At 37.6% G+C, this 60,036-nt stretch overlaps 2 protein-coding genes across 3 annotated transcripts; both read right to left on the bottom strand.

The window, feature by feature from the left end:
• Positions 1-22,929: 22,929 nt before the first annotated feature.
• LOC121385181 (protein HEXIM1-like) lies at positions 22,930-26,316 on the bottom strand. Its single transcript, XM_041515743.1, has one exon. It carries the CDS (start codon positions 26,181-26,183, stop codon positions 25,332-25,334), a length of 852 nt encoding a protein of 283 aa, XP_041371677.1. The 5' UTR covers positions 26,184-26,316; the 3' UTR covers positions 22,930-25,331.
• A 14,691-nt stretch (positions 26,317-41,007) lies between these two features.
• Positions 41,008-59,141, bottom strand: LOC121385594 (leucine zipper transcription factor-like protein 1). Of its 2 annotated transcripts, none has more exons than XM_041516334.1 (10): positions 58,877-59,141; positions 56,142-56,269; positions 54,142-54,336; positions 53,528-53,654; positions 51,703-51,768; positions 50,244-50,321; positions 48,401-48,472; positions 47,083-47,187; positions 45,589-45,692; positions 41,008-43,955 (listed from the first exon to the last, which is right to left on the bottom strand). In XM_041516334.1, the coding sequence occupies exons 1-10, from the start codon at positions 59,000-59,002 to the stop codon at positions 43,934-43,936; spliced, it is 1,023 nt and encodes a 340-aa protein (XP_041372268.1). In that variant the 5' UTR covers positions 59,003-59,141; the 3' UTR covers positions 41,008-43,933. The 2 variants fall into 2 exon arrangements, with proteins under 2 accessions (XP_041372268.1, XP_041372269.1); XM_041516335.1 differs by lacking the exon at positions 58,877-59,141 and adding an exon at positions 58,362-58,477.
• Between the last annotated feature and the right edge of the window lie 895 nt (positions 59,142-60,036).

Genomic DNA, 60,036 nt, shown 5'->3' with positions numbered 1-60,036 from the left:
AATGTTGGTGAACATCTTATTGAGCGTTACTGTTGTTGTTCTTTTCGTTCGCTTGTTGACAACACGTCGAGGCCAGCAGTGACTATGAACGATACTGTTCTCTGTAGATCACTTCTTGTGCCGTACAGCTTCTTCTGGAGAGTTGTTGTAGTTGTTCAGGTAGTCTCCCTCAGCTGCTGTAGGTTTATGCAATCTTGGATGACATGTTCGGTCCTCTGTTCTGCTTCTCCACAGGAGCACATGGAAGAAGGTGCCAGCCGGAACCTCTTATGCATATGCTGGTTCAGCGTGTTGTGTCTAGTCCTTAGTCAGAAAATGATGACCTTTTCCTGACGGGACAGCAGGTTAAAATCATTGGTTTGTTTGGGAGGTCTACAGAGAGATTTAATATTGGATTTCATCTCTTTAGTATTGTTTAAGACCCTAAAATATAATTAAAAATAAAATATGAATTTTAGTGTTATTATTAGTAAGTATGCTTCAGATTTAATTAGAAGGATTGTCTGTTATTTCTTTTACATTCATCTGGGTGTGAACCCCCCCCCCACCAAAAAAAATCATCTGCAAACTTATGTAAGAACAGCTTCGCCAGTTCACAGAATTTGCAGATGATTTTGTTTTTCATACCCAGAGGAATGTAAAAGAAATAACAAACATTTATTGTTTGTCAGCGTCTTACATTTTACTGCCAAAATAGTAATTTAATGACATTTTGAGAAACTAAACAAAAATAAAACATTGTGCAAAATTCATGCTAAATTAACATTTAACAGCTAAAAGCATAACCATCACAGCAGAATCCGTTTAATTTACAAATAAATTACCACCCTAAATAAAACAAAAATTAACATCTTTAAAAACAAATGTGTGATATAATTTTTTCTAAACCTATAACTTTGGGTTTGGCTGTAAATTATGTTTCATTTATGTCTAATAGGTTTTAGAATAATTTACCTAACCACCTACCATGTATTCTATAGTGGGGGGGGGGGGGGGGGGGGTTGCAACAATCTTAATACATGTTAAATAAAATACATGCAATAAATATTTAATATGTAATATAATATATTAATTATTATGTTTTAATATACAGTCGGACCTCGTTACAAACAACCATAATTATGACATTTACACCAGCTGACCACAAATTGTCGGAAACGAACGTACACCAATGATTAGTAAATCAATGTGCTTTATTGATGTTGTTAACCAGAACATATATCACTATAACGACAAAGCGACCTGGGGACGAACGTGGTCATTGTAACGAGGTCTGACTGTACATGTATATTACATTGTATTGCCAGTGGATGATGCACTCTGTATAATAATTTTTTATATTTTTTGTTCATACTTGTATTCATGGTTTATGCCGTTTCATCTTACGCCAACTTAACCACAGCTATTGTAACACAACTGGTGTCACTGTTGAAATATTTTTCAAGATAATTTTCCCGTCATGTTATCACTTTGTGCATAAACACAGTGAAACCCCTCTATATCTCAGACACTCAACAGACCAAGTAAAATGTCTGGTGTTAAAGGGACAGACCCTAGTTTCAACCCATGAAAATTAACATTAAGTTTAGTTAATCTACAAACCTGTAACACATTTGGATAAAGTTGGAATTGAGTGAAACATGAGTCGTGATTTTGAAATGGTGAAATACCCTCTAAAAAGAGACTAGAATAACTCCATAACTATTACTTCTCAGACGTACGTGCATTTTTAAAAATATGAGAAATGCATTTTGTGATATTAAAAACACCAGGATGACCCAAAACACTTTGAATGTACGGAAATTGATAATGTAAACCATAAAATCTAAGTAAAGTATGATTTCAGTTGTCAAAAACAGCTATAATAGTAAAACATATTCCTTAGTGTTTAAAAACTAGGTATGTCCCTTTAAGGGGTGTCCAGTTCTAAACTGATATTTACAGGGTTCGTACGCGCCTGGAAAACCCTTGAAAACCCTTAAAAATAAACTAATGTATTCCAGTGCTTGAATACCCTTGAAAATCATCTTGCGGTCTGGAAAACCCTTGAAAATTATAATTTGATGTCAAATAAAATATAAACGCCTAAAACGGAGGCTTTATTTACTTTATTTACCATAAATGTATACCGGGTCCTTTAATAATGTGTTTGCTTATATTATCACATTTGGCAAACCCAATTTGTTTCTGGTTGTCCTTAAAAATTAAATTTGTGCAAAACAAAAAGTGCGCTTCCCTCCGAAACTCTGGTCAGTGGCTTTAACAATATCTGTGTTTCCTCATGTTGTACCAATATTTCCTTGTTTATGACAATATCTGTCTTTCTTCAAAATTGGCAGACAAATCGGTAATTCTACAAATTAAAGATGTAAGTAGGCCTATACATTCATGTACAGTAGTAGAAATAATGACCTGTCACTTTAAGTTTAAAATAAATCTTCACATAGTGATTAATTAATTAAAGATGAAGTTTGTTTTGTTTAACGACACCACTAGAGCTCATTGATTTATTAATCATCGGCTATTTCATGTCAGTTATATGGTAATTTTGACATAGTCTTAGAGGAAACCAGCTACATTTTTCCATTAGCAGCAAGGTATCTTTTATATGCACCATCCCATAAACAGGACAGCACATTCCACAGCCTTTGATATACAAGTTTTGGTGCATTAGCTGGTATGAGAATAGCCTAATGAGCCCACCGATGGGGATTGATCCTAGAATGACTGTGCATCAGGTGGGCATTTTACCACTAGGCTAGGTACTACACCGTATTATGTTATGAAGCCTATAGTTTATAATGTGCTACGGTGGGTCGTGGTTAAGCCATCGGACATAAGGCTGCTAGGTACTGCGTTTGCAGCCCGGTACCGGCTCCCACCCAGAGTGAGTTTTAACAACTCAATGGGTAGGTGTAAGACCACTACACCCTCTTTTCTTCTCACTAACCACTAACAACTAACACCTAACCACTGTCCTGAACAGACAGCACAGATAGCTGAGGTGTGTGTGCCCAGGACAGTGTGTTTGAACCTTAATTGGCTATAACCACGAAAATAAGTTGAAATGAAAATGAATTTAAAAACTAACCCACTGTCCTGGACAGACCGAGCCCATATAGCTGAGGTGTGTGTGCCAATGACAGCGTGTTTGAACCTTAATTGAATGTAAGCATGAAAATCAGTTGGAATGAATGCTAAGGTGTAGTCTAAAATATTCCTTTCTTTTCTGGTTACTGTTATAACTTGTGATAAGATTTCTGTTTTCTTTATTCATGTTTTGTAATATAGACCAAAATAATTAAACCATCATTACTAATCTGTTGAATGTTATTATAGATATTTATAACTAACTATTAATATTTCACTGCAGTCATCTCCACTTATTTGTATATCGGCTGTTAAAAAGTGAGTCTGTAATATCGGTTAACAGAATAACCCGGTTCATTGCATATGATCGAGCAGCACCGTGGGTATACAAATAAGCGGGTTTGACAATTTGTACACAGTGTATCCTTGTTATCAATGATTGTCATTCGGTATTAGCAAGTTTTCCTAGAGTGAAAGGAGCTAATGTTATGTTGCTGAAAATTATAATCAAACATTTAGTTTTTAGGTGTAAGATGTTTTTGTTTATTTTATAATTATTCTGGATGTACTGTGGTGTTGTGTTTCAGCTATTATAAGTCATTTAATTATTATATATGCTAATTTCATGCAGGTTCTGATATGTACATGATAAAAAAACAACCCACTTTGAATAAATGACATTTCACTTTCATAGTAATTGTTTTCTATGACATATCCCAGCGGTAAAATGTTTAGTTTGACATTCAATCCTTATTTGGCTATTTCTTGTTCTAGCCAGTACGCCAGGACTGGTATATCAAAGGCCGTGGTATGTGCTATCCTGTCTGTGGGATGGTGCATATAAAAGATCCCTTGCTACTATTGGAAAAATGTAGGTTTCCTCTCAGAATATATGTCAGTTACAATTACTAAGTGTTTGATATCCAGTAGCCGACGATTAATAAATCAATGTGCTCTAGTGGTGTTGTTAAACAAAACAAACTTTATCTTTTAACTTGTTCTTCCATGAATTGAGAGTCACCTCATTTGATGTCAGTTCCAATTATTCCTCCAAGATTAATATAACAAAGTCCCACTCGAGGACGAAAATGTAAGTTTTTCTTTTGTCCTACTGTATATTAATAAAGATAAAAATATGGAATGTGCCCCCCACTCCCACCCACTAGAGACTGCCCACTCCGTGCCCCCCCCCCCCCTGGTTTTTTGGTCCTACTGTATATTAATAAAGATAAAAATATGGATTGTGCCCCCCACTCCCACCCACTAGAGACTGCCCACTCCCTGCCCCCCCCCCTGGTTTTTTGGTCCTACTGTATATTAATAAAGATAAAAATATGGATTGTGCCCCTAGCCACTACAGACTGCCCTCCCTCCCTCTCTCCCCCCTCTATTCGAGATGTCACTCCTGCTACCGATTAAGCAATGTGCTAAGTGTATTTCTTTTCTATGAACTGTAAAGCCATTGTTACTGACAAGTCGCTAACCAGCTTGGTTGCATTGTGCCAAATTGGAGGCTTCCTTGTCAAAGTTCAAGATATAGCCTATGATGTGTGGCGTGAACCACCTCGGGGGGGGGGGGGGGGGGGGGGGGGTGGTTACATAACCCAGTGGTTAAATGCTTACTTGGTGCACAGTTGATCTGTGAATGATCCCTGTTGGTGGGCCCATTGGGTTATTTCTTATCCTAGCCAGTGCATCATGACAGGTACATGTGTATATCAAAGGCTGTGGTATGTATTAACCTGTTTGTGGGATGGTGCATATAAAAGATTCATGCTGCTAATGGGGAAAATGTAGCGGGTTTCCTCTCCAAGACTAAATGTCAGAATTACCAAATGTTTGACATCAATAGCCGATGATTAATAAATGAATGTGCTCTAGTGGTGTCGTTAAACAAGAAACAAAACAAAATTAACCACTTCGATGGATCCATTCAACCGATTGGGTTTTTCTCATTCCAACCAGTACACCACTACTGGTCAAAGACCGTGGTATGTGCTTTCTTGTCTGTGGGAAAGTGAATATAAAAGATCCTTTCCTGTATTAGGAAAAATGTAGCGGGTTTCCTCTGATGACTGTCAGAATTACAAAATGTTTGACATCCAATAGCCGATGATTAATTAATCAATGTGCTCTAATGGTGTCGTTAAGTAAAACAAACTTCTTTTTTTATGTGTTGTTAAACATGAATTCATTCTTGACTGATTATTATACCAATACTATTTATTCCCAGTGAATTAATTTATCTTTATTTAGTATAGTTGTGAAGTATACAAGTTGAGACTGTGTGTTTGTGTGTGTTAGGCTCCAGCCAGTGCACCACGACTGGTATATCAAAGGCTGCGGTATGTGTTATCCTGTCTGTGAGATGGTGCATATAAAAGATCCCTTGCTGCTAATTGAAAAGAGTAGCCCATGAACTGATGACAGCAGGTTTCCTCTCTCAATATCTGTGTGGTTCTTAACCATATGTCCAATGCCATATAACCGTAAATAAAATGTGTAGTTAAATAAAACATTAACATAAAACATTAAAATAAGTGTGTGTTACGCTCGCCCCAAAAGTAGCCTGGTCTGAACAAAATTGTCAGTGATGCAGCTTTTTATTTTTTGGTGGTGGGTGGGTTGTTTGGTGGTTGGGTTTTTTTGTTGGGGGCGGGGGTTTGGTGGTTTGTTGTTTTTTGTATGTGTGTTGGTGTTGGGTTTTGGTGTGTGTGTGTGTGTGTGTGTATATATATATATATATATATATATATATATATACATATATATATACATACATACATTCCATAGCTTTATTATATAATGTTAACATTAACGCCAATGGGAAATGATTTGGTCCAACAGAACCTCTAACAGAGTTCAAGGGTTACAGCGACTCCGCTTCTGTTTGCTGGGTGTTTGTTGCCAACAAGGAGGTGATGTCAACCACCAAGTTGTTTACATCACTCATGCCCTTCTCTCTGTTTGTTTTCATCACTGAACCGTGACCAGGCAGATGTGTGGTCAGTAGTAAGGAGGTAACCCTGCACCCCTGCAGAACATTGTGGACTAATCCAGATGAATGCGCCATGCAGTTCATTTAAAAAAAGACATAAAAAGGTGTACAGTTAAATGAGGTTCTCTATGTATCTCCCTACTTAGGTCTTTCCGTTCTCTCGCCTATTCTTTCTACTCCCTTCCTTCCCTCCACCCTCTCTATCACACATACACAAACACACTCCTCTCCTACTCTCTCTCTCTCTCTCTCTCTCTCTCTCTCTCTCTCTCTCTCTCTCTCTCTCTCTCTCTCTCTCTCTCTCTCTCTCTCTCTCTCTCTCTCTCTCTCTCTCTCTCTCTCTGCTGATCGTTTTGTCATGCACATGACTGAACAGCTGTCACATTCAACACATTTTAACAAAGTAGGGGCGGTACGTAGCCCAGTAGCAAAACGTCCGCCTGATGCACTGTCGGTCTAGGATCAATCTCCTTCGGTGGGCCCATTGGGCTATTTTTTGTTCCAGTTTGTGCTCTACAACTGGTATATCAAAGGCCGTGGTATGTATCCTGTTTGTGGGATAGTCCATATAAAAGATCCCTTGCTGCAGTAGCGCATAAGAGTATGGGCAGGTTTTCTAATTATTGTTGTGGTCCTTAACCATATGGCAGACGTTATTAAGTGTTGAGTTTTTTTTGTTTAACGACACCACTGGAGCACGTCGATTAATTAATCATCGGCTATTGGGTGTCAAACATTCAGTCTCTTAATCATCAGAGGAAACCCGCTACAGTTTTTCTAATGCAGCAAGGGATCTTTTATATATGCACTTTCCCACAGGCAGGAAAAAATTAAGTGTTGAGTGCGTCAGTAACTAAAACATGTTTCCTTCCTTCCTTCCTTCCTTCCTTCTTTCTTTTTTTTAACTAATTACGTTTTCAACAAATGATTATTTTTTCAAGTTTTGTATACAAATTAGTGATTATTATTAATTTATTATTCAACTTATGTTGTACGTTTTGGCATGGGTACGTTTTCACCAAAGTTAGACCTACAGGTACTATTTAGTTTAGGTACGTTTCGGTTTTCAGGGCCGTAGCTAGGATTTTTTTATTTTGGGGGGGGGGGGGGGGCAGGTGAATTCTTGGACTGAGGAGCATGGAAGATGCAAGACAATAGGCGGTCCGGTGGCATTCCTGTAGGAAAATTTGAAATCTAGAGGCTCTGAAATACCATTTTGCAGACATTTCAGGGAGGTTACATACATAAAACTGCCCCCCACCATACCCCCAGCTACGGCCTGGTTTGGGTATGTTTTAACCAGAGTTCAGTCAGAAAAATCAGAAAAGCATTCGCTAGATTGGCTTATGGGCTTCAGATTAAATCAAATGACCACATCGGGGGCCAGCGAAATAGTTCATGAACGTTAGCTTCGCTGGCTGTCACGGAACAGGGTACAGTTCTCATTGTGGCTCAAAGATTGCCGTTTGGTGACGCGGCAAAGCACACGCACACTTTCAAGCCGGAAAGATAAAAAGAAAGAAAAAAAGCATAACTCTACAGCTGCCGAGTCTCCGTTACAATAATGACATGAGGTGCGTATTCGTGTGTCAAAGGTCAAGGGTACGACCCCTCTTTGTTGTTGCCTCATTAAAGACATGGTAAGGAATGGTTGTACATCAACAACTTGGACAATGTTTAATCAACAGCTATTTATAAGCATCAGACGTAATTATTAATGCCTCGCTCCAGCCAGTGCACCACGACTGGTATATCAAAGGCCGTGGTAAGTGCTATCCTGTCTATGGGATGGTGTATATAAAAGATCCCTTGCTACTAATGGAAAAATGTAGCGGGTTTCCTTTCTTAGACTGTCAAAATTACCAAATGTTTGACAACCAACATCTGATGATTAATAAATCAGTGTGCTTTAGTGGTGTCGTTAAACAAAACAAACTTCTTCTTTTTTCAATGTGCTCTAGTGGTGTCGTTAAACAAAACAAACAAACTTTTAATTATTAATGCCACCGTATTCATTAATGTAATATTTTACTGTTATATTTTATATACCATAGGTAAAGTTTGTTTCGTTTAAAGGCATATTGTCACAAACCACTGACCTATTTAATGGTTTAACAAAGTATTACCTGAACAAAAATAATTTGATTTGTCCCTAAATGTACTTTATTCAACCATCTTCATAACCACCATACTCCGTTTATTAATGACAATTTGTAAAAATAATTGAATTATGGCAATGGTCCATAATTCAAAAACTAAAATTGCCGAGAGGGATGACATGGATTTCACTCCATCATGGTTTCCAACCATTAATGTCATTTTTATTTATTATCCATTTTTAGAGAAATAAGGTCGTTAAATCCGTGACAGTATGCCTTTAACGACATTGGATATTGGTAATTCTGACACGTAGTCATCGGAGGAAACCTGCAACATTTTTCCATTAGCAGCAAGGGATCTTTTATATATGTACTTACCCACAGACAGAGAAACACATACCACGGCCTTTGACCAGTTTTAGTGCACTGGTTGGAATGAGAGAAAAAACCACTCGGCTGAACTGGATCCACCGACGCAAGCACCTCAGGCGAGCACTCAACCGACTGAGCTAAATCCCACCGACGACTAATTGACCGATGTGCACTAGGTGGTGTCGTGAAAAAAAGAGAAAAAAACCTGTCCTGGGCACATACCTCAGTTATCTGGGCTGTCTATTCAGGGCAGTTGGTGGTTAGTGAGAGAGATTTCCATGTTGTGGTATTACACCTATAACGTGCTCTGGGTGGGGAACCGGTGCCGGGTTGCGAACTCAGTACCCATGCAGTAGCTTTATGTCCGATGGCTTCACAACGACATCAACGAGGTAGAAATGGGTATTTTATATGCGTCTCTTCCAGTGTCAGAGCAGTTCACATCACGGATTTTGATACACCATTTATGAGACACGGATTGGACGGGATAACCCCCCCCCGTAGCCGCCCCCCCCCCCCCCCCCCCCCAAGTCCATCGAGAGCGATTGATCCTGCGACGCATTGTATCTGAGGCGAGCGATTCACCAGTTAGCTACTTCCCACCTCAATGAGCGCGCGCGCGTGTGTGTAGAGAGAGAGAGAGAGAGAGAGAGAGAGAGAGAGAGAGAGAGAGAGAGAGAGAGAGAGAGAGAGAGAGAGAGAGAGAGAGAGAGAGAGAGAGAGAGAGAGAGAGAAAGACAGACAGACAGACAGACAGAAAGAGCGTGCTTGAAACCTAACTGGATATACAACAAGACCCACACACCCTACTCCCACCCCTGCCCCACCCTCCAAATATATATTTTTTTAAATCAACCTTTGAAGCAGACTATAGTACGAGTATATGTCACACGTGTGGTAACAACGGACAGGTGTAACAATACATTCATATAGTCTGTTTCAAATGTTCTGTGTTTCTAACACAGTATCATACACACACACAAAGAGAACATGTTACATGTATAGAAAGCAATGTTTGTATGCGTTTTTTGTTTATTTACCATAAGCGTACGAAGTTAAATAAACTTCTCACTCAATAACCACTAACCATCAACCTCTTGCACAAACAGCCTAGAAATGTGAGGTGTTTTTGTGTTCTAGTATATGCCCTAACTAAGCATGATTATACATGGAAAATAAAGTATATTGTTTAGCGAAATCGGACGCTAAAGATCGTAATTAAAAATTACACCATAAGAACTAGTATTATTAGGACTAGTATTCTTTAAAAAAAAATATAAAAAAAATTCACGAACAGTCGTTAGAGGCTTCTCAAATGTTAACAACACTTTTTCAAACCTGTTCATTTGTGGTCTAAACCAGGCCACCCAATTCCCCCGCCCGTCAATCAAACAATGATATTATGTTTATCTTCCATCACTATTTCTCATTTGTGCACTCATAATATTATTTCCAGTGACCTGACAATGATTCGTTAAACTGGATGTTGCCCTAGGGAGGTAATAATAGCCAACTAGATCAATGTTCGTTAGTCTGTAGTACACTATACTATCAACTAAACAGCAGGTATTTGGCTTCCATAAACTTTGTAACACGTCGCAGACGGTCCACTTCGGATCGGCGACAGATCGGGGGAATTGAAACATGTTTTCTTTACAGGGGACAGATCGGGGGAATTGAAACCTGTTTACTTAACAGGGAACAGATCGGGGGAATTAAAACATGTTTTTACTTAATAAGGGACAGATCGGGGGGAAATTGAAACATGCTTTACTTAACAGGGGACAGATCGGGGGAATTGAAACATGTTTAACTTAACAGGGGACAGATCGGGGCAATTGAAACATGCTTTACTTAACAGGGGACAGATCGAGGGAACTGAAACATTTTTTTCTTAACAGGGCACAGATCGTCTGTTTTTATATGCGTCTGTTACATATTTTATGGAAACCAGAGAGAGAGAGAGAGAATAGGAGAGACAGAGGAGTGTGTGTGTGTGTGAGAGAGAAAGAGAGAGACAGAGACAGAGACAGAGAGAGACAGAGAGAGACAGACAGACAGACAGACACAGAGAGACAGAGAGACAAAGACAGAGAAACGGAGAAGGTATTAACACGTATACGCCCCTGCCCTGCCCCATTTCGACCCGCCGCTGTAAATAAGCCATGAGAGAAAAGAAAAGAGAAAAGATACTAGTACATATGTGTCAATATGCACAAAGTCGATATTGATCAAATAAAAGTACCAAGAGCCTCCCACGCGCAGTAATATCGGTGATTTGGCGAGCTGTCCAGATGGTACTACTGCAAATAAACTACCACAATATCGTTACAGCTGTTGGATCCTGCCCAGTGTCCCGTTCCACGAAGCTATCTTAGCCCTAAGATTACCTTAAGCGCATAGCTACCCTATGCACTTAAGCTGATCTTAGGGCTAAGATCGATTCGTGGAACGGGATCCTGGACGGAGGGGCCGCTTCCAACACCTGCGACCATGACAAGCGTGCGCTACAACAGCTTGTTCTGAATGTGCCCGTTAAACCCAATGACCTGACCTGACCTGACCTGACCTGCTGTTAGCTTTAGTTTGTATTGCACTTTTTTGTTTTACATCTTAAATAAACAGCTAGTTGTGTTGGCGGTTGGAAAAAGAGAGGACTAGTTTGCTTTAATAAAGATATTTAATATACTCAACAAAATTCATTAAGAGCCAGTAGACTTTTTGTTATTATTGGCTAAGTGTCAAATTATTACAGTAAATTGTTTATCACAGTTGACTTCTAAACACTGTTATACTTTTGCACAAACTCACCTGTGTTACTTATATTTCAATCTAATTAAAATTAGCTCCACTATTACATGTGGATCTAACAGCAGCCCGTTGGAGCTCATGTCCAGTTGACCTTTCATTCGACCAATCAAAACCTTACATGCAAAATCATGCCAGTGATTTGAAAAGAATTTGAAAACATTCGGGATTATGCCGAGGGTATACGAAATGATTCGGGTGAATTACGAAGTATGCCGAAAACTAATTTGAGTATAAATTTTTACATAAAATTCGTTTCAAGACGAAAAAATAAAACCGTGATTGTATAGCCATAAAATCTGTTTATACTAGTATACAATCTAGAGTTTTATTACTGCACTTTTTCCCGTTTTTTCAATGTTGATATAGACCAACAAGTTCGCCCGATATTTTTAGAATTTGTATGCTCCCGAATAACGTAATAAAGGGCGAAATGTAATTGGTTGATATTTAAATTGTTATTTATAGATGAAATGTCACCTGGACATAGGAGTCCACACAATGCTGTTAGATCTACTGGTAGACCAGTAGAACTAATTTTAATCAGCTCTTTACACTGTTTTTAACTTGATTTTAGAAATGTTTTTGTATTGATGTTGATCATCAATTAATTTATATATTTACCATTGTGTGACACCCAACAGCCGATATAATTTTGTGCTGGGGTGTCGTTAAATATTCATTCGTTCATTGATTCTAAACACTGTTTCAGTAAAAATTATGTGATCCGTGATATACGTACAAATCCTGCACACGTTGTTTTGTTTTGTTTTTTGTTTTTGTTTTTTGTTTGTTTCTTTGGGTTTTTTGCTGTTGTTTCTTGTTTCTTTTAACGTTTTTTTGTTTTGTTTTGTTTGTTTGTGGGAGGGGGTGGTGGTTTCTTTTGTGTTTTTTGTTTTTGTTGTTGTTGTTGTTGTTTTTTATTTGTTTAGTTTGTTTTTGTTTGTTTTTTGTTTGGGTTGTTTTGTTGTTGTTTGTTTGTTTTGTGTGGGGTTTTTTTTTTTTTTTTTTTTTTTTTTGGGGGGGGGGTTCTTGCGGTTTTTTGTTGTTTGTTTGTTGTTATTGTTTCAAATCGCACAAATCCACTGCGGAGAATGGATCCTACGACGTATGACACTTCAGGCGATATCTGTATCACCGAACTGTTTTGCTCTCGGCTATTTGCTGTCAGACATATGGTAATGGAGACACCTGGAGGATTGGAATGCATATATCTGCATGATTACCACACCAAGGGTTTAATAAAATTATAATAAAGGTCACTTAAGTGTCGCATTGGGGAATATGCCCGTGTACTTGTAATGGAGCTATGTAAATAGCTAAATATAGGAACGGCGAACCGGGGGTGGGAGCTCCCTCAGTAATTCTGAATCAAAAATATTTATTGGTAGTAAATCTTCAGGCAGAGATGAATTTTACTTGTAGAATGCAGGAAATTGCATTTCAGGATATCTAGTTCTCAAAATTTTACGGGGTGGTGGAAATACACCGATTCCTCCGAGAAACTTTGCTTCGCTTTACACACACACACACACGCACGCACGCACGCACGCACGCACACACACACACACACACACACACGTACGTTTACTTGCTTCCGCCGTGCCTGTTACATTATACATTAGGAAATGTACGGTTAAGGAAGGGAAATACATGTTTGCTTAGCGACAGCTCGAGCGGCACATTTTGAACCACGCTGTTTGGTGTCTGGCGTGGTTATTTCGACATTTGATCGATAGAAGAAGGAAGGAGGAAATGTTTTATTTATCGAAGCACTCAACAGATTTTTATTTACGATTATATGGCGTGGGGCACATGATTAATGACCACACAGATAATCAGAGAGGAAACCCGCTGTCGCCACTCCATGCGCTACTCTTTTCGGTTACCAGCAAGGTATCTTTTATATGCACCATCGCACAGACAGCATAGTGCATACCACGGCCTTTATGATTATGACACCAATTGTGATGTACTGGCTGGAACGGGAAATAGCTAGCCCAATGGACCCACTGACGGGGATTATTTTACCATTTGCTACGTCCCGTTCCTTTGTTCGGCAATTAAAGATTGTTTTGTTTAACAACAATACAAAAGCACATTGATTTATTAATCATTGGCTATAGGATGTCAAACATTTGGTAATTTGACATATAGTCTTAGAGAGGAAACCCGCAACATTTTGCCATTAGTAGCAAGGGATCTTTTATAAGCACCATCCCACAGACAGGATAGCACATACCATGGCCTTTGATATACCAGTCGGTTTAGGCTGGATCGTATCTGCAGACACAAGTGACCTTCTTGCAGCAAACACCTCCCTAGTTATTTGACGCCAGGGCCCGCCGACAGATTATTTTATTATCTGCTGGAGGCAGTCGGTGGAAAAATTCCCTGACCTAGAATGGTTGCGCATGTTAACAGTTCCCCGCTGTAAACATCGGGCACAGCGGTGTTGGTTTATGAATTAAAGATACTCCGTTTGGTAAATAGCATTTAGGATGTGATCGAATCCAAGAGAATTGCAGTTTCCCCGAGAGCCCACGCTCCATCCTTGACACCTAATACCAAATGGGCTATTCCACGGTGACTGGGGCTGATTGGGGATTTTCATTTTTCTAGGATGGGATGGAAAGTTTAAAAAGGACAGTTACATTATTCAGAGAGGTGTAACGTTAATAAAGAGCACCTACAATTATATTGCAAAAATGCTTTATCAATACTTATGTCAGTCTACCCCAAGAAAAAGCCGATGGAGATATTTTATAACCACCCCCACCACCACCACCCCAGCAACCTCCCCCTAAACAGTTAAAGTGGCCCCTTTTTAATTTATTATTATTATTATTGAAGTGCCCTTTTCAGGCATTTGGTCTATGTGTCTTTTTGCCCTTGGTCCCCTCACTAAAACATTCCCTGGGTCCGTCCTTGTATCCAAACACTACTTGGTGTTAGTTTCATGTCAGATTTAGTGTCATAAACTACTTAGGTCATAAAATCCATACACTTGCACAATAATAAGTGGTAGTTGTTTGTTAATTGTTAATTTTTGTCAACTTTGTTATGTGTAACGACACCTCTAGAACACATCGCCTGCCCCCCTCCCCCCCCCCCCCCCCTCTCTCTCTCTCTCTCTCTCTCTCTCTCTCTCTCTCTCTCTCTCTCTCTCTCTCTCTCTCTCTCTCTCTCTCTCTCCATTTTTCCATTAGCTGCCAGGGATCTTTTATACACACTTTCCCACAGAACGGACAACACATACCACGACCTTTGACGTACAAATGTGCGTTCTTCTCTACTCGGTACAGAGCTCGCCTGACGTGGGATCGAATCACCTCGGTGGACCCATTCTCTGACTGCCCCCCCCCCCCCCCTAACCAGTACATCACGACTGGGTTATCAAAGACCGTGGTATTTGCTGTCCTACTTCTGAAAAAGTGAATACGATCCCTTGCTGCTAATGGAAAACTGTAGCGGGTTTCCTCTCTAAGACTATATGTCGAAATTACCTAATGTTTGACATCCACTAGCCAATCATTAATAACTCAATGTGCTCTAGTGGTGTCGTTAAACAAAGCTAACTTCAACATTCTTCAGCACGCTACTTCTATCCCTCCGTCGGTGGGCCCATTGAGCTATTTCTCGTTCCAACCAGTTACACGACTGGTATATCAAAGGCTGTGGTATGTACTATTCTGTCTATGGGGTGGTGCAAACTATTAATTATCATTAATATATCAAACTATCATAAATAACTCAATGTGCTCTGGTGGTGTCTGGTTCATCTGTACTGCCATGATCGGTCTAGGATCGATCCCCGTCAGTGTGCTCATTGAGCTTTTGCTCCATGACTGGTATAACAAACGCCATTGTATGTCCTGTTCTGTCTGTGGAATGCAGCATATAAAAGATTCCTTGCTACTAATGAGAAAGAGGAGCCCATTGCATAACAGCAGCGGGTTTCCTCTCTCATTATTTGTGTGGTCATTAACAATATGTCCAATGTCATATAATCATTATTTCTCGTTCCACAACTGGTTAAAGGCCGTGGTATGTGCTGTCCTGTCTGTGGGAAAATGCATATAAAAGATTCCTTGCTGCTAATGAACAAAATTAGCGAGTTCCTCTTTTGACTACGTGTTAGAACTACCAAATGTTTGACATCCAATAGCCGATGATTAATTAATCAAGTTGCTCTAGTGGGGTCGTTAAACAAACAAAACTTCTTTATAACCATAATTAAAATGTGTTGTGCATCGTTAATTAAAACATTTCGTCCATCCTTCAACTGGTGGATATAAATTATCACCACGTGACATTCTAGCTGTACTAGTAAACTGGTGACGTCATGACTGATATATTGCCTATAGAGTGTATTCCACCAAATCATATCACATAGACGATACCAATAATAGAATATATGACTAAAACTGCAAAACACAGCGTTTCATTCAACATAGGCCTAATGGATATAAATACTACTATACCACCCCTCACCCTTAAAGGGACATTCCTGAGTTTGCTGCATTGTAAGATGTTTCCGAAAAATAAAATATTTCTATGATTAAACTTACATATTAAATATATTTTCTTTAGAATATCAGTGTCTGTATATTCAATGTGTTTCTGGTCGTCTTAATATTTGTAAGAAGCCCAAACTGGATTTTGTCTTCAAATAATTTCGTACGTACGAAAAAAACATAATTAGGAAATAAAATGAAATTTAACCTAGTACAAATAGTAGAACAATCAGAAACACGTTTAATATACAGCCACTAATATTTTATGCAGAAAAATATATTTGATATGTAATTACAATCGTTAAAAAGTCTCTGTTAGTCGATAACATCTTTAAAATTGCAGCAAACTCAGGAATGTCCCTTTAAGAAAATTAGAAAAAAAGGGGAGCGTCTTTGACTTTCTCAGTTTTGCGGGGCGGAACGTAGCTCAGTGGTACAGTGCTGGTATGATGCGTGATCGATCTAGGATCGATTCCCGTCGGTGGGCCCACTGGGATATTTCTCGTTCTAGCCAGTGCTCCACAACTGGTGTTACACAGGCCGTGGTATGTACTATCCTGTCTGAGGGATGGTGCATATAAAAGATCCCTTGCTGCTAATCGGAAAGAGTAGCCCATGAAGTGGCGACAGCGGGTTTCCTCTCTCAATAGTTGTGTGTGGTCCTTAACTATATGTCCGACGCCATATAACCGTAAATAAAATGTGTTAAGTGCGTCGTTAAATAAAACATTTCCTTCCTTCATAAATATTGTCCTCTTATTTTTAGTAGGATCCCGCACATGTTTCAAGAACAATTAACGGTTTTTAACGATTCTCATTATGTGATTTAAAATCACACCGAATCGTATTGTGAGGACACCTAAGTTATAGGGCCGTTAAATCGCATAATCAGAACGTCACTTTAGATACTATTTGTACTGTTACCTATAATTAATGTCTTTTTGTGTGTGTGTGTGTGTGTGTGTGTGTGTGTGTGCGCGTGTGTGTGTCTCTCTCTCTCTCTCTCTCTCTCTCTCTCTCTCTCTCTCTCTCTCTCTCTCTCTCTCTCTCTCTCTCTCTCTCTCTCTCTCAATGTAAATAACGCTCGCATATTTATGTGCGTTTTGTTGAACTTTGCAGTTTAAGCATACGAATTTGATTTGAAAATAAAGAGCGGGGATTTTAGGAAATATTTTGTGGGGTGTTTTTTTTTTTCTCTCTCTCTCTTTTTTCTGTAAAGAGAAATACAAAGTAGGCTTTGCAGCCGGAATTTTAAAACATTTTAGAAACTTTTAGTTGACAAAAAAAAAAAGCGCAGTTTTTCAATCGTGTGTGCAGATCGCTCTGTTGGCCCAGGGTTTAGTGATATTTAAACAGCAACTTTGGATATGTCGTTGTCATTGCGCAAGCTCGGCGAATACCTCGCACGACGCTCGCACTGACCGCGAGAACACGCCCAGAATTAAGCGGAGCCACGAGTAACGAGGTGGAATTTGAAGAAGAAAAGAAAAGGATAAAAAAAAAAAAAAAAAAAAAAAAAAAACAACATTACAAAGTACATGAATACTTTAAAGTTTAAGGTTACACTTAGCCATTTAAGTTCACATACATACACACACACACACACACTCACACATGCCATTCAAATATTACGTAACGCTTAGGGGGTGGGGGGGGTGTATGTTCAAGCGTTATTGTTACTTAGGTATATTATTTACTGCCTCTGGTAATTTTAAGAGCGCATGTGACAGACTGTGATCAGGCTACCAAAGCCATCTTTAAACTCAAAGAAATTGATGTTAGAAACAATATATCGACATAGTGCTCACTTTGTCCCATTTTCATGTATTGCTGTGAGGTTTGGAGCCCCTATTATCTCAAAGGAGTAGACCGTTGGGGTTTCAAAAATATATGTAACAATACTCTATTCGAAAGTGTTCAAATAAAATTCTATAAATACCTACTTGGTGTTAACAAAAGAAGCGCCAATGATGCTATACGCGGTGAACTTGGCCAGCACCCACTTCTTATTACATGCTTTACCCCTTGCAGCAACATACTGGTTTAGATTAGGAACACACGATTGTTCGTCAATAGTGCACAAGGCGTACTTTGAATCAGGGTTAATTCTCAAGCTGTGGAAGATGAAAAACATTTCATTTTAGACTGCCCTATTTATTATGTTGAAAGGCAACAACTATTTGATAAGTTAATCTCCTTTTCCGACTTCTCTACTCTAAACAGCAATTTACAATTTATATTTATCATGTCATACAATAATGGTGACATTGAAATTCTTAACCATGTATTACCATTTACTGACGGCTGTATTTCTAAACGTAAAGTTCTTGTTCCAGCTATCAGTGGGCAGTAATTTAATTTAATTATTTCCAAGTACTTTAACCATTTATTTTTATAATATACTTTATTCCTACAAATATAATACAAACTTTGTTTCTCCGTCTGGCATGTACATTAATATTGTTATTATTATTAATTGTTGTTGTTGTTATAGATGTTGTATGTTTTGGGGTTTTTTTATGTTTGCTGACACCAGCTTGTTTGGTAATATGCAATAAATTTAATTGAATTGTGGGGTGGGGGTGTATTGAACAGCGTTACGTAACACAATTTTGTTTTGTCTTAAACGTGCCATGCCATGACAACAATATATAATGTAGGTTTTTAGAGGTAAATGTAAACCCAAATTTTTTCTTTGTCAACCATGATGGTGATCAATTAAAATGGCGCAAGTGAAAACCCGCGGGTTTTTTCCCATCGTACAGCAATACGTCACTTTAATGACGTCATCGTAGTACACATTGGTATAAATAAACATTGCCACGTTGCTTTGTGTGTTGGGGGTGGGTGGGTAGGCTATCTCCGAGCGTTACGTAATAATAAAAAAAAATTGGGGGGGGTGTATGGTCTAGCGTTACGGGGCGTTACAAGAGGGTGGGTGGGTGTCTAATTTTGACAAAAATAGCGTTACGTAATATTTGAAGGGCCCCACACACGTGACACACACACACACACCAAACGGTGATTAGAATGAAAGTACACGCGAATTTGTTTGCTTGTTTTGTTTAACGACACCACTAAAGCACAATGATTGAATAATTAATCACCGGCTACTGGATGTCAAACATATAATTTTGACACGTAGTCATCAGAGGAAACCCGCTACATTTTCCCTAATGTATCAAGTGATATTTTATATCGCACGCGAATTTAGTCACAACTGTACGCTTTTGATATATGCTAATCACATATAGTACTGCCGTGTCAACAGAGGGGATTCGATCCCATGACCCAAAATTACGAACTGAGCTAGATCCCCTGCTATGGCTGGACCATTGAGATACACTTATAAGCTATAGTCCGTTCCATTATATATATATATATATATATATATATATATATATATATAATATAAATATAATAAAAATATATATATATGTGCGGGTTGTGGGTTGACGTAAGGAAAAAAAGTAAAAGTGTTTTGGAAATAACAACGACAAAAATCCTCATCTATATATGTGTGCAATTTACAAAAGATTCGGCTCAGAAATAAATAGCATACAGTAGTAAATTCCATAGTATGAAAAGGTGTTCCCTGTGGCAAGGACTATAGACACACACACACACACCCTACCACGGACATGGTGACATTATCATGCCATCGCCCCCATCAGTCAACAGTTCGGTTTAAAACGCTTCCAGTAACTAGCGGTGTACGTATCGCACTTATTCTGTTCCAATATGGAATGTGTATATGTAACAAATTTATCTTATCTTTCACCACAAAAATCTACAATGGATGCATGTTCCGAATGCCATTGGGGCTCGTTGGAAGAGTTCATTGTGGGAGGGTTGACAGGTTTGTGCAAAATAGACGGTGTGCCAAATCGGTAGCCTTTTTATTCTTTCCTGCGTAGAACATAGCTGTCAATGGAGCTAGGAATAAATCAAGGCAGTTGCAGATGGCTACAGACAACAATTACTTACGCTATATATTTGTATATAGCATTAATGGCTGTCGCACTTTTGTTAATAGTATGCCAGTAGATTTTATTAGTAGTAGTATTATATGCTAGGGTCGTAGCTAGCGGGAGGCAAGGGGGGAAGGGGGAGAAAGAAAGCGATGTTTTATTTAACGACGCACTCAACACATTTTATGTACGGTTATATGGCGTCAGACATATAGTTAAGGACCACACAAATTTTGAGAGGAAACCCGCTGTCGCCACTACATGGGCTACTCTTTCTGATTAGCAGCAAGGGAACTTTTATTTGCGCTTCCCACAGGCAGGATAGCACAAACCATGGCCTTTGTTGAACCAGTTATGGATCACTGGTCGGTGCAAGTGGTTTACACCTACCCACTGAGCCTTGCGGAACACACACTCAGGGTTTGGAGTCTGTATCTGGATTAAAAATCCCATGCCTCGACTGGGATCCGAACCCAGTACTTGCCAGCCTGTAGACCGATGGCCTAACCACTACGTCACCGAGGCCGGTGGCAAGGGGGAAGTTGGCCTCTTCCACGCACACCTCTTTTTTTTTTTTTTTTTACTGGATATTGATATTGTAATCTCCCTGAAATGACTGCAAAATGGTATTTCAGAGCTTCTAAATTTCAAAATGTCCTAGGAGGGGCATTCCCTCTGATGCCCTAGTGTCTTGCGCCCTCCATGCTAGTTTGTTCCAAGAATCCACCCCCGCGCACCCCAAACAATAAAAAAAACTTTTTTAAAAACCCTAGCTACGGCCTTGTATGCAGCTTTGCTGTCTGGGGACAAACATATTCACAAAGGACAACTTTTGTCCAGCTCGGTCTCCCAGGATATCAGTTTAAACAAACACTAAACCTGGCCGGAGCGCAGCCATTTTACACTAAAAGTACTACATTTTCATCCATTGCACACACACACACACACACACAGTTTTCAGTGTTGGAAAACTACATACTTTTCACTATCGACTTCAATTTAATATTTGACACTACAAAGCTGTCTGCCATAAAATAATCAGTCAAACAGATATATTTCCAGTCAGCTAACGTTCGCGAACTATTTAAAGGGACATTCCCGAGTTTGCTACAATTTTTAAAGATGTTACCGACTAACAGATACTTTTTAACAATTGTAATTGCATGAGGGTTTTTTTCGTACGTATGAAATTATTTGAAGACAAAATCCAGTTTGGGCTTCTTAGAAATATTAAGACCACCAGAAACACATTGGATATACAGACACTGATATTCTAAAGAAGAAAATATATTTAATATGCAAGTTTAATCGCAAAAATATTTTTTATTAGTCGGAAACATCTTACAATGGAGCAAACTCAGGAATGTCCCTTTAATTTGTTCCCGACGTGGCCATTTGATTTACCGTGAAGCGCATAAACCATTCTAGCGGTCGTTTTTCAACTCGGTCTGGCTGAACTCAACCCAGATTTAGACTAACCAAATAGGATCTGTGGCCATATTCAATCTGGTCAATACTGTGCCACAAAAATTAAAGTGTGTGTTGTTTAACACCACCACTAGAGCACACTGATTTATTAATCATCGGCTACTGGATGTCAAACATTTGGTAATTCTGAGTCATCAGAGGAAATCCGCTAGTCCAAATCTAAGAAGTTAATGTTTGTTTTGTTTAGAGAGCACATTGATTCATTAATAACTGGGTATTGAATGTCAAACATTTGGTAATCGTTAGTCTTAAGAGGAATATAGGCGTACGGGCTCTCATTTTTGCAATTGCCTCCCCCCCCCCCCCCCCCCCACCCTTATGGAGAAGAAACCAGCTACACCCCCTCCCCACCAGTAGCATGGGATAGTTTACATGTACCAACACACAAACTGACAGCAGATTTCACCAATCTAATTAAAATTAGCTCCACTATGTAATAGTGGAGCTAATTTTAATTAGATTGCAGATTTCACAAACTTTGATATATCAGTCATGGCCAGGGGCGTAGGCTGGGTGGGTCAGATAAATTTGGAGTTTCTAGTGGTGCAAAAACAAAATAGAAAAGGGCCCACTTGGTTCATATTCGACCCCCTCCCCTCCCCCCCCCCCAATCAAGCTACGCCCCTGATGGTGCACCGGCTTGAACGAGATATAGCCCAAACAGACTGTGCTATGTTCCGCCATTACAAAAAAAAAAAAAAAAATCCAAAATCAAGATGGTGAAATCCAGCTTTTCATTTGTTTTGGTGGTGGTGGTGTGGAGGGGAGAGGGAGCAACGAGATGCAATCAAGGCATATAATAGTCAACAAGATCCCCCAACTTCAAGTTCGTGCTCTGAAATACTGCAAGTGCTTTTTACAACATAGCACTCCCCACCACAGAAAAATCCTGTAGGCGACATTAGACATTAGCACTTGCACTGTTCGGCATAACGGAGAAATCGCGTCAAAGACTGAATACACCACCATGCTAGACCAGGGCCCGTGCTTATAAAACTTAGTCTAGACTTTAATAAAGTCCAGACTTTAACGTAATGCTATTTGAGTGGCGTTGCCATGACGTTAAAGTGTGGACTTTATTAAAGTCTAGACTAAGGTTTATAAGCACGGGGCCATAATATAAAAACATTTTAAATTATTTTAAAAATCATTGGTAGGAGCAGAAGTGCTTGTAGTAATGTTAGCAGGGGGGGGGGGGGGGGGGGGTCTAGACTGTCAAGTGTGAAGTTCATTGGGGGTCGAATTATACTACCTCGGAAAATATATAGATTAAAATAATAAAATAAAAAAATGCCAGAGCAGGGTTGAATTTCGACCTCAACACGCCCTGCGCACGTGTCTGATGAGGTGGGGGAACACGAAGGGAAGGAAAAAAAACAAAAAAACAAGTCTAGCGACTGTCAGAATCCTGCAATGATGGAAAACGCAAGATTGATTATCAGAACGTTTTTAAACCCATCATAAACAGCTCAAGGAGTAAAGCTTGCAAACATTTACAACAGAGGGTTAAGAGTTACTCCCCCTTAATAGCGATTCCGTCTACTTCCAACTTGTAAATTTATAAGAAAAAGCACACAACAGCAGTAGATGTTTTAAATTTATTTTTTTATTTTTTTCCTCACCAAGAGCACTCATTCACAGTATGCTTAGTTTGTATAGAACACTTTTGGATACCGCTATACAATTTTAAACACATTTTGCTGGAAAAAGCAAGACAATTAGATCTTGGCAAATAGATTAAAAATTATTTTAAAACATACAAATTATAATTTAATTCTGTAAACAACACTTGCATTAACTTGATATAAAAGTCCTCGACTAATTTATTTTCAAGCATTTTTACAACTTATTTTTAATAATAACTGGCATATTTAATACAATATTTAATGACCATTGCTGATATTTACCAATGGTGTTACATGTATTACCAATTATGAAGAAAGAACGGTTAAAAATCTTGCTTTAAAAACTTCAGACCTCATGGCAGGGAAAAAAAACCCACCTGTTGGAAGCATTTAATTGTTCCTCTTACAGCCAGCTACGATAACTTTTCCATCTAGGAGCCAAATGGCGCCTACTTCTATTTTTATATATAGTATGAAATGTTTTAGTCGCCAAATGGGAAAAAATTGTCACGTATGCGACCAAATCATTCGCAATGTTCTTATATTATGGGGAGTCACTTAAGATATTACCATGCATACACAGGGCTCGAAAAGGCCTGCGACTTGGTTGCTAAATGCTATCAATGTCCTGTTTGGGCGACTATATATATATATATATATATATATAGTGAGCATGGATATTCAATTCTTTAATCATATTATAAGCAAATAAAATTCACTTGCTAAGAGGAACTATACTCTCCTTGAACACGTCTCAGGCGCGTAGAGGAGCCCGATAACTCCCATTACAGGGTGTGCAAACCACTTCGCCAAATTATCTTAACAACTGCAAAACTCAGTTATTTTCCAACAAAACACCAATTATTACTTGAATTTTTTTTTGCCAAATTAAAATAAAATTCGCTATTTGTTCCTAAAATTCACAACTGGCGAATTTGGCGAGTAGTAGAACTATCCCTGCATTAAACCAGGAGGTATGTAACAGTAAATATAAATTTTAAGTAAATCACTGCAAAGATGTATTTTATAACTACTTACCATCCATTTTCAAAACCTAAATTGTTGTACTTTTAAATTGTAACAGTTTTAGGTAAATGTCAAAGATATTTTAAAGACGCAAATATATCACAAGAAAAGTTCTCACTTTAAATGGCAAAATCATTTAAATGCATAGATTTTGTTAACACGAACATATTCACAAATGTTTGCAACACAAGTTCATTTTGCACAAATATTCTGACCAGACTAAATGGAAATATCCAGTTTTATGGATACTAATCCAGCAACATTATTGACAACATATTTCCAAACAGTTCTTCAAATTGCCAACACTATTCTTAATTTTTGCCTAGCTCAAGCTTATAGCACAAGTATGCAAATTAATGGCGGCCATATTTGTTTTTAATATGGCAGTGAATTGATGCAGATACCAGCACACAAACAAAAAATCACTGGTACTTGTACAAACTTCCTGAGTGCAACTTGGTAAGTTTACTGTAAATTTTGGTGTTGCACTTTTTGGTTGCTTTTTTTCTTACTTTTTTTTGGCAACTGTAAATGGTTGCATTTTTCACATTAAAACAAACATTTCTCGGAACAATACCAAGTAACAAGGATAAAAATAATCGCTAGAACTTTTGTGTCACTTCAGTTGAAAAAGGAAAGACTGTGGCAAAAAAAGTCCACAAATATGTGCATATAAATTCATAGAAAAATAATTTCAATTTGCTATAAATGCAAAAAATGACTTACATTAGACATTTAATAAACGAGACCAGATTCAAAATCTCACAAATGAACATGATAAAATTGCAACGTCTTGGAATGATACATATTAAACATTTTATGCACATAATTTGCTTTTCAGTCTTGACATCAAATTCTTTCCCTTTTCAAATATTCATAAATCGCAACACATTAAAAATGCCCTTTAGTAATACCATAACAGTAACAAATGTATCTGTATTATGACCAACAGCAATAGGCTAGCATATAACCCAACATGAACTGTAGGTGGTCACACAACCTTGCCAAATTTGGAAGACATGACCCACAGGGTAACCAGGTGATCAAGTTTACACAATCATGAAATATACTATCAAGTTTTGGTTAACTGGTTATTATTTTTTAAAACTACTAAGTGTATATTGTTACCATGGAAATGTCCATAATATTGTCAAACTGTAGAATATGAGCACTCAGCAAAGCTGTCCAAATATAGATCTCAGAACACCTGTTAACCCCTATTGTAGTAATGGGCCAGACTGCCACGCCAAAGGTCGGTCAACTCCATAGAGGCTGGTCTTTACAGTTTCGGATGTCAACAAACGAAGCTCACAAAAGTGTTGACGTCGAGACCGCGTTTACTTCCTCGCTTGCAGACAATTCATCTGCTGTTTTAGTTCGTTATTTTCGTCCCTTAGTTGTTTGATTTCCTCAGAAATTCGCTCTACTCCTCGTATATCATTCAGCCCGTCGTCCCCACTGGCACTACTGCTGCAAGAGCTGTCACTGTGTGTCTTCGACGCATTGTTTTCGGCGATCTTGCGTTCCAAACTTTCCACTTTTCTCTCCATCGTCAAATACTCGACTATCAATTGTTCTTTTGTCATAGTCTGCAGTCGCTCCGCGTTTATGTTGTCGTACGTTTCGGAAAACTCTTTCGCTAAAAACATGTCTGCATCGTCATCGTGAGGAGATTCGTACGAACGTTCGTCGGAACTGTCGGCGCCCACACTACCGAAAAAACCATCCTTACCCCCGGGTCGCTTGACGTTAGAAGCATCCTCGACATGGGTATTCAAGTCCGGTGAAGCCTCGCAGTTTATATGATCATCAATCAAAAACTGGGTTGTGTTGTAGGGCGCCACAGGGTGACCCGACGCAAAAGCCTTTTGTCGTTTTATGTTGGCCTGTTCGGTTTCCCGGTCCTCCAACTCTTTTCTTTCCGGCCATGTCAACTTGTTGTAAGGTTTCCACTTGCGGTGGTTCAGCCCTCCCTTGTGTTTTCCTCTACGTCGTTTTTTCTTCTTCCCTGCTGTATAGTTGGTACCATCCGAGTCACTCCCGTCTTGAGCCTCGCAGTCGATCCCGGTTTGTTTAGATTCGAGATCTGCCTCCGTAGATTCGTTAAACTGGTAGTTGTTGCGTTGATAACAAAAATTATTTTTCACACTTTTATCATCGATGTCAACCGTTGAAAATTCCACTTCCATCGTCACTTGGATTCCAGTAAAAATCTATTTTGCCGGTTACAGTATAATGATAATGCTTGAATGACAGACTTCTCATTATAAATAAAACTACTCTCTTGCCAGCTTATTCGGCTGACTGACGACCCGGACTTGTTGGGTTGTTATTTATAGTGCGCCATTTAGTATCCTTTCGCGATACGAAGTAAACACTACCAATCATAAACCGGAGCCGTTTATAGATTATTAAGCATTTGCAATTCTTAAATATGTTGACATCACAATTTATAACATAATGTCTATCTTTCCATTGATCACATCATTAAAAATAACCTTTTCATTTTCAATAATAGCAAAAATTATGTCTGAATGAAATGTATTATGGTATTCTTGCGCGATGAAAATAGATTGCAAGAGGGTTAACTCTAACAGCAAATTCAGTTTCAGTAGTGAATGTTTTTAATTTGATCTTAGTGCATCCATTAAACTTACAAGCGTATATAGTTATTTTATTTTTATTTATTCACTTTTATTTTATTTTAGAAAATAGTTTTGTGAAGGAGACATTAGTTGATAAAAATTGTTTACTTCATTTTCAATAAATCTGTCATATTTCTATAGCATAAAAAATAAATAATCATTTTTAAAAAAAAGATAAAAAATAATAATAAAATAAAATAATAATTAAAAAAATAAAAATAAATAAATAAATGTATTTAATAATAATAATAATAATAACTAAAATAACTAAAAATAATAATACCACGATAATAATAATAATAAATATAAATAAGTAAATAAATAGATATAATCAAATAAATTTAAATAAAACGATAGATAACTAGGCCTATAGCCTAAATATTTTTTAACACGCCAGTGTGAATGATTTCCTTATAATAAAAATATAACATAATCAAGAATATACAAATAAGTAACTTTCGACATATAAATGTTTTTGAACACATAATTAATCAACATGATAAATATACGGTACATAATTTCTTTTCATTCGTTTGCAACCCTATATAGCTGTTTGGCGGTAATGCTAAAATGACTAAATGTTGAAATCCAGATTCGGGCGTTTTCGTTTTAATTCGGAGGAAATCTGCTTGCCCCTACTCCCTACAAAAATGAAAGCCCGTAAGCCTATGGTTCTAGTGTTCCTTTCCTCGGATTTTTCATTTTATGTGAATGAATGAATGTTTAACGACACCCCAGCACCAAAAATACATCGGCTATTGGGTGTCAAATTATGGTAATGCAAACAAATAAAGTGATGATCAGCATCAATACAAAAATTCTAAATTCAAACAAAAACAGTGTAAAGAACTGTGCAAAAATACAAATATCACAGATAGATAGTGACTTTTACTCAAAATTTCAAGTATATCTCGAAAAAACCCCAAGGGAATTTGTGCTGTATTGGCCATTATCAAAGAGAATGTTACACCCATGCACCACGGTGAGGTTACACCACGTATCCGTGATGTTCAATGCGACAAAGCGTCCCATTGTAAGACGTTTTTAAATGTATTTAATATGTAATTTTAGTCGCTTTGTCACAAAAATATTACAATGGCTACAAACGTGGACAATCCCTTTAATCGTGTTTCAGAACTGTGACATGTGTAAAAGTATACCACTATTGTGAATTTCGGCGCTTGCGCAACTCGGCAAACATGAACTTGCTTTGGTGTCCCTCTTCTGTCTGAAATATCAGTGGTGGGTTCCAGGGGTTGGGTGGCATAGGGTGGGGATAGTAGGCTACTCGCGAATAGTTTGACTTGTTTTCATGTTGTGATAGTATCATACTCCATAAGTGCAATCTCTGGTTACCATAGTATAACATCTTCCAGCGGCGGATCTAAGAGCTCACTAAATTTTGCAACAGTTTCATTGTTTACGTTGAAGAATTCGAAGAATCCCTTCGGGAACATTTGTGGCCTTCCGGAAACATGTTATTGCCCCCTCCCCCCCCCCCCCCCTCCTAAATAGATTTTTGGATCCGCCACTGTCGTCTGTATCAACTGAAACTATACTAAGTTGAATGAAGGGTTATACTGATGTCCGTTGCCAAATTAGCCAATTGCTTTTTTTTTAAATATACAAAATACATGTAGCTACAGTATTTAGTTTTTGGCTAATATAATTCTCCTTGAAATAACCACATTTCATCAGGGTGGGGGGGGGGGGGGTGGGGGTCCAGGGGATTCCCCCCCTTTTGAAAACCGACCATAACCTTTAAGGGGAAACGTGATTATATTAACTGTTCTGTGTAAAAGGAGAGATCAGTCATCACATTTGGACCCCCCCCCCCCCCCCCCCCCCCCCTTTCAGAAATCCTGCATCCGCGCCTGTCATTTTAATATGTTTTTAAACAAAATAGGCTACTCTACATATCTGAAAACTGACTAAACCAAAACTCGTTCCAGTGTGAGCCGCGGAATCCTTAATTGCACTGAAATTGTAGAACAAGTATATATTTCCCCCAATCAGTTGATGAAAAATAAAACTTGATTCGTATGATTCTGATATACCAGTCGTAGGGCATGTGTTGGGGCGGGAATCAGCCCAAATGGTTCCACTGTGGTGGTTCGATCCAACGACAAAAGTATTTCATGCGAACGCTCTAGATTAAGGAAAAAAACCTAAAAGTTTGTTTTATTTAACGACGCCCTAGATTAAGGAAGAATTTTTTTTATTATTTAATGACGCACTCAAAACATTTTATTTACGGTTATATGGCGTCGGACATATGGTTAAGGACCACACAGATATTGATGAAGGAAACCCGCTGTCGCCACTTCCTGGGCTACTCTTTGTCAATTAGTAGCAAGGGATCTTTTATATGCACCATCCCACAGACAGGATAGAACATACCACGGCCGTTGATGTACCACTCGTTGTACACTGGCTGGAACAAAAAAATGGCCCACTGGGCCCACCGACGGGGATCGATCCCAGACAGACCGCGCATCGAGCGAACGCTTTAGCACTGGGTTTCGTGCCGCCCTCTAGATACAGATTGAGTATCCGTACCGGTACGAAGCTTGCTTGATTAAAAGCTGGATATACCGGCCTCGGTGGCGTCGTGGTTAAGCCATTGGACATAAAGCTGGTAGGTACAGGGTTCGCATCCGATACCGGTTCCTACCCAGAGCGAGTTTTAACAACTCATCGGGTAGGTGTAAGGCCACCCTCTTTTTCTCTCTCACTAGCAGTTAACAACTAACCCACTGGACAGATAGCCAAGGTGTGTGCCCGGGACAGCGTGCTTGAACCCTAATTGGATATAAGCACGAAAATAAGTTGAAATTAATAAACTTTAACTTTTATATTAATTACAGGAACATGGTATCCTGACGCAATTCTACCTACTTTGGATTTTTGAATTCTCACTAAAATTCATTTCATGCATAAAATCATAATCATGGGAGTAGGAAGGTGTCAAGGGGGAAGGGGGCACACACACACACACACCAGTGATAAAGTTTGTTTTGTTTAACGACACCACTGGAGCACATTGATTAATTAATCATCGGCTATTGGATGTCAAACATTTGGTAATTTTGACACGTAGTCATTAGAGGAAACCCGTTACATTTTTTCTAATGCAGCAAGGGATCTTTTATTTTCGCTATCCCACATACAGGGTATCACATACCACGGCCTTTGATATACTGGCTGGAACCAGTGATAATTTCAACAGATCTGGTCATGCGACAGTTATTTTTGAGTGCTAGTATATCGATAAACAAACACCTATACCTAACGAGTATCTGGCCCCATGCTTATAAACCGTAAAGTCTAGACTTTATTAAAGACTTTAACGTCATGGCAACGCCATTCAAATAGCATTACGTTAAAGTCAGAGCCCATATTTTCGAAGCTATCTTAGCCTACGAAATCGTGAAATCATCGTAAGCTATGACGTCACTATGGCGTGCGCTGTAGTGACGTCACAACCTACGACGGTTTTACGATTTCGTAGCGCTAAGATGGCTTCGAAAATAGGGCCCCTGGACTTTAAGTTTTATAAGCACGGGCCCTGGTCACTCGATGATAATAGATTTCAACCTAAATATTTTAAAATGTTAAATTTTTAAATTTTAATAAGTTTCCGACGCTACCTTAGAAAAACAACACCGACACTTTTTTTTTTCGTTGTATTTGTTTACCTTTCTCTTTTTAAAAAAACAAAAGAAAACAAAAACTTATTAACATGTATGTGAAAAGAATATACAGCTAACATTTTATTTGGACTCGTAGGAAAAAAAACAACAACCCAAAAACCACACAAACAAAACAACAAAACAAAACAAAAAAAAAAAAAAAAAAAAAAACCCAAACAAAACAACAACAAACAAAACAAAAACAAAAAAAACACACACACAAAAAAAACCCAAAAAAACCAAAAAAAAACCAACAACCTACGCCTACCCATGTTTTTTTGCCCGTTCCAGTAAACACGTTTTTTCTTTTGGGGGGCACAAGTATACGAGTGCTATGAGACGGAAGGGAGGGTGGATAACTGGGCTAGAGCAAATCATCAAATTCGGGCAACAAATATAGAGATATTCGGGCAAAATGAGCTTGTCTGAAACCTTTTCACCATGTATTTTCATCATTATTAGATACCGGCCTCGGTGGCGTCGTGGCAGGCCATCGGTCTACAGGCTGGCAAATACTGGGTTCGGATCCCAGTCGAGGCATGGGATTTTTAATCCAGATACCGACTCCAAACCGTGAGTGAGTGTTCCGCAAGGCTCAATAGGTAGGTGTAAACCACATAACTGGTTCAACAAAGGCCATGGTTTGTGCTATCCTGCCTGTGGGAAGCGCAAATAAAAGATCCCTTGCTGCTAATCGGAAGAGTAGCCGATATAGTGGCGACAGCGGGTTTCCTGCCAAAATCTGTGTGGTCCTTAACCATATGTCTGACGCCATATAACCGTAAATAAAATGTGTTGAGTGCGTCGTTAAATAAAACATTTCTTTCTTTCTTTCTTTCTTTCATTATTAGATGTAATCCATGTAAAAGGAAGGAAATGTTTTATTTAACGACGCACCCATTTTATTTACGGTTATATGGCGTCAGACATATGGTTAAGGACCACACAGATATTGAGAGAGGAAACCCGCTGTCGCCGCTTCATGGGCTACTCTTTTCGATTAGCAGGAAGGGATCTTTTATATGCACCATCCCAAAGACAGGGTAGTACATACCACATCCTTTGATATACCAGTCGTGGTGCACAGGCTGGAACGAGAAATAGCCCAATGGGCCCAACGACGGGGATCGATCCTAGACCGACCGCGCATCGAGCGAGCGCTTTAGCACTGGGCTACGTCCCGCCGCCCCCATGTAAAAATGCATAGTGATTCGTTTGCAACCCGATGCAGCTGTTTGGCAGTGGTGATATAATAGGAATAAATGTTGCTCAGGCACGTTGGAAGCAAGCAGACATGAGGGGGGCTGACCGAGATTGGAGGGACTGATCGAGATCGAGGGCGTAAAGCAAAGTTTCTAGGGGAGTTCGAGGGTATGCTCCCACGTAAAATTTTGAAAACCAGATGTCGTGAAATGCTATTTCTTGCATTCTACAAATAAAATTCATCTCAGCCTTAAGATTTGTTTGATTTTTGTTTATTGAACATGCCGAATATATATTTAATTATTAATTTGTAAAAGAAAAAAATTGATATATACTACTAGAATTATACACATTTGTAGAACCACCTGCCAATTTCTGTGTGTTTAACTACTCGAAACTTGAATTTGGCTACAGATATCCTGACCAAATTTACAAGATTTCTATAATCATTTACATCCCACAATGTACAATTTTATACGAGGATTGTGTACCTTTAAAGGGACAGATCCTAGTTTTTAAACACTAAGACATATTTTTTCCACAATTAGAGCCGTTTATGATCACTGAAATTAAACATTACTTATATTGTATTGTTTAGATTATTAATTTCTGTACAACCGAAGTGTTTCTGGTCATCCTGGTGTTTCTAATACCACAAAATGCATTTCTCGTATTTTAAAAAACGCACGTGCGTCTGAGAAGTAAAGATTATGGAGTCGCGTTTTAGTCTATTTTAAAGGATATTTCAACGTCACAGACTATTGTTTCACTCTGTTCTATCCAAATGTGTTACATCTTTGTAAATTAATAGGTTGAAATTAGTCTAGGTGAAAAATATGCCTTAGTGTTTAAAAACCCAGCTCTGTCCCTTTAATATCATTATTAACATACAATGAGAACAAGCGGCGTAACCCAAGGGATGGGGTTCACCTGGCATGGAAACTACATGAACCATCGCCGTCATTATTTCTAGACGGTGTCTTTCAATTACTAAAGCTGATATCCTTGTATATTCTGGGTGTATTTTTTTTTAGGGTGAGATGCTGACGTGATGTGTTCTGTGAATGAGGACTGAAACCTTCACGTCCCCGCGGTAACTTGGACTAGTCCGAAAATGGCAATTCTGCTCCTTGCACAAGCGAAGAAAATAGTACTGAAACGAGGAGGCTCCACAGGGTGAAGACGTTTAGCCTTCGTAACCTTAGGCTTAGGATCAGGGACAACTGTGAATTTAGGGGTGGGGGCACTTTGTAGTTTGGGGAAAGGCCCGCACACTCCAGTATCCTCCCCTGTATCTGAGCCTGAGTTTATTTTACTAAAAGAGAGAAAACGCTTTTAGCATTTAACAAAGGCTATTTCAGAATTTTAGGCACCTCGGAACCCTCTTTCTGGATTTAGCTTCGCCACTAACCTTACCATAAATCATTAGCGGCCTGTATTCGTTTGTTTGTTTTTCTTTAACGACACCACTAGAGCACATTGATTTATTAATCATCGGCTACTGGATGTCGAACATATGGTCATTTTGACAGTCATAGAGAGGAAACCCACTACCGGTACATTGTTTCATTAGCAGCAAGGGATCTTTTATATGCACCATCCCACAGACATGCTAGAACATACCGCGGCCTTTGATATACCAGTCATGGTGCAATGGCTGGAATAAGAAATAACCGACTGGGCCCACCGACAGGGATCGATCCTAGACCGACCGCGCATCAAGCGAGCACTTTACCATTGGGCTACGTCCCGCCCCACCTCTATTCAACACAAGCTTCTATTTAAATTTTTTCTTTCATGAACATTTCCTAATGTAGCCTTGTTGTGAGATCTTCTAATGTAGGCTTACAAACATAGCATCTCCTTTCCTGTTATTTTGTCATGTTGTTACAAGCTTTTGACATGCAGTGGAAGTGAAGAGTATAATGTGGCCATTAACCTGACAAAGAAACAGGGCCCTTATTTTCGAAGCAATGGCCTCAGACCACAATTAATTTCGCTATATGTTTCTATATAGCCTTAGTGGCTATAACATTTTTATTAATATCAGCAGGCCCGTGAAGTTTTGTATGTACCTTTGCCTGCATGGGGGACACATACCCTGAAAAGGACAACCCCTGTTGTCCAGCTCTTTCTCCCAGCATATTGGTTTAAACAGACACACCCTCTAAACCAGGCCGGAGTACACCCATTTTACACAAAAAGCACTACTTTTGCATGGGCCGGAATTACCACAAACAAGTCTTCAATGTCAACAAGTTACACATGTTTACAAACTACATGCTATCCCCTGTCACTTCAGTCAAACAGTTGCCACTTCATAGCTGTCTGCCATGAAATAATCACAGTCAAACAGCAGACTACTTGCGCGGTGAAACTTCCGGATTTTCGACAACCAAATGGGAAGATAACTGTAATCTGAGGCCCAATCTTAGTCTACGGAATCGTAAAATTATCGCAAGCTATGACGTCACTATGGCGTGTGCTGTAGTGACGTCACACCCTACGATGGTTTCACGATTTCGTAGCGCTAAGATAGCTTCGAAAATATGGTCCCAGGTCCTTACGTAAGGCAGACTTCTATTCACGGCAGGCCTTGTTTTCCCCATGATGTTTCGAGACCCAGCCTCTAATCGAGGCAGGCTTCTATTCACGACATGCCTTTTTTTTTCTCCAAAGATGCTCAGAGACTAGGCCTCTATTCAAGACAGGTCTCTATTGAAGGCAGGTCTCTATTTCTGTAGAGACACTTTGAGAGGGTTGGGTGGGCCGTAGCCTACTGCTAAAGAGCTCATTTGATGCAGGGTCGGTTTAGGATCAATCCCTTTTGGGAGAGTCCATTGGGCTATTTATTTTTCCAGATAGTGCACCATGACAGGTATATCAAAAACCGTGGTATGTGCTATCCCAACTGGGAATGGTGCATATAAAAGATCCTTTGCTACTAATGGAGAAATGTAGCAGGTTTCTTCTCTAAAACTATGTCAAAATTGCTTTTTACATCCAATAGCTGATGATTAATAAATCAATGTGCTCTAGTGATGTCATTAAACAAAACAAACTTTAACTATAACTCTTGAGACACGGCCTCTAATTGACGTAGGCTTGTATTCCTACATGTTTTTGTTTTTTTCACAACCAAAAGATGACATAAAATCTAATTTTTAAATATGTTTAACACGTGATATGAAATATTTTATTTTTATTCAAGTGCAGTAAACAACCATTTACATATCACAGCCTTTGGTGTGATGTTGTCTTTTGAATTATTTTAAAACAGACAATAAAATGACATACATGAAAGCATCAAATAAGTCAACAATATTTGAACCGTACAAAGATAACACTAGAAAGTAGTTTGCACAAAGAAAGAAATACATTCCCAGGAATAATTTCAATATGTAAACATTTAATATATATATCCTTCGGTTTAACTTTCTACCACTAATAGATTCCTGTGAGTTACGTAATCGTAATCTAGGAAATGTAAAAATACAAGGCAGAATTAATGAAGCCTTTGTATTTCTAGCTTAGATTGGGTTTTTTTACCTATAATTACTTTTATTTTTAGCCATCTTGTAAAATGTTTTTCAATTCCAAATGCTGAAAAGATGATAATTGTTTTATATATTGTTGTTAAAAACTTGAAAAACATATTTTTGTTAAAAATAACTTAGATAAATCCAACATTATGAACAAATAACAACCATCTCAGTCCACAAAAAAAAAAAAAATGTTTTGTACGTTTTATATTTTAGAGAATGAGAGAGAGAGAGAGAGAGAGAGAGAGAGAGAGAGAGAGAGAGAGAGAGAGAGAGAGAGAGAGAGAGAGAGAGAGAGAGAAAAAAATAGTAATAAAGAAAATATTAATACAAATACAGCATGTTGGATATTGAAATGTTCTTCAGCATATTAAATTTGTCTTAAACCGTCCTACAAATACTTGAAAACAAATGAAACATTAAAAAAATACAGCAAGAAAGACCACCGATATCGAATGATAAAGGGAAGTTGAACACAGACTTTCGATTTGAGGGAGGCGAACACCCCTGTTTACTTCACCCGGAGGGTGTGAAACACTGTACCCTAGTTTAAAGAAACCACACTTCTAAATCGGTTTGTGAATTATGCCGTTTTAGTGACTTACTGAATTCTAAATCAACTTCCTCTTTGCATTCTTTTAAGAAACTTAATATTGTACTTTTAAACTTGGCCAGTATATTATAACTATAAAACATTTACAACTGATTTATTTCTGGAATCTGTACACATGTAACATTAATGTGGCCATTTCTAATAGTTAGTTTCAGTGGAACCCTGACGTGATATTTTCAAGAAAGCAATTCCACCCCTCCCAATCATCTGGAAAAGACTGCTGGTTTAAAAAAAAAAAAAAAAATTTAATCTGTATAAACAAAACTTACGAGAAATAATTATACCACAGATAATTAAAGGCACTGAAACTTAAAGCTTAACATACAAATTAATATAACATTTTTAACATAAATCCAAAAGAAGGATTTTATCAAGAAAGAAAGAAAGAAACGACACACTCAACACATTTTTTTTACGGTTATATGGCATCAGACATATGGTTAAGGACCACACAGATATTGAGAGAGGAAACTCGCTGTCGCCACTACATGGGCTACTCTTTTCGATTAGCAGCAAGGGATCTTTTATATGCCCCACTGGTATATCAAAGGCCATCATATGGATCGTGTATATAAAGGATCCCTTGTTACTAATTGAAAAATGTAGCAGGTTTCCTTTCAACGACTATATCTCAAAATGACAAAATGCTTGACATCCAATAGCTGATGATTAATAAATCAATGTGCTTTAGTGGTGTCATTAAAACATAATAAACTTTACACTTTTAATTTCTGGGCCGTGCATATAAAACTAGAGAGACTACAGACAAATCTATAATTATGTCACATGTATGCAATTTGTATGTTGTTGCCATGACATTAAACTTTCAAGACCTTATAATTAAATTGCCATTACAATATGACGTTATCCCATTTGTTTAGCAGTAACAACAGGATTTTGTTAATTTATTGAAGAATGTAAAAATTTCGTTGTCATGAAATGTCTTATCTGATGACGTTATTTATTGGATACTTTGTTTTACTGAGCGTTATTGTTTAGAACCAAGAAAATGATTCAAAATAAAATATGAACTTTTAACATTATTATTAAGTATATTTTAATATAAGGATTGTCTGTTATTTCTTTTACGTTCATCTTGGTATGAAAACAAAAAAATCTTCCGCAAACTTATGTGAGAACGGCTTTGCTGATACACACAGTTTGCAGATGATTTTTTTGTTTGTTTATACCCTGCAAGGCATACACTGGAACAAATTTTGGTTTAGCCAATTTTCAGAAACACAGCATTTCCTTGAAAATTATTAAAATGTGATTGATTTTGAGGTATATTTTATTAGCCAAAGTCAAACTTTTGTAGCCACTATGTATAAAAATTATCAGTTGGCTAATTTGGCAATATACAGGGCGAGTCCTGCCCTGATGAACAGTCCTTAAATAAACGGGCTTGAATCTAGATGTTAAAACTTTTTGTAAGCAATGGGCTTGATTCCAGTCAAATCAGGAATAAATAAAACTTTTTTTTTTCTATAGGAAACATGAGATTACTTGTCAAAGTGAAGACATGAAAAAACCCTGCAAAATTACGCATCAAAAAATAAATAAAATAATAATAATAATTTCTGTACAGATTTACTATAAGAATACACATAATGCGACTTGACAAGCGTAACTCTTTAAGCACAAAATATGTTTATTAACAAACAGGAATGGTTAAAATGTTTACACAACAAATAGTTACTGACCAGTTTATATGATGTGACAAATAAGACAAAACCCCCCAGCAAAACCTATTTATTATTATATTTAAAGAGAATTTCAATGGACGGAATCGTACAGAAAAATACATAAAGACATTGAAGGCACTGTAGAGCCCCTGATGAATCAAGACATGGAAGGCACAGTAGAGCCCCTGATGAATCAAGACATCGAAGGCACAGTAGAGCCCCTGATGAATCAAGTACTGAGAAAAGGAAGGGAATGTTCACCAACACCCCAGCACATGGAATCAGTGATTTACAAAATGTACTAGCCCAGATTAAAAATTAACTAGCCCTATTTTAATTTTAAGTTAATACAATTTTACTAATAGTAATACGGTAACTGGATATGTCATCTAAAGAGGGATATAATGCTTAAATACATTAACACTGGGGGGTGGGGACAGGATATTCATATTTACTAAATAGATTTAAATGTAGCATTTGACAGCTTGGTTTTCACTTGCCATCTGGCATGGCAATAGTAGTTATTTACTAGCCCAACATTGAATATCACTAGCCACGGGAGTGGGGCTACCATAATCTAGAAACCCTGTCTGGCATGGCAATAATAGGTATTTACTAGCCCAACACTGAATATCACTAGCCATGAAAGTGGGGCTACCATAATCTAGAAGCCCGGTTGGGCATGGCAATAGTAGCTCAACACTGAATATCACTAGCCATGGGAGTGGGGCTACCATAATCTAGAAGCCCTGCCAACACCCCAGGACATTTCTAACTATGGCTATTTTGTGTCGAATACAGGGGTGCAGAAAGTACTCAGCCACTCATTAAATGCGAGTAAATATTTTGATAGACTAGTTAAAACATGGAACTACCAGTCCAACAGGCAATTTCTCTTTTTTTTGGGACTAATTAACAGACGACAGAGACAGAGTCGGTAAAAGGTCAAAACATCCTAAAAATAGCTTGTTTATGTTGAAAGTATGTTGCTGGTGTGTTTTGAATCGATTGTTCTGTTAAATATTTTAATTTTATAAATCCATATGAAAGAAATCTCAAAACATTTATATCGGAATATTAATTATTTTTATCGATTTTTCAATCAAGGTATGGGGCTTGATTTTGTCTGCCATGTGATGCTGGTCACTTACCAAGCATACTTACTATATCATCTGAAGTGGAGACAGTGTATATTATATCATTGTTAAACAGTAATATTGTTCTGTAGGCTGGTGAACTAGTAGAAATTCTGGTGGGCTAGTAAATTTTTGTTGGTTCTGGTCCAGCAGGCTAGTGAAATTTTTTCTATTTCTGGACCCCTGCGAATATATGGTTAACTCGTCACTTGGTCAAGTGAGACCGCCTAAGAATCGGAATAAGCATGCTACTGCCACACATGTTACTCCCACCGAAAAACAGTAAGGGATCTTTTATACACACTTTCTAAAAAAAAAATTGATTTATTAATCATCGGCTATTGGATGTCAAACACATGGTAATTTTGACATATAGTCTTAAAGAGGAAACCCGCTACATTTTTCAATTAGTAACAAGGGATCTTTTATATGCACCATCCCAGATAGGATAGCACATACTACAGTCTTTGATATACCAGTCGTGGTGCACTGGTTGGAATGAAAAAAACAACAACTTATGATTAATAAATCAATGTGCTCTAGTGGTGTTGTTAAACAAAACAAATAAACTTTACCACCGAGGTACTTTCCGTCAGTTATATTTGAAAATGCACTGATGATACTGTACCTAGCTTACTGCAATAACAATTATAAAGATTTTTTTTAAAATAATCTAACCAGGATCTAGAGAGATTTTCAAAGCTATCTTAGTGTGGCGATATCGCAAAACTGTCCTAACATATGACGTTACAACACATGCCATATCCTACGACAAGTTTTATGATATTGTAGAGCGAAGAGAGTTTCGAAAAGCTGGGTTCGAGCTCTCGCCACTTTGGGCACAACAGAGTTTGTTTGGTTCTGTTCAAAGCACAACTAGGTCTTTTTAGTGCAATAATATTATCAATAGCTGCTAAAGATAAGTGGATGTTAACAAGTGCATTTCAAGTTATTCTAATAAAATTAAAGCTCAGTATTTCAGTGGTTACGAAGTGGAATGTTTTGAGGTCAGCATGTTTATACTTAACCAAGACTCAATTGTTTCGGGGCATATGTATACACGGCTTCTAGAATATTTTTTAAAATCCGCTAGCCATGGGATCAGTAATTAAAAAAAATTACTAGCCAAGATTACAAATTCACTAGCCCTACTTTACTTTAAGTTAATACAATTTTACTAAATAATAGTAATAATAGTCATCTAAAGGGGGAGATCGATAGAGCTTAAAAACACTAACACTGGGGGTTGGAGTGGGGTCAGTATATTCATATTTACAAAATAAAGTTACTGCAACATTTTACAAAACAAAAAAATGCACCAGCCGTCGGGCATGGCAGTTGTAGTTATTTACTAGCCCAACATTGAATATCACTAGCCATGGGAGTGGGGCTACCATAATCTAGAAGCCCTGGTGTATTTGGCACACCATTTATCGCCTCAACTTGGGTGCCACCTAAAGCCATGATAACCATTTTGTTTAATTTTGAAAATATGAATTCCACCCCTTTATTACGTTCAACTTTGCCATACTAGTGACGGGTTGTAGAATCGAATACCCATAATGGATCTCATCCAAGCTAGTACCTCACGACTGGTACACCAAAAGCTGCAGTATATGCTGTCCTGTCTATGGGAGACGAAAATGGTTTTTGTTTCGACACACTCAACACATTTTATTTATGATTATATGGCGTCGGACATATGGTTAAGGACCACACAAGATATAGAGACAGGAAACCGGCTGTCGCCACTTCAAGGCTACTCTTTTTGATTAGCAGCAAGGGATTTTTTATATGCACCATCCCCAGACAGGATTGTCTATGGCATGTAAAAATATCCCTTGCTGTTGTACAGTAGGAACAGCCCATGTTTAGACAGGTTTCTTCTCTCATTACTAAGACCATGTGTCAAAATAAACAGGTTAGACACTAAAGAGAAGGAAAGAGACAGGTTGTACACCAATGGTAAATCGTTCACTTGATGTGCGGTTGGTCCAGTGCACCACAAAGGACGTGGTATGTGTTATCCCGTCTGTGGGATGGTGCATATAAAAGATCCCTTGCTACTAATGGAAAAGTGTAGCAGGCTTCCTTTCTAAGGCTATACATCAAAATTACATGTATCAATGTTTAACATCCAATAGCTGATGACTAATAAATCAATGTGCTCTAGTGGTGTCGTTAAACAAAACAAACTTTAACTTTCATCTGAGTTGTAATGGATTGTAAGATCAATCATCCTTGGTGAACACACTGTTTCTCCCCCATCCTACACAGTGGTATATCAAAGGCCATGGAATGTGCTGTCATGTCCTCCAATTCAAGGGAAAGTGTATATATCATAAATTCCTTACTGTTGTTTGGTAGGGGTATCCTACGACTCTACAAACACACAACCAAATGGACGGACAATACAATAATATAAATCAGGTAAACTAATTATACAAATATACCAATATACCAAGATACCACATGAACACAGTACATGTACACTAAATGATATTTTAGAGATTATTATCGGTATAAAATGTATCGGATATACAAACAATATACAAGATGCACTAGATATACAAGTAATGCACTAAATGTATAAAACGATGAAAAATAACCAGTAACACAGCATATAATATGAAGTTAAACGGTGTTTTCGTTATGCGATTAGTCGTACCGACTTGTCGCATGCGATAGAATCATACTGTGAGAACATCTAAATCAGAACAACTTTAGTCTTATACGACAAGTCGTGTTGGAATCGTTCCGATTAGAACATGTCCTATTTCTCAAGACAAATTGTAAGTTTTCAGTCAATCACATCACATTAATGTTCAACCATTCAGTTTTGTCACCTCTGGTTTTTGGGGGTTTGCTTATAAACATGTCAAAATGTTTGGATTTCATGGGTCCATAAAACCTATTATTGTCCAGATGTGGTCAACAATTGTTTTGGTACATAATACCATCAGTAAATTGTCTACATTCATGTTTTCTTTATTTCAGTGAAAGTTTGTATGCACTTACCTTTCCCGCAAAATATTTTTAATCTGATGAGCTTCATTTGACGTCACAGAATCTTATAACAAATCGAGTCACTACGACAAATCGCATGTGAAAAGTCGGTGCGACAAATCGAATAATAAGAACGCTGCTTTAACTGAGTAACAATAAACACTAAATTTGATTGAGTAATAAAATACCTAAATTTGATTCAATAATCATAACATGCAGCAAAATTAACCCGTCATATAATACAATAAAGATAACTCGGTAAGAACAGGGGTCAAATTGTACACTATGATAATTTACATTATTCCAAAGATAGTGATCTGTGAAACAGAATGGCAAAACAAATCTTCCAGTATCCTGTTTGAGTAGTGAAAACTGTGTGACTACTTCATCTGCACCCACTCAATAAAACAACAGAACAAAGCAATGAGTTACAGGCAGGAGCACATCTAGGATTCTGTAAGGTGGGAGGTGGTGGTGGTGTGGGGGGGGGGGGGGTCACAAAATTCTCAACAGTTTGTGTTTGTTGAAGGTATATGAGGCAAGCTCCCAAACAGTGTAGGATTTAGGGGGTGGGTTCCCTAGAAATTTAGAAAAATACCCAGAGATACCCGGAGATGAATTACAGGACAACGGAGTGTTGTATATTGAGGATGGATATACGGAGGATGATAAATTTAAAAAAAGGGCAATTCAAATAGATGGGGGAGGGGGGGGGGGGGGGGGGGGGTCACGGAATCTCTGTGACTCCTCTCTAAATCTGCCAATCACAGGGGTCTATAATGATTTTAACATTATCTATACAATATCAAACCTTTCAATCACATTTATATTATTGTAAACACATACAAGGGAGGCAACTCACTGTTACAAGTACCTCAGCAGTTTAAAAAGTGTAACCTCAATTCACACATACCCGGTAACCTTTTATTTTTTTTAGAAAAAAGAATATTGTTCACTTGTGAATTTTTTTATACTTATTAATAACCCCTTACCAAACTGAAGTCTGTAACCAAATCATTATACATGTACTTGTATTGCTGTCTACTGCATCTGTACTATTATGTAAGTGATAGAAAATAATGAAAAGTCTACTCCACATAATGGCTAAATTCATAAAAGTGAGCTCTACTGGTGAGTATGTTTGTCTAGGAAGTCGTGAGATACACAATGATTGAAGTAGTGGTGCGAACATTCAGTTTTCATATGGCATCATTTACACAAATGTGTGCAATTTAGAAAACAATTGGCTTAGAAATAAATAACATGTAGTACAAATATCATTGTAAGAAACATTAAGTTTTGATGTACTGGTGCGAACATTCAGTTTTGATGTACTGGTGCAAACATTCAGTTTTGATGTAGTGGTGCGAACATTCAGTTTTGATGTAGTGGTGCGAACATTCAGTTTTGATGTAGTGGTGCGAACATTAAGTTTTGATGTAGTGGTGCGAACATGCAGTTTTGATGTAGTGGTGCGAACATTCAGTTTTGATGTAGTGGTGCGAACATTAAGTTTTGATGTAATGGTGTGATCATTAAGTTTTGATGTACTGGTGCGAACATTAAGTTTTGATATACTGGTGCAAACATTAAGTTTTGATGTAGTGGTGCGAACATTAAGTTTTGATGTAGTGGTGCGAACATTAAGTTTTGATGTAGTGGTGCGAACATTAAGTTTTGATGTAGTGGTGCGAACATGCAGTTTTGATGTACTGGTGCGAACATTAAGTTTTGATGTAGTGGTGCGAACATGCAGTTTTGATGTACTGGTGCAAACATTAAGTTTTGATGTAGTGGGGCGAAGATTAAGTTTTGATGTAGTGGTGCGAACATTACGTTTTGATGTAGTGGTGCGAACATTCAGTTTTGATGTAGTGGTGCGAACATTAAGTTTTGATGTAGTGGTGCAAACATTAAGTTTTGATGTAGTGGTGCGAACATTAAAGTTTTGATGTAGTGGTGCGAACATTCAGTTTTGATGTAGTGGTGCGAACATTAAGTTTTGATGTAGTGGTGCAAACATTAAGTTTTGATGTAGTGGTGTGAACATTACGTTTTGATGTAGTGGTGCGAACATTCAGTTTTGATGTAGTGGTGCGAACATTAAGTTTTGATGTAGTGGTGCAAACATTAAGTTTTGATGTAGTGGTGTGAACATTTACTTTTCATATGGCATCAGTCACACATGGTTAACTGATATATTCGTACGAGCATTTGTTTGTAATAAGATACAAAGTGCCATGCTTATAAAACGTCACCATCCAGACTCAAATCTACAATAATGTCAAATGCGGCACTTTATATGGCATTGCTATGACATTAAGTCTCAAAATGTTATTACAGTTTTGAGTCAAGACTCTATAAAAGTTTTATAAGCAATGGGCCAGAGAAAATATTAAATTGTCCCTTTTTTAATTTCAGTCATCCAGTGTCTCATACCTAAAAAAGAAGAGAAAAATGAATGAATGAAAGAATGAAAGAATGAATGAACAAATGAACAAATGAATGAATGAACGAATGAAAAATACACATCAGCTATTTTGGTGTCAGACAAAGTAAGTACATGAATATGATTTATATTAAAAATAAAAATTATGAAAGACAAATAAACAAATAAATGATTAAAAAATCAAAACAAAACAAACATTTTAAAATCTGTTTTTAATATTTGACTGTCAAGCAATATGGCTTTGCCCCTTTATATTTGTCTCACATTCAGTAACAAAATAAACATACCGTACCATGTTTTAGCAGAATTTAACAAATTTACAAAACAAACATTTTCACCAGCACAACCAACAAAAAAACAAAAAAAAAAAACATGTTTTCAGACGTGGCATAAAAACATAGGTCTAGGATCAATCCCAGTCGGTGGGCCCATTTAGCTATTTCTCACTCCATCCAGTGCACTATGACTGGTATATCAAAGACCATGATATGTGCTATCCTGTCTGTGGGATGGTGCATATAAAAGATCCTTTGCTACTAATGGAAAAATGTAGCAGGTTTCCTCTTTAAGACTATATGTCAGAATTACCAAATGTTTGACATCAAATAGCCGTAAGTCATATCTCTTACTTACTTTAACGGTCTTTTTCTGAGGTCTGTAATTTGGTTGTTTTTCTTCATCAACATTTGTTTGAGATTTTAAACATTATAAAAAGGTCATATTTCATACATACTTTATTTAATTTGATATCTTTAATTTGGTTGTTTTTCTAATTCAACATTTGTTTTTTTTAAACTATAAAAAAAGGTCATATCTATTACGTACTTGACGGTCTTTTTCCGAGATCTTTCATGTGGTCGGTTTTTTTAATCAACATTTGTTACAGGTTTCTAAACTTTAATTAAAAAAAAGGTCATATCTCATACATACTTGAATAATCTTTAATTTAACATCTTTCATGTGGTCGGGTTTTTTAATCAACATTTGTTACAGGTTCTTAAACTTTAAAAAAAGAGGTCATATCTCATACATACTTGGACAATCTTTAATTTGATATCTTTAGTTTGGTTGTTTTTCTACTTCAACATTTGTTAGAGATTTTTAAACTTTAAAAAAGAGGTCATATCTCATACATACTTTGACAGTCTTTTTCCGAGATCTTTAATTTGGTTGCTTTTCTTCATGAACAATTGTTAGAGGTTTTTAAACTTTTTAAAAAGGTATATGACATACTTTGACAGCCTTTTTCGAAGATCTTTAATTTGGTTGCTTTTCTTCATGAACAATTGTTGGAGATTTTTAAACTTTAAAAAAGAGGTCATATCTCATACATACTTTGACAGTCTTTTTCTGAGATCTTTAATTTGGTTGCTTTTCTTCATGAACAATTGTTTTTAGAGGTTTTTAAACTTTTAAAAAAGGTCATATCTCTTATGTTCTTTGACAGTTTTTCTTGATCAACAATTGTTAGAGGTTTTTAAAGCTATAAAAAGAGGTCATATCTCTTAGTATACATACTTTGACAGTCTTTTTCTAAGATTTTTAATTTGGTAGTTTTCTTCATCAACATTTATAAGAGGTTTTTAAAGCTATAAAAAAAGGTCTATCTCTTAGTATACGTACTTTGACAGTCTTTTTCTAAGATCTTTAATTTGGTCATTTTTCTTCATCAACATTTGTTTGAGGTTTTTAAATGGTGCAGTCTGGCTCACTTTCTTCTCCAATTCCTGAAAACACAAATATAGAACACATTTTCCACAATTCACTCGACACAAAAACACTTGCAGAATTTAATTTTTTTGTTCATATATTTTCATGTGTCCCAAAACATGTGAATGTGTATCTGTCAGTTATACTTATTGGCCATAGCTTACTTGTCTAGGATATTATGTAAAGTAATAATGAATAACGAAAGATGATTATATTCATCTTTAATATATATAATATACTGGTACAATCAAACCGGTCTTTAAGTGGCCACAAAAGCTAGTAGACAAAAGCAAGCATTTAAGACAGGTGGCCCATAAGACAGGTGGCCACTGATTACAGGTTACCACATACCGGGTATACTCTTTAACATCTTTGCTTCTTTTTTCACCGTCTATATTGCTAATTAATGGATGTGTGTTCTAAAGTTTACTATAAATCAGCATTTGACATAAATGTCGCCTTTTTCAAAACAATGAAATGTAACTGGAATGTATTAATTTAACCGTTTCGAATTCATTCTCTCACAGGTTTGTTTACTTTTTCTATTTAATTATTTAATTACTACTTCATGCGGTGCCTTGTCATAGTAGATGAAGCAACAAATGTCAAAAGAATGTCAAGCTTAACCTATCCAGAGTCAAACATGATCCCTTCTTACATGGTAGAAGGTGTGAAAATCGCTTATTTGCTTCACCTTTTGTAGAACAATAAACATTTACTGTGGCTGCTTAATACAAACATTTCAACGATTTGAGGTCCAATTTAGGTGGCCGCTGGCCGCTTTAGACTGGTGACCACATCTTACATGTGCATTTAGATAAAAAATTGTTTGTTAGGGAAAATGGTGGCCACTTACAGCAGATAACTGCACCGACCATTTTGTTTAGTATCGCACTGCAATTCGCTATGCAAGTGTCAGAAATCACTACACAATTTTGAAACATTAAACAATAGTTGATAATCAATTTTCAATTGGCCGGAAATTTCACTATCAAATTTTTTAAAACAAAATGTTCCCTTGGCCGTATAACAATGTATTGCATTTCAGCCCTCTGCCTCTGTAGGTAATAAGGGGCGTGATGTAGCCCAGTGGTAAAGCGCTCGCTTGATGCACGGTCAGTCTGGGATTGATCCCTGTCAGTGGGCCCATTGGGCTATTTTTCATTCCAGCCAGTGCACCACGACTGGTATATCAAAGGCTGTGGTATGTGCTATCCTGTCTGTGGGATGGTGCATATAAAAGATCCCTTGCTGCATCAGGAAAAATGTAGTGGGTTTCCTCTGTTGACTATGTATCAGAATTACCAAATGTTTGACATCCAATAGCCGATGATTAATTAGTCAATGTGCTCTAGTGGTGTCGTTAAACAAAACAAACTTCTTCTTCTGTGGGTAATAATAACTTACTTTCTCTGCCATCTCGAGCATTTCGCGAATCCGGAGCAGTTCGTGCTTGGCTCCTGCCAGGTCCGTCTCCATACCCTCTGCAGTATTTTTATTTTTCAAATGAGACTGAAAAACAAACATCACACCAGCTATAGGACATGTATTACAACAGACCGTTAATTACTGTGAAATCACTTTTATCCTGCAACCACTGTCGCAAAGTCATAAATGTATACTAGCAGATTATGACGTTTGACATCACTTGTGACGTCACATGCATACTTACATTATAAAACTGCTCACTTGACCTCTAGGTCAGTGTACAATGCAGCTGAAATAACAAAAATAATAGCTTTTCCTCTTACTTTTTACGGACTGCAAGCCTCGTAGATTTTTTCATTTTTACCTTCACAGGATAATGCCCATATCCTACGTCATTAACTAGTTATTCTTTATTTATTTGTGGTGGTCTAGTTTTTTTGTAAATCATGGACTAATTTTGTCAACGAATTTAAGAACACAACAAAAAAATTATACACATATACAGGGTTCAAGCTTGGACAAGAAAAACAGAGAAGTGACTTCTCCCTCTAGACACATTAGGAAGAAGTGAGGAACATTAAGGAGAAGTGAGGAACATTAGGGAGAAGTGAGGAACATCAGGAAGAAGTGAGGAACATTAGGGAGAAGTGAGGAACATTAAGGAGAAGTGAGGAACATTAGGGAGAAGTGAGGAACATTAGGGAGAAGTGAGGAACATTAGGGAGAAGTGAGGAACATTAGGGAGAAGCGAGGAACATTAGGGAGAAGCGAGGAACATTAGGGAGAAGCGAGGAACATTAGGGAGAAGTGAGGTTTGGTGAAGGAAAAATGGGAGAGAGTTTGACCCGTACCTTTCTATATCAAAGAATCTAAAACTAATCCTAACCCTTGAAATGAGGGTGGGGGTGAGGGTGTTAACATGTCGAACTCATGCCAAGAAATGAGACGTCTGATTTATTTAAATCTTTGGAAAACGTTTTTTTAGGTACCACTTCCACTTTGAAAACACATAACCAAGCTGTTGTCACAGGATAAAGATAATAACTGTTAATCACGTCAGCAGAGCCTCGTGGAATTTCCCATTCTAACCTTCACAGGATAAATCAGATATTCAACATTACTGACTAGTTATTTTTTTTTTTTTTTTTCTCTCATCTTTTTTGAGTAAAATGTAGTAATTTCCATTAATTTGCTTATTATTAACATATTTATCTAGATTGAAAAGGTGAGGCAAATAGATAAAAGTATGCAGCTATTTTTGCTACAGCGGCAACCATAACAATAAAAGCAAACTTGCATTCTTCAGATCTGTCTCCAACTCGGCCATCTTGTGACGAAGGTCATCAGCTTCTTCGTTGGAACCAACATTCTGAAACATTCAGCAACAGACATGTAAGAGAAAAATCTACACCCACTGAGGGAATTCGAACCATGGACTCTCTGTATGAGAATCCAGCACTCTTGCCAACTGAGCTAATAGGGAAATTCCCACTAGCTACTGCCAGTAGGAGACTACCATAACACTTGTTGGTTTACTTCAGATAAATCTTAACACTACCCATGGATATGAAGGGTGTATATATTTAAAAACTGATATGAGAGTCCAGCGCTCTACCAACTGAGCTAATAGGGAAATTCCCACTAGCTACTGCCAGTAGGAGCACTTTATACCAACACTACTACATACTCTCCCCTCAAGTGAAGCTACGTCCTGGAGCAGAGGGGCACGGGAAGTTGAACTGTTATGGGTCCTGACTGGATGATAGTATTCTTGTGTTAAGAAAACACCCAGTCCCTGTGTGCGCTCAAAATGTAACCAAAAAAATTCAACCTCCACTAAGAGGATTTGAATCACAGACTCTCAGTACGAGAATCCAGCGCTCTACCAACTGAACTAATAGCGAAATTCCCACTAACTACTGCCAGTAGGAGCAATTTATACCAACAGTCTTACATACTAATAATAGATTTTAATTGTTTTCATGCTTCCTAGTGACAGAAATGCTACTAAAACTGGACAATGGGAGAAAGCCCTTTTTAATTAAGAAGTTCATCAGTTTTACCAACAGTCTGAAGATTCAGTCACATACACATAATAGATTTTAATTGTTTTCATGCCTCCTAGTGACAGAAATGCTACTAAAACTGGACAATGGGAGAAAGCCCTTTTTAATTAAGAAGTTCATCAGTTTTACCAACAGTCTGAAGATTCAGTCACATACACATAATAGATTTTAATTGTTTTCATGCTTCCTAGTGACAGAAATGCTACTAAAACTGGACAATGGGAGAAAGCGCTTTTTAATTAAGAAGTTCATCAGTTGTACCAACAGTCTGAAGATTCAGTCACATACACATAATAGATTTTAATTGTTTTTTGTGCTTCCTTGTGACAGAGACAATACTAAAACCGGACAATGAGAGAAACACCTTTTAATTAATGAAATATTTTTTAAAGTTTTATCAATTATGAACTTTATTGAGCCAGTTTGATCCATAATGGACAATGCATGTACAGTTGAATCCACTGAGTCACATATCTTTTAAAAATACATTTCAGTTATTTGCTTATCATTATTACCCTTTACTATTTAGCATTAAAACATTACAAATTAAGTCATATAATTGAACTGATTTTCAAGCATATGGTTATTTGTATCTGAAAGACAAAAATATAGATATTTTAGCTATAAAATGTTTCTGGGTTATTCAATGTAACTGTATACTCCCCAAAAAAGCCAAACATTCTTTATTTAATGCACACCATTTGGCATCAAAACATTTCCAAACTCATGCTTTAAAAAACATTACAAACTATTGTAGGTATCCAACCATGGTTTATACACTTCAAATACTTTTATTTTCCAGGGCCACATTCCACGAAGTGATCTTAGCCCTAAGATCACCGTAACTGCATAGCTGACATATGCACTTAAGGTGATCTTAGTGCTAAGATCGCTTTGTGGAATGGGACCCAGCACTTTTAAGCACTATTATGCTTCGTTTTCCAGGACTATTTTTCATTTGTTCGGAACATCAACTGAATTCTATCATGAGATATAATATTTTTTTAAATGATCTCGCACGTTAATTTTAAAAATCTGAAAACCTTTACTATTAAACTGAATGATTACTGGCACCTTTCTTCCCCGCAGTTCAGCTTGCGATTTTGCTAAGTCAGCAGCCAGACTCACTTTCCGTTTCTGTTCATCGGTCATCTAATACAACAGAATTAAAGAGAAAAATAAATATAAACAAAATCATTTTATCCCAATGAATTTCTAAATAAAGCACCAAAACCATAGCACATTGCTTTAATTCACTTCTACTTTAAGAGAATTTGGTCTAATGGTGCTACATCTTCCCTGCAGTTCAAGCAGACTACTCTGCCAGAAAATAATCTGAGGGTACTTAATAAAAACTAAACAGACCTCAGGCCTCTGAGAATTGTGAATTGCGTGATCCATTTATCGGTTACATAAAAACAAATTCAGGTGACCCATTTAGTTTTTATGTAACCCGTCATGACCATGTAAATGATGTCACAAATTAAATGCACGAATGAAAAATGGGTTACATAAAACTATACTTAAGCGAGCAATGTGTGAATGAAACTATCGCTCTCGTGATTTTCAAAGGCATGGGCCCCCGTTCCTCAAAGCGATCTTAGCCCTAAGATCACCTTAAGTGCATAAGGTAGCATTGCATTTAAGGTGATCTCATAGCTAAGATCGCTTCGTGGATCGGGACCCTGGTGTTTTTACTAGGTGGTTATGGGTTTTAAATCGTTTTAAAATGGACAACGTGTTTCATGTACTTTTGACAAATTTTGAACAACAGTTCTCTTACTATAATCTTTTTAAAAATTACAAACTCCAAGATTTTAAGGTACGTAATTTTACCCTTTGTACCCTCTGGTAGAAATCTTGAGCTGGGATGGGGGTACTCTTTCACACGTTTTAGACTCTTTACTAGGTATTGTAACTAGACTGTAAATAAGCCCTGATCGAGCATAGTGAAAACTGTAAAAAGCATTCAAAGGATAAATGGTTAATAGCATTCATTCATTAAATTTTGACATGCTCCTATACCACGAAGGTTTTGAGCATGACCCCCCCGGGCTCGATCTCTGGATGCAGGGATAATTATTGGTGAATAGGATTCAAGGAATAAATGGTTAATAGCATTTCAATGATAAATGGTTAATAGCTGGGATAATTATTGATGATTAGGATCCAAGGGATAAATGCATAATTTCTTATATCATAAAGATAAATCTCAGCTTTTGAAAATCACATTTTACATGACTTCTTGTCAATAAACAAACAGAAAAAAAAAAAAAATCTCACCAACAGAACAAGGTGACACACATTTCACACTGTTCATCAATTTATCAAATTTGTTTTACAAACTTTGTGTTGACACCAATATATAACTGAAATAGAACAGTTCATGGATTCAACAAAACTTATTTTGTTTTGTCCATTGTTAAAAATTATGACCATTTACAGTGGTAAATCATCCAAGTTTTTATTAAGTTAATGAAAAATATTCTCAGATTATTCTTGGCGAATGGACAAAAATGTTTTTACTACTAGCCTGTGTTTCACACAACTTGATTCTTTCCTGCAATCGAGCAGCTTCGTCTTGCAATTCTTCTATTTTCTAAAATACAAACAAATAGTTAAAATAAAAATCATGGAGAAAATACAAATCCAACAGGTAAAATATAAACCAACAGGTAAAATACAAACCAACAGGTAAAATACAAACCATCAGGTAAAATATAAACCAACAGGTAAAATACAAACCATCAGGTAAAATACAAACCATCAGGTAAAATATAAACCAACAGGTAAAATACAAACCATCAGGTAAAATATAAACCAACAGGTAAAATACAAACCATCATATAAACCAACAGGTAAAATACAAACCATCAGGTAAAATATAAACCAACAGGTAAAATACAAACCATCAGGTAAAATACAAACCCAACAAACCAACAGGTAAAATACAAACCATCAGGTAAAATATAAACCAACAGGTAAAATACAAACCATCAGGTAAAATACAAACCCATCAGGTAAAATACAAACCCAACAAACCAACAGTTAAAATACAAACGAACAGGTCAAATACAAACCAACAGGTAAAATATAAACCCAATAGGTAAAATAGAAACCCAATAGGTAAAATATAAACCAACAGGTAAAATACAAACCCAAAAGGTAAAATACAAACCAACAGGTAAAATACAAACCCAACAGGTAAAATAGAAACCAACAGGTAAAATACAAACCCAACAGGTAAAATACAAACCCAACAAACCAACAGGTAAAATACAAACCCAACAAACCAACAGGTAAAATACAAACCCAACAAACCAACAGTTAAAATACAAACCCAACAAACCAACAGGTAAAATACAAACCCAACAAACCAACAGGTAAAATACAAACCCAACAAACCAACAGTTAAAATACAAACCCAACAAACCAACAGGTAAAATATAAACCAACAGGTAAAATATAAACCAACAGGTAAAAATATAAACCAACTAATTGCAGGTTTTCTTTCTAAGACTTAAATGTCAAAATTATTAAACAGAATGCAAATGATGAACAAACGTTTCTACCGACAGAGAATGTGCTCTAGTGGTGTCCTTAAACAAAATGTTCAAACTTTTTTTTAAAACTTTAACTTTCCCATAGACAGGAAAGTTTGTTTTGTTTAACGACACCACTAGAGCACATTGATATATTAATCATCCGTTATTGATGTCAAACACTGGATATCGTAAAACGTGTGCGAAAAGAAAATGGTGTGACAATCAACCATAGTTGGTAGTACGTTAGGTAGATGTGGAATAGGTTCTCATCGGTATAGCACCATTTTAAAAACGAAGAATATATTCTGCAATAGAAATTGTATTGAACTGCATGGAGAAATTAATGGTGGTGTGTAACCTTAATGAGTCTTTGGGGCGAGATGTAGCCCAGTGGTAAAGCGCTCGCTTGATGCGCGGTCGGTTTGGGATCGATCCCCGTCAGTGGGCCCGCTGGGCTATTTCTCATTCCAGCCAGTGCACCACGACTGGTACATCAACGGTCGTGATATGTGCTATCCTGTCTATGGGATGGTGCATATAAAAGATCCCTTGCTGCCAATCGAAAAGAGTAATCCATGAAGTGGCGACAGCGGGTTTCCTCCTTCAATATCTGTGTGGTCCTTAACCATATGTCTGATGCCATATAACTGTAAATAAAATGTGTTGAGTGCGTCGTTAAATAAAACATTTCCTTCCTTCCTTCCTTAATGTGTCTCTATGACAAACAGTCCTATCCTTCCCCATGTTTTGTAAAACATGCCATAATAACCCCCCCCCCCCCACCCACACCTAGAGTACTACATAATTACATACCATGTGTAGTAAAGCAGTGCCACCAGTCTCATTCAAAGGAGCTAACTTTGAAGGTGTAAATTCAGTCTCACGCTTTGCTCCTGAAAATTCTCGTTCTTCAAAGTCCTTAATCTGCTCCAGCAAATCCCTGAAGAAAACAATACATTGAAAAGCCAAGAATAATCATTCGCCTTACCATATCATAACATCATTATAACATAATACAAAACACTATCGCTATCAACAGTTATTGCCAGTGGTCTTTACACAATCAGACATGTACAAGTCGGTTGCCATGTTTTGATTAAAGTTTGTTTTGCTTAATGACACCATTAGATTATTAATCATCAGCTATTGGACATACCAAACATTTGTTAATTTTGACATATAGTCGTAGAGAGGAAACCTGCTACATTTTTTCTAATGCAGCGAGGGATCTTTTATATGCACTTTTCCACAGACAGGAAAGCACATACCACATATTGTGCATTGGATGGAATAACAGGAAAAAAAATCAGTTGAATGGATCCACTGAAGTGGTTCGATCCTGCCACTCAAGCACCTCAATCGAGCACTCAACCAACTGAGCTAAATCCCAGCCCAAAATGTCTTGAAGGATTTTTAAACAACTGTACCTATTTTCGAGTTCCGAAATGTCGGCCTGCAGTTTCAGGTGCCACTTCTCGGCCTGAATAAACATCTGTCGCATCATGAGGATGTTTGTGTGAGCCGTGTTGATCAGTTCCGTCTCCACCTCCCCGCGCACCACAGCCAGGAGACCATCCAGAATATCTATCACCTCGTCAACCGTGAACGTTTCATCAGTTAGTCTGAAAGTATAAGATATTTCTGTATTAGTAAACTGTTGTATTATCACAGAAATCAGAGGTCAGCGTATTAAGAATAACAATGACCTCATTAATGGTAAATGTTTCATCTGGTAGTCTGAAATTACAAAGACATTTCTGTATTAATTAGCTTAAGTCACCTCCAGTCCTCCCCTTATTGATATTGATATGTAGGGGAAAGCTAGAGATAACTCTTTGTAATGCTTTGGCAATCATTGACAAATAAATGGTCACAAGCTACTGTGTCTAAAAATCCACATTTTTTCCTAAATCTGATGCCACAGAGCTTTAGTTTGATTATTCCCGAGTCCAGTCATGAGATTAAACTTACATGTTGTTTACCAACACTACGGGAAAACCCCTGACTTCCCTATGCAAAACGAACCAGCAATTGTGGTGATTACCGTGATATATAGGGGTGACGGGTTTCTTCGTGTAGCATTAGTATTGGTTAACAATATGTACGTTTAATGTCATGACTGGTTGTCGATGATTGCCAAAGCATTACAAAAAGTTTCCTCTTGCATTTCTCCTACATAATTATCACTATCAATAAGGGGAGGGCTGAAGGTGACTCGAGCTATGTATTAGTAAACTGTTGTATTATTACAGCAATCTTCTTATGAGAGGTCAGAGTGTCAAGAATATCTATCACCTGATCAATGGTGAACATTACGTCTGTTAGTTTGAATATACAAGATATTTCTGCATTAATAAGCATTGGAAATAAGCACTTGTCCATTTGTCATGACAAGTAAAAATCTGCTCAAACAAACAAAATACACCTCTATGATTGTCCAGTGAACAAGTAAAAATGTTCAATGCAGTTTAACTTTGAGCAATCAAAAACATGAAACCATATATCTGCACAAGTGGAAATACTGACCGATGGACTAGTAAAATATTCAGCTTATTTCTATCACTGTTAATAAATTAATGTATTATTGCAGTCACTGTGATCTTCCTGTAAAATATCAAACTATCAAGAATATCTATCACTTGGGTCCAATTTTCAGGGCCGTAGCTAGCGGGGAGGGAAAGGGGGGTAGTAGTTGCCCCCCCACCCCCCCAAAACAAATCCGTAAGAAAATTATAGAAACTTAAAGAAAATTCTCTTCTTAACCATTTGAGGAGTTTTAGACTTATTAACTGCTCATTTGCCCCCCACCCCTCCCCCCAAACAAAAAATCCTAGCTACGGTCCTGATTTTACAAAGCGAACTTAGCACTAAGATCACCTTAAGTGCATAAAATATCTATGTACTTAAGGTGATCTTAATATTCTTATCAATGAATAAGATCGCGTAATAAATTGCGGCCCAGGTCAATGACAAACATATCATCTGTGAGTCTGAAAGTACAAGATATTTCTGACTTTAATATTATCAAAGCACATATCGACTGCCCTCAACTGACCTTCTGTCTTTGACATTATCAAAGCACATATCGACTGCCCTCAAATGACCTGCTGTCTGCGACATTATCAAAGCACATATTGACTGCCCTCAACTGACCTGCTGTCTGTAACATTATCAAAGCACATATCCACTGCCCTCAACTGACCTGCTGTCTGTAACATTATCAAAGCACATATCCACTGCCCTCAACTGACCTGCTGTCTTTAACATTATCAAAGCACATATCCACTGCCCTCAACTGACCTGCTGTCTGTAACATTATCGAAGCACATATCAACTGACCTGCTGTCTTTAACATAATCAAAGCACATATCGACTGCCCTCAACTGACCTGCTGTCTTCAACATTATCGAAGCACATATCAACTGACCTGCTGTCTTTAACATTATCAAAGCACATATCGACTGCCCTCAATCGCTGAGCTCGCTGGTAGCGGGCAAATCTCATGTAGTTTATCACCTGTGTCTGATGGTGCTCACTCACACCCAGCTCCGTTGCCTGCAACAAAACAAGCAGCTCATTAGCATATAACACAACAAACAGCTCATTAGCATATAATAGAAAAAAACAGCTCATTAGCATATAACAGAACAGAAAGATCATTAGCATATAACAGTAAAAACAGATCATTATAGCATATAACACAACAAACAGCTCATTAGCATATAACAGTAAAAACAGATCATTATAGCATATAACACAACAAACAGCTCATTAGTATATACCAGTAAAACAGATCATTATAGCATATAACACAACAAACAGCTCATAGCATATAACAGTAAAAACAGATCATTATAGCATATAACAAAACAAGCAGCTCATAAGCATATAACACAACAAACAGCTCATTAGCATATAACAGTAAAAACAGATCATTAGCATATAGCAGGTTTAACAGATCATCAGTGTTTCCCCAAGGATTTTTGTTCAGAGGGTTGGCAAAATAGTTTGATGTAAACCGAGTCCCCAAAGGGGCGAAAATGCTAAGGGGATTCTCAGCATGCTCCCTCATAAAAAAATATATATATATATAAATTTCAGTTGCTTTTAGATGCATTCTGGAGTACATGTGGGTGTCTTGTACATTTGTAGAAGGATATATTTTAAGATATATTTAAATAATAATGTCAGGGGTTATAGAATTAAAAAAAAAAAAATTGTTTTACTTGTTATGCTTAAAAATTCATTTGCTAAATTTTAATCACTGATAAAACCAATAAAAAAGTAAATAATTTTTCATTGTACAATTTTAATTACTGATACTATTGAGATTGTTTTTGATAGTTTGTAACTTTACACTTGCTGCTCCATTTAGGCGGCCCACCCCACTATTGCATTTTACAGCCTTCCTTTCACGTTCTGCCGCCTTCCTTTATTTTTTGTGCCCCTCTTTATTTTTCAGTGCCCTACTATATTTTACAGCACCTATCTCAGCTATTTCCAAATGCATACTTTTTTCCACACACACACAAAAACAAAACCCTGATCAGTCTGCACACTGGACATCAAAGGAACCAAGCCGCATTGCTTGTACGAAAAAGCAACTGACAAAAAACTTCAGTAGCTTACGACAGTTACCGTAACGTAATTTTACAGTATTTTTGACTGCTTCTATTTTATCCCATACCTGTATCCATTTGTATGTTTGATACACACAATAAAAGTTATATTTTATTTGAGCAAAGAAAACATTTTTTTTTTATGGATTCGGCAATCTCTGACCGAAAAACCACTTATTTGGCACCAAATTTGCCATGTGATCAGAACGGTCATTCTGTCTTTTGTTTCCACTAATTATCATCTGATATTATGTCCTCAATTGCAGATTTAATTGGTTGTAATGGATAATTTTTAGTTTTTGTCATTTCTGTCATTCTGTTTATTCAGCAGTTCTTTAAAAAATATTATAAACTTTTCATTTTTGGTGGGATATCACCGCTTATAAAAACATCATTAAAATCATTTATCTTGGGTACCAACTAACATATACACCGCCTCTACAAAAATGAAACAACTTTTTATTAGCTGGCGATATCAAAGCAATCGATTCATTCAATGAAGATGGAAATAAAATTAACAAAGTTTTTTTTTATCCCACATTAGGGGATCACTCTGCAAACATCTTTATTGTTTTTCATATATCTTGAAATCTTTATTAAAATAATAATATTAAAACTTTGATCGGTTCAGCATCGGAATATGTTTTTCCACAAAGTCGACCAACACACAACGATATATGGTTACCAAGCTTTCACTTTTTTTTCTCTTTTTTTGAATGGTGTGGTGCCGCATGGCTGTCCTTTAATTTTCACACAGTGAGAACACTAAGAGTATTTGTTTGAACAATATCACAAAATGACTAATTTAAAGAAAATTTTATTAGCCAAAGACTAAATGTTGTAGCTACTTTGTATAAAAATTAGCAGTTGGCTAATTTGGCAATGGGCTGATAAGTTTATGTTGATGAACTGCTAACCATAACGGTAACCGTAACGGAAACCTAACCCTAATAACATAACATCAAATAAAACAATAATTTTATATAACCATTTGTTACAAGGGGCAAGAGTAACTCTTGCCATCGTACCATATTTGTACTCGTTAGGGTTCTACCAACGTCAAGAAATATTTGTGAATATTCTTAGAAAAAACTTGTTTGTGGACGGATGCGATGTCAAATACCGGAAAAGTATTGCTTTCAATTCCGCAGCAAAACAGACAGCCGATCAAACTAGAAGTTTGTTCATAATTAATTTGAGGCCATACGAATTCGGACAATTCTGCATTAATCCTCGTAAGTCAGTGCACCACGACTGGTATATCAAAGGCTGTGGTATGTGCTATCCTGTCTGTAGGAAAGTGCATACAAAAGATCCCTTGCTTCATTAGAAAAAATGTAGCGGGTTTCCAGAAGTCTACTGGTATGAAGTTCTCTGCGATCTGTAATTACATGTATAGACATTGACATATATTATTATCTGCATCCTTTATTTTGTACCACCAATTAAAATAATAGATCAAAGATGTGATCAAAATTATATGTGGTCGTTTCAATGTTCCATAGCATCTATTTTTATATTATATATATATTATTTAAATTACATCAAAGAGCAAGTCACGTGGCTCTGCTGGTCTCAGCTTTGCTCGCACACGGTTCGCCATACGGGCCAGGCTGCTGGGTCCAGGTAGTGCATCCCAGGTCTGCTGTGCATCGAGGTCGTCAACCATGATACCCTCCACGATGGCGCTCGCCGGCTGGAACACGTCCGTCTTAGCAGTTTCCTTGATCTGCAAAATAAACAAAATTATTATTGTTATATACACTCTTTATTTTCGTTACTTTCGCTTTGACGGCAAGCGTTGTCTGGATGCCGCCCTCTGGTCCGTGGACGTGTCCCCTCGTAATTTTTGCAAAGATGAAGCAGGACGTATGCGCCTGTTCTCGCGAGCTACCCCCCCCCCCCCCCATTGCCTCCTGGGAGTGCTTATGGAATACCGCATCACGTACACCGGGCCACGGGCAACCGTGACCTTGGTGTACGGTGACCCAGCGAAGAAACCACCCAGGAGGAGAAGGAGGAGGAAGACGGACGCGCCAGGGGCGGACCGGGGGAGGTCAAAACCGGTAGCTCAACTACCGGCGGCGACTTTTCCCGTTGTTCACCCCAAGCACCGGTCAACACCAGCGAGGCCAGATGTTCCAGCTCTGCCGGATCCAGCTGTCGACTCGCCAGTGGCGGACTCGGACCTGAACCAGGCCCTGATGGAATCGCCCCCCACAACTCCGATGACTTCAACCCCCGGGATTCCAGCGATGCCACCCCCACCCAGGAAGAGTGCCGCTGTAGAGTCCCAGGCCCGTCTTGTGGCCGTTGGAAAACGGAAGGCGATTGTGTCTCCAGGCGACCAACCAGCCAAGCCAAGTCCGCCAACACAACCGCCGACACCTACTTCACCTCCAACAGAAGATCCGCTCCGTGGACAGCCTTGGTCACTGCAGGCAGGCAAACTACCAACTCGCTACTCGAGGCTGGTCAAGATCAACATTGGGGATGTTCGTCAGCTACTCTGTGAGCCACACCAGGACACATACGAACCTCTGCCACAAACGAAAGGAGAGTACTCGGTGCGCAGGATCACGATGAAAGATGGGCGTGGTATTTGTCTTACCGTTCACCGGAGGGGAATTTTCCACCAAGGGATGCTTCTCGATGAAATGGACAACCCGACCATCCACCGCGTCATTAAGACCGTTGCCGGGG

Source organism: Gigantopelta aegis, chromosome 11 (genome assembly GCF_016097555.1).
Source record: "Gigantopelta aegis isolate Gae_Host chromosome 11, Gae_host_genome, whole genome shotgun sequence".
Lineage (NCBI taxonomy): Eukaryota > Metazoa > Mollusca > Gastropoda > Neomphalida > Peltospiridae > Gigantopelta > Gigantopelta aegis.
The sequence above is the reverse complement of the archived record's forward strand: the minus strand, read 5'-3'. Positions and strand labels throughout refer to the sequence as shown.

Coding starts and splice junctions, on each gene's coding strand:
- LOC121385181 (XM_041515743.1), bottom strand. CDS start 26,183: ATGGAAGTGGAATTTTCAACGGTTGACATCGATGATAAAAGTGTGAAA.
- LOC121385594 (XM_041516334.1), bottom strand. CDS start 59,002: ATGGTTGACGACCTCGATGCACAGCAGACCTGGGATGCACTACCTGGA. Junction 51,769..53,527: donor GCACTGCTTTACTACACATG/GTATGTAATTAT, acceptor TTTGTATTTTAG/AAAATAGAAGAATTGCAAGA. Junction 45,693..47,082: donor TGCTCGAGATGGCAGAGAAA/GTAAGTTATTAT, acceptor TTGTGTTTTCAG/GAATTGGAGAAGAAAGTGAG.